The sequence below is a fragment of the Nicotiana tabacum genome, chromosome 14 (genome assembly GCF_000715075.1).
Source record: "Nicotiana tabacum cultivar K326 chromosome 14, ASM71507v2, whole genome shotgun sequence".
NCBI classification, from domain to species: Eukaryota; Viridiplantae; Streptophyta; class Magnoliopsida; order Solanales; family Solanaceae; genus Nicotiana; species Nicotiana tabacum.
Genome location: NC_134093.1, coordinates 36,240,042 through 36,312,130, shown reverse-complemented (window position 1 = coordinate 36,312,130; position 72,089 = coordinate 36,240,042). Strand labels below are relative to the sequence as shown.

The 72,089-nt window shown below is 38.0% G+C and overlaps 2 protein-coding genes across 2 annotated transcripts; one reads left to right on the top strand and one right to left on the bottom strand.

Annotated features, from left to right (window-relative positions):
- Nucleotides 1-40,649: 40,649 nt before the first annotated feature.
- LOC107780720 (uncharacterized) lies at nt 40,650-41,198 on the bottom strand. The gene has a single exon (XM_016601294.1). The coding sequence runs from the start codon at nt 41,196-41,198 to the stop codon at nt 40,650-40,652; it is 549 nt and encodes a 182-aa protein (XP_016456780.1).
- A 1,830-nt stretch (nt 41,199-43,028) lies between these two features.
- Nucleotides 43,029-68,941, top strand: LOC107780721 (secreted RxLR effector protein 161-like). The gene is made up of 3 exons (XM_075230059.1): nt 43,029-43,496; nt 68,663-68,666; nt 68,841-68,941. Exons 1-3 carry the CDS (start codon nt 43,029-43,031, stop codon nt 68,939-68,941), a joined length of 573 nt encoding a protein of 190 aa, XP_075086160.1.
- The last annotated feature ends 3,148 nt before the right edge of the window (nt 68,942-72,089 follow it).

The following is a 72,089-nucleotide window of genomic DNA, read 5'->3' as shown; positions in this document are numbered from 1 at the left end:
CCTATAATGGTTATTCCAATTATCCGGCACAGACTCAGTATGAGCAACTACGACCTCAGAGGGGCTCTTATGAGTGTGGTGACACTAGGAACATTATGATAGATTGCCCAGACTTGGGAGGGGTGGATTTTATCAGAACATTCAGACTATGGGACAATGCAGCTACTACCCAACGTGCACAACCAGTTAGGGGTGGAGGACAGACGGGTAGAGGGCACCTAAGAGGTGGAGGCCCAACCCGTTGATATAATTGCTATGATTTGACTAAGGCCGATAAACCAGATGATGTCGTTACAGGTACGATCCCGATTTGTTATAAAAGAATAGTTTCCCTTAATTTGATTCAGATCTGAATATTGAGGTGAGTCCTCCTATTATGCTCCGCTTATGGGTGAGCTTCATAATTTTGTGGCCCACTTATATGTTTATCCCTGTTGGGAGATTTGAAGATGTGAACATGTGTCTGTCATTTTTATTTTTGGGCACCATTGAGGGCTATAAGACCAAAAGTAATTTTTATCATTCATTATAGTGGGTTTGATGTGTTTTCGGAATAATTGATTGCAATTTTATGAATTATATGCCCTACCGATATGAGGGTTCATTATGTGTTTAAAAAAAATATTTACGAAATTTATTGAAAAGAAGAAAGAAAGGAAATTGAAATTTCAGTTGGCACAATGTGCAAAATACTTGTGATTCGGAGTTGAGGACGAGATCCTCACATTTTTATATAATGTGAAATATTAAAATCGGGCTACAAGCCGCAATGGAAGTTATATAGGGACGAGATCCTTGTGGTGAAATATTTATGAGTTTAAATTCTCCCTTTGTGAAGTTTAATTTGTACTATAGTACTAATAGGGAGTTATGCCTGATAGGCTTATGTGATAATTCTTTTATGTGTTTCTGTGCCATAATTCTACTGTAATTATTGAGTTTTAGCCTACGAGGTGAGTACCCAAGTGATGTTAAATGTGACTCGTTAAGTCGGGTAAATAGTTATGAGGTCTTCATGCCTCACATTTTGCTGTCAGTGTTGTGAAAATTTGAAACGAGGTTTTGGTTAATATGAGGTTAATTGGCGATGTTGTGATCGATTATGAACAACTATTAAGACCAGAGATGTGGTGATGGGCATACATATGATGTGTTTCATGTCTTTATATCATCATGATAATGTAGTGCTTGTAATGCTGAGACTATTGATATATACATTGTGGTGCTTTGTGGGGTTGTGGATGTATTGTTAGGAGTTGTTTTGGTGTTACTCTGGCAGGTGGATGGACCCAATTACAAGGGAGACTCTGCCAAAATTTCTGATAAGTTGATGTAAAAATTGGACTTTTTGAAAATGTTTGGAGTATAAGAAATTTGGTCTTACAGTTTACAAATATGGATAAAAGAAATAATCTCAATTAAGATGGTGTTGTCGGGTTTATCTCAAACGCGGTAACGTGAGATCAACCGTGAGTATATTTGTAAAAGTAAAATCATCAATTTGGTAACCTCAGAAGAATTCTTAGCACGTTCGAGGACGGACGTTTGTTTAAGAGGTGTAGAATGTAATGATCCGACTTGTCGTTTTAATAATTTACGTCCTGTTCAGTGATTTAAGGTCTCTAGAATATTCGTAATATATATTATGACCCGCGTGTGGTCGAGTTTTATTTTCGAAAGATTCGGAAATAAATTGAAAGAACAATTCTTATTTAGAAGCTTAAATGGAAAGAGTTGACCGAGGAATTGACTTTTGAGCAAACGACCCCGGAATAGAATTTTGATGATGGCAATAGATTTGTATGATGATTTCGGACTTGGTTGTATATTCGGATTTGGATTTGGAAGTCCGTAGGACAATTCGACGCATTTTGGCGAAAGTTGGAAAATAGAAGATTTTTGGAAAGTTCGACCGAAGATTGAATTTTTGATAACAAGGCCGGATTTCGATTCCGGAAATTGGAATAGATCCATTACGTTATTTATGACTTGTGTGCAAACTTTGAAGTCATTTTGGATTGATTTGATACATTTCGGCGCAAAATATAGAAGTTGGAAGATTTGAAAACTCATAATTCGATTCAATGCGCGATTCGTAATTTCGGCGTTGTTTGACGTGGTTTGAAGCCTCGACTAAGTCCGTATTATATTTTGGGACATGTTGGTATATTTGGTTAAAGTCCCAAGGGCCTCGGGTGGATTTCGGATGGCTAACGGGTTGATTTTTGGACTTGTTGAAAATGCTAGAATTTCAGTTATTTCTGGGCAACAGCTGTTGGAATCGCACATGCGGAATTTTGAGCGCAGGTGCGACCACACAGAAGCGACATTGGCAGGGCTGGTGTTTGGTCGCAGAAGCGGACGAAAATGCGCACCTGCGACACCGCAGGTGCGGTGCGTGGAACGCAGAAGCGGTGGACTTCACATATACGAAATATTGCATCGCACCTGCGATTGAGCAGAAGCGGGAATGAATCCGCAGGTGGGAAACTGGACAGAATCATTAAGGACCAAAATTGGTCATTTTGCTATTTTTCGATTGAGAATTTGGAGCTCGGTTTTTGGGCGATTTTGGAGGAGTTCTTCAAGACTTTGACTTGGATTTGAGCGGTCCGGAGGTCAATTCAAGCAAAAAGGCAATTTTGAAATACCGGCATAACTTCAAAAAGGTAAGTATCTTGCCTAACCTCGAGTGGGGGAATTACCCCTTAGGCATCGAGTCTTATATACCATTTGTGAAATGTGAAAAGCTGTGTACACGAGGTGACGAGTACGTACTCGGGCTTATATGTCCAAATTTTATTGGGTTAAAGTCTTAGGCATTATTGTGTAGTAAATTGGATAATCGTTAGCATTTATTAAATCATCTATTTTCCATGCATAAATTATTGTTTGTTGAATTTGTTTTTATATGACAATTTGATGTGATTGTTATTTGAATATCTATGTAATTCTGTGAGTTTGTTGGTTTGATATTTCTTGAAATTTAATTTCATTATGGATTTTTCCTCTGTAAATAATTAATTAAATGAGCTTAAGAAAAGCTGTTTATATAATTATCGAGAATTTGGATTAATGAAGGTGTTGCCCTATGCTGAGTATTTTCTATCTCTGTTGATTATTTTTGAGGTCTTATACACATTGTGTGGAGCCTTCGGATATTTATTGTGAAATTAATTGATTTGTTGTATCTTTGGAATTTGTTGTGGCCATTGGGCAAATTGTGATATGAATTAATTTTGTTATGTTGCCGTAATCATTTTCCGTGTAAAATTTTGTGTTGTGTGAGTTGTTATTTTGAGGATATAAGGGTGGCATTTCACTGTTGATATTATGTGGGTATAAGGGAGGCATTTCACTGTTGTTATGTGTGATGGGATATTGTCTGGGAGGAGTGATAAGGGTGGCTATAGGAGCGATAAGGGTGTCTATTGATATTGTGAGGGCAGAGGGATAAGGGAGGCTATTATAGGAGTGATAATGGTGGTTGTTGTTAGGGATGATATGTGATGGTGTGGAGTGGTTGCATTGGTGATTTTTGTGTGATGTTGTGATTTTTCTTGTGTTTATTTTTATACCTTGTACAATTTGTCTTGTTGTTGGTAAATTGATAATAGTCTGATTTATGTTAAAATTGGGAGCCTGTGGCTATTACCAGACGGTTGAGATATGAAACGTGGGCACGAAGTGCCGAGAAAAATATAATGGTTTTATTATTGGCACGTGAACTGTCCGTGCAGATGTGATATCAAAAATGAGCACGAGGTGCCGGAAAAATATGATGATTTAATTATGGGCACGAAGTGCCGTAAAAATATGAAAGTGGGCTGAGACCCGTGTTTACAAAAAATATAAAAATGGCTGAGACCCGTATTTTATGATTATGAAATGAGGTATGTCATGGTGACTTTTTATTGAAAGAATAATATTCAAAATATTTATTTGGATGGATTTTTATTCAAAAAGTATTTATGGAAAGAATTATATTTGAAAGATACCCAATTGAGGAAATTATGTTTGAAAGAGATTTATGGAAAGAATTATATTTGAATGATTTTTATTTGAGAAAATTATATTTCAAAGAGGGTTACTTGGAAGAATTATTTGTGAAAGATATTTATTTGAAGGACTTGATTTAATTGGGTGTACTTGTATTTATTAATTGTTGAGCGATATTACTAGTTGATTTGTGTTTCCCTTATTGTTATTTGTTTCCTATTATTTTGTATATCATATTGCACAGGTTATTAGACTAGTGAGTATCTTGACTGCATCTCGTCTCTACTCCACTGAGGTTAGTCTTGATACTTACTGGGTACCGACTGTGGTGTACTCATACTACTCTTCTGCACATTTTTGTGCGGAGCCAGGTGTTGGAGATATCGGACTCGGACAGAGCTAAAGTGTGATCGCAAGGATTCAAGGTAGAGCTGCTTGGTCGTCGCAGTCCCTTGGAGTCTTTCCATTTTATTGTACTGTCAACTCTTATTCAAACAGTATTATATATTCGATTTTTGAGATCATTACATGTATTCAGTTAGAGTTCGTGACTCAGTACTACCAATCTTGGGAGGTTGTTTGATTATTTCCGCTATTAGTTTTGATTACTTATATATAAAAAAGAGCTTGAAATATAATTGAAATTGGCTTACTTAGTCTTAGAGACTAAGTGCCATCACGAAGCCTGTGGTGGGAGTTTGGGTCGTTACACTCAAAATGATAAAACTAGGCGGCATAAAAACAAATTGGACTTCAAATGAGAGAATTTAAAGGCTCAAGTTAGCTTCCACACTTAGACAACAAATACACGTAAAATAGGTTCTCACATTGAGCATTGGACAGTTTCAGAACTGAAGCCAATTAGAAATCATTAAGTCATGTAGACATGGTTTCGATGTGACCTTGGATTCAAACGTGCATATATGACATTACTGCTTCTAGTGACTTAGACGAGGACGCAGTAAACTATTTGCTACTAACGCTGGTTTTAGATACCAGTTTTAGAAAGGTGACATTGTCCTACATACATGATATCTAATCGTGGCATAGTTAAGCAAATGAAACTAGTTCTGGGAACCCAGCCTTGATAAGGGGATAAAGAATATTAAGCGAATGACAGTATCCTATAGGTAGGATCTCTAACAATTGACAACCGAACCTTGATTTTATAACACTTTATCTCTATGAGCAGGTTATCTAGGCGGAGCAATAACAATAACATTATCTAATTGATTAGTCAAGGTCCCATAGGCATGATTTCTAGGTCAAAATAGAACATAAGCTAGTGAGATCCTATAGGCCGGGTATCTAATGAATATGCTATAATCATACAAATCGAAAGAATGTTCACTGCATTTATTTCCTGTATGATGTCTAGTAGCCCATAGCAGTAGAATATATAGAGGGTTTACATCCGTGCTTTGATGGTAGACAAGTTATGTGAGTGTGAGTTTTCTGAAGGCATGATTTCTACCAGTGGAAGTTAAATGGCATATACAACAAGTCGGATAACAAGTAAATCACATGAATCCTATGGGCATGTTTTCTACCCTTGCATGCAAATATCAGAGTATACCCGCTCCCCAGTTTCACTATCACCCCAATTGTTTATTACAGAGGTATTACAGACCCAATGATAAACGTAATTACAAAATATTATACAAGCAATGACAATAGGACACAGCGGGCCCAAAAGGAAATACCCAGTATTGCATGGGCCTTCAACAACTCTCACATAGCATACCCAGATCCCTAACAGGAAACTATATTCATCAGCACAACCCATAAGCCATAGGAGAACTCAAGCCAAACCAAACAACCATAGAATGACCAATATTACCCAGACATTGAATCACTTAAACTAACCAGTTTACATATTCAGTAGACAGTAGGAAGAAAGAGCTCAGTGTCAGAGATAGCTCAGGTCTCAGTGGTAAAGAGAGTGGCTAAAAGACCCCAAATCCTAGTGTGTCAGAGTTCACAAGGGTCTCCAATGGACCCCGAGTAGTGCTCACATTAGGGAGATCAGTAGTAAGAGTCTTTGTGGCCTTGGCTTTCAGCCGGCCAAGAATGATAGGGTCAGAATAGCACAGGTAACAAATGAGAGGGAGTGGACAGTGGTAAGGGGCAAAAGTTGAGGAAATACACTTATAGTTTAGAAAGCAGACATAGCAAAGTTGAGAACACAGAACAATTAATCATAAAGGTCAACAAGATTTAGAAGTAGGTGCAACACTTAGCAAAAATAACACATTGGCAGGAAGCACATTGGGATTTGGAGGAGAATCAAGTTCCCTGAGATTACAAGATCAACCAGATTATCATACTAAGGTGCATATTACCAAACGAGTCTAAGTAAAGCACTAACTTAAAGGGTTTAAAGCCTAGGGGTCCAAATCATGCTGAATATCCACCACAACACCAGAAAGCAAACATGCCAATTTATCACTAAGACAAACAATCTCAAACATTGCAAGGAAACACAGATTAAGATAGCCACTCTAAAGGTCCCAAATAATTGCTAAGGATATAGAATCAAGCAAAACAACGACATGCTGAGTGACACAATAGCAGGGGAGCAAGTCATAATTAATAACACATTACAAATGTGAGGTGGCCATTGCAGGAATTCAAAGTGGAGTAGGAAAGCAAATTCTTGTCAAACAGTAATGTAGACATTTAGGTACCAATACATTAGGCTAAATGAACTTAAGAGGGTCTAAATCATTCAAGGGAAGTATATTCAAATAACATCTCTAAAAAACTGGAGATTTTAAGTAAAAGGTCAAATGCTAAAGAGGTTCAAATAAGAATACGAGTGCAGTGCTAGTACAATTACACATAGAGATGGTCTAAGAGCATATTTAGGTCATGAAATTCAGAGGCGTGAATATGCAGAACATGAACACAGAAGAATGAAACCGTAAAGCCAAGAGACTTACCAGTTATCAGTTGAATAAATCAACAACAAGAAAGAACAAATTCCACAGTGCTATGGATATCAACAAAGAGTAAGAACCTAGATTCGTAGTGCGTCAGAGTTCCCAAGGGCTTCAAATGAACCTCAGGCAGTGCTCACACCAAGAAAAGTTGAAAATCGAATCTCGGTGGCCTTGGCTTTCAGCCGGCTAAGAATTAGAGTATAGAACAAGAGAATAAGAGAAAAATAGAGTAATAGCTTCGATTTTTAGTGAATCCGGGTGAAAAAGTCTGTTTCAAAAGGGAAAGGGGAGGGGTTTATATAGTAGTAAGAATCAAGCGAACAAACAAGGAAAACAATCAATCAAACATAAATATGGAAAGAAAGTACCACATGCTATCAGTAATGGAACGGGTAAAAGGAAAAGTAAAAAATTCCGAATCCTAATTCGACAAAAATCAAGGAATCGACCAAAGGCTTTGGTGAATCGACTTCATATCACCTTGCCATGAATGTATATAGACGGAATACCGTCTAGATATTGAAGATTGAAGATGGTTTTTAAATAGGCAAGTATTAAGTGATACCAAAAATCGTGTAAGTAACACGGATATGGAGCATATATAGAAGGCAAATTGTGGAGAGATTCCATATTAGAATTGGAGTTGGGAGATTTAGAAGAGGCGACTACTATGGTTTGAGAGGAGAAGAGAGAACAAATGGAGGGAAATGGCACGACGGTCTTTAGGGAAATGGGGATTAGGGTTAGAGGGTTGGATAATTAAAAGGGGTTAGTTTATTAGGGGCCGTTGATCATTTTAGATTAACGGCCAAGATCGGATAGGGAATGGGCGGGTCAAGTGAACGGGTCTCTGGCCGGGTTAAATTAGAGGGTTATTTGATTGGGCTGCTGAGGTGAATGTGCTGAGTGTTTGGGCCACAATTGGTCCGAAAATTAGCCTAAATATTATGCCAGTTTTTAAATAGGAGATTAAAAGGGAAATAATTTAATAAAATAGTTAAATAAATATTAAAAAAAATGCTATTTATGCAAATTAATACTTTAAAACAATATTAGAAAATTAGAAAAAATGTAAGATATTATTTTGACCTTGAATAAAATGACAAATGCAATAAAAATGCAAATATAGGCTATTATTGTAAAATTATGCAAATAGCTAAAAACATACTATTGTAATTATATAAAATGAAGTAAAAGTATTTGAAACATGTAATATAGGTGCAAATAATAATTTTAGATAATTAATTCGTCACAAAATAATTTGAAGGAGTAATTAATGAATATTCAGGTAATTTAAATGCAAGAAAATCAATTCTGAAGTTCTAAAAATTATGGAAAATTATAGAAAATTCTTGTATAGATTTTGTAAACTAAATAATGATGCAAAATGATGTTTTGAAAGGTATATATACTATTTGAGAAAATATGAGGGGAAAAATTGGGTATCAACAGTTGCCCCTCTTTACTCGGGAATGATGAAAGAGTTGTCGGGTAAAGAAAATAATGACCAATTTTGGCCGAATTGAGTGAGGAATGGTGTGATTTTAAAAATTGGGGGTCGAACCTTAGTTCCTGAGTTGCCTACATATCCCTGGTATTAAGGGACCCAACGGTGAACGAAACCGATTGAGTTGTTATAGGAGTGTTCGCATGTTTTGGAGAGGGTTCTTTCGGGTAGGATAGTATCAGATGAATTTATGCGGAGTCATGCATGTGAATATGAAACGTTAAGGATGTATCACGGAGCGAGTATTTGAATGGTCATAGAGTAAAAGTGGGCAATTGATGGTGGTCGGTTATGTTTGAAATAATTGCAGTATGTGAATGTTGTGAACGAAAACCAGAGCGAAGATTGCTCCCGTTTGGAGAACTGTTACCTCCTGGATTACCTGCAAAACTTAAAACATGGTGCATGCGAATATATACGCGTTACTGCGAGAATTTAAACATGATGCAAATTCCCTTTGTACCATGAAGGTTGTCTTTGGCTGGCGAGGATGATATCCTTAGACCATGACGTCCTGGGCCATAAAGCGTGTGATAAGGGATTCGCAGGCCATGAAATGGTGTCCTCGGGCTATGAGGATGGTGCCTATGGACTATGACGCCTTTGAATAATGGTGTGCAATTTTGAGAGATCCTCGGGCCATGGAATGGTGTCTCCCGGTTATGAGGATGATGCCTTCGGACTATGACGCCTTTGGACAAAATGGTGATGTTTCAGCCCATGAAATGCAAAGATATGATGCTTGGTCATGTGCGAGGTCAAGACAAGACAAGGCTTAGTCTTGTGTGAGATGAGGGCAATGCTTAGCCCTAGGTGAACAAAGAGATAGCGTAGTGGAGATAGTATTTAATCTTATGCGAGGAAAAGGCAGTGCTTAGCCTTATACAATTAGGGAGGCAATGTTAAGTCTCGATGCGAAGAAAGGCAGTGCTTAGCCTTATGCAATTAGGGAGGCAATGTTTAGCTTCATGCAATTAGGGAGGCAATGTTTAGCCTCATGCAAAGAGGAGATAATGCTTAGTCTCATGCAGGGAAAGGCAGTGCTTAGCCTTATGCGATTAGGGAGGCAATGCTTAGCCTCATGCATGGAAAGACAGTGCTTAGCCTTATGCAATTAGGGAGGCAATGCTTAACCTCATGCAAAGAGGAGACAATGCTTAGTCTCATGCAGGAAAGGCAGTGCTTAGCCTTATGCAATTAGGGAGGCAATGCTTAGCCTCATGCAAAGAGGAGACAATGCTTAGTCTCATGCAGGGAAAGGCAGTTAATGCTCAGTCTCGATGCAAAGAAAGGCAGTGCTTAGCCTTATGCAATTAGGGAGGCAATGCTTAGCCTCATGCAAAGAGGAGACAATGCTTAGTCTCATGCAGGGAAAGGCAGTGCTTAGTAGGGAGGCAATTCTTAGCCTCATGCAAAGAGGAGACAATGCTTAGTCTCATGCGGGGAAAGGCAGTGCTTAGCCTTATGCAATTAGGTAGGCAGTGCTTAGCCTCATGTAAGAAGAAAACACAATGCTTAGTCTCATGCGGTGAAAGGCGGTGCTTAGCCTTATGCAATTGGGGAGGCAATGCTTAGCCTCATGCAAGAAGGCGGTGAGAAAGTAAAGTATTTCTTAGCTGGAGGTGTCTGCACTAGGTAATTTGTCGCCATGAAGGTAGTGACTTGATGTATCTGCGGATAATGTTGTTTTATCATGCCTGCATCCATAGAAAATCGTGAATTCTTTAGGGGGAAGGTTGGTTGGTGCTTTTGTCTTCTTGCTCGGCCTTTGCTCCTGTCCAGAGGTCCCGTTTAAGTTACCCTGGGCAATATCTGGCTGTCATAGAAACAGAATTTTCAAAACATATGCAATGTATTTGATAAATATAGTTATTTGAAATGTAGTAGTATGCGACATCAAATAATTTAGATGAACAGATGACTGTGACATATTTTAGAGACATTGCGACCTCCTTGCCTTAGAATTTTGAGGGTCCCCCTCAGTTTAAATGCATACTTCTAACAATACTTTTGGTTGTTCCGCATATGACAAAGTTGGCTGAACTTGCGATCTTGCCCCAGTTTATGATCGTGTGGAAAATAAAGATTTTATTAAGATGTGACCGAACCCACAGGGCTGCCTACATATCCCCTCTTAAATGGGAATCAGGTCAAGCATAATTTAGTTACATCAAATGAAGAAATGTAAACAATCCTAAACATAGTATCTCTTGACTGCATCTGAGTTGATAGGTTTTGGCCAAATCTCTCCATCCATTTCTACAAGTATAAGTGCTCCTCCTGTTAATACTCGATGAACCATGTAGGGACCTTGCCAATTGGGTGAAAATTTCCCTTTAGCTTCATCTTGATGCGGAAAAATTCGCTTTAGCACCAACTGTCCCGGTGTGAATTGCATTGGTCTGACCTTTTTGTTGAAAGCTCTCACCATTTTGTTCTGGTAGAGTTGACCATGACATACTGCATTCATTCTCTTTCCATCAATGAGGGCCAGTTGTTAATAGCGGCTTTGTACCCATTCTGCGTCGATGAGCTCAGCTTCTTGTATGATTCTTAGAGAAGGGATTTCTACTTTGGTAGGGATAACCACTTCCATACCGTAGACCAGCAGGTAAGGAGTTGCCCCAGTTGATGTGCGAATTGTGGTACGATACCCGAGCAGAGCAAAGGGCAGCTTCTCGTGCCATTGTTTGTAATTGTCTACCATTTTCCTTAGTATTTTCTTGATGTTTTTGTTGGCGGCTTCTACAACTCCATTCATCTACGGCCTGTATGCTGTGGAGTTCTTATGCTTGATCTTGAAAGTTTCACACATGGCCTTCATTAAATCACCGTTGAGATTGGCGGCGTTGTGGGTGATGATTGACTCTGGTCCTTCAAACCGACAAATAATGCAATCCCGAACAAAATCTGTGGCGACCTTCTTAGTTACAGCTTTATAAGATGCGGCCTCAACCCACTTTGTGAAGTAGTCTATGGTCATTATAATGAACCTATGCCCATTTGAAGTAGGGGTTCAATTGGACCGATGACATCAATGCCCCAAGCAGAGAAAGGCCAGGGTACGCTTGTTGGATTGAGTTCATTGGGTGGAACTCGTATCATATCAACATGTATCTGGTATTGGTGACATTTCTGAACATACTTTATGCAGTCTGTTTCCATAGTCATCTAGAAATACCCCACTATTAGTATTGTTTTGGCTAAGACGAAGCCATTCATGTGCGGTTCGCAAGTTCTGGCATGTATTTCCTCGAGAAATCTAGATGCTTCCTTGGCATCGACACACCGTAGTAACCCCAGGGCAGGAGTCCTTCTGTACAAAATTCCTCCGCTTTGAAAGTAGTGGTTGGCTAACCTTTAGAGTGTGCGTTTCTGAGTATGATTTGCGTGCTCTGGGTACTCTCCTTTTGCCAAGTATTCTTTGATGTCGTGGAACCATAAATTTGCATCACTTTCTTATTCAACATGAGCACAATAAGCTAGCTGCTTATGAATTCCTATTGGGATAGGATCGATGAAATTCTTGTCAACAATAAGCTGGTTGCTTATGAACGCTTGCCCTTTGACCGCCTTCTGAGTTACATAAATGATGTCGAACTCACTCAGCAATATCTGCCATTTTGCTAACTTTCCCGTAGGCATGGGTTTCTAGAAGATGTATTTTAGCGGATCCATCCTTGATATGAGATATGTGGTGTAGGCACATAAGTAGTGCCTCAACTTTTGAGCTATCCATTTCAAAGCATAGCAGGTGCGCTCCAACAAAGAGTATCGTGCTTCGTAAGGTGTGAATTTCTTGCTCAAATAATATATTGCATGCTCTTTTCTTCTAGTTTCATCATGTTGTCCCAAAATGCAACTGAAAGCTCCATCCAGTACAGACAAATAAAGCATCAGTGGTCTTTCTGGCTCTAGTGGGACCAGAACGGGCGGTTTGGATAAATACTCCTTGATTTTATCGAAGGCTTTCTGACATTCTTCAGTCCAGCTTGTTGCAGCATCTTTCTTCAGCATTTTGAAGATCGACTCACGTATCACGGTTTATTGTGCTATGAAACGGCTGATGTAGTTGAGACGCCCTAAGAAGCTCATCACATCTTTCTTATTCTTCGGCAGTGGAAAGTCCTGGATAGCTTTGATCTTTGACGGGTCCAATTCAATCCCTCGATGACTGACGATTAATCCTATCAATTTTCTGGCAGGGACTCCGAAGGTACACTTTGCAGGATTCAGTTTCAGATTGTACCTTCGAAGCCGATCAAAGAATTTCCTCAAGTCTGCTATATGATCTGTGCTTCTTTTGGATTTGATGATGACATCATCCACGTACACCTCTATTTCTTTGTGTATCATGTCGTGAAAATGGTTGTCATGGCTCTCATGTAAGTGGCTCCAGCATTCTTCAAACCAAACGGCATCATTTTATAGCAGTACATACCCCATGGTATGATAAAGGCTGTCTTTTCGGCATCCTCTTCATCCATCCAGATCTGATGGTACCCCACGAAACAATCCACAAAAGACTGGAGTTCTTGCTTGGCATAGTTGTTGATCGGTATTTGTATATTGGGCAATGGGAAATCATCTTTGGGACTCGCTCTGTTTAAATCCCGATAATCGACACACACTCTAACCTTCCCGTATTTCTTCGGGACTGGCACGATATTGGCCAACCAAGTCGGATATTAAACCACACTAAGAACCTTGGCTTTGATTTGCTTGGTGACCTCCTCTTTTATCTTCAAACTCATATCCGACTTGAATTTTCTGAGCTTCTGTTTTATCGGTGGACACATGTGATCGGTAGGTAGCTTGTGAGCCACTATGGATGTGCTCAAACCAGTCATATCATCGTAGGACCATGCGAAGATATCTGCATATCCTTTTAGGAATCGGACATACTCTTCCTTCTCTGATGGTGATAGGTGAATGCTTATACGTGTTTCCTTGACCATTTCGGAGTCCCCTAAGTTAACTGTCTCAGTCTCGTCCAAATTAGACTTAGGCTTGTTTTCAAAGTTTTCCACCTATATGACAATTTCCTTAGGTATTATATCGTCTCCCAGATCCTCTGAATCATTATCCTTATATCGTGTTGCCTCATTACATGTCACAATCGTAGGTTCATCGGGATAGGTAATAATAATACCAGGAACTCGACGGCCCCGGGATGGTGCAGCAGTCCAATTCTTGAGAGCAGCTCCTTTTTCAACGATTTGAATGGTAAGGTCTTCCTCCTCCTCAACTATCGCACTGCAATCCATGTATTTTTCATCCAGAAACAGCTTCCTTATGCCAGCTGAAATGTTTGGTGCAAATGTTTGGTGCAAATGTGGTACCGGTTATTCCAACGAATAATAAGGACCTCGCCATGGTGGCGACCAATCCTGGTACTCTTGCCAAGTATATTCGTACCCAAGTCTGAAAGTTGTACCATAATTCTTCGGTTGTACCAGTTTGGTGATCCCTTGGAGGTTATTGCCGATACCCTTGCCAAGTTCATACCCTATCCATAGCAGTATGCTTTCTATCTTACTTCTCCACCACTTGTCCTTTTTAATTGCGTTGACGTGCTCAATGCGATGGTATGCTTATCCACCTAACTTCTTCTTATTCTCGATGACTGGAACAGTCTGATTGGTATAAATCAGATTACTTTTGTCTCCGTGGAAGATCACCTCCTGGTGGTTCCATTCAAACTTCACGGCCTGATGCAGAGTAGAGGCCACTTCCCCAGCGGTATGTATCCAGGGTCTTCCCAATAATAGATTGTAGGTAGAAGATATATCCAGCACTTGAAACTCAACATCAAACCAGGTTGGCCCCATATGTAGGTTGAGGTTGATTTCTCCGATTGTGGCTCTTTGAGATCCATAAATGCCTTTACATTCATGCTTCCTGCTCGTATCTCGTACATGCCTTTACCCAATCTCTTTAGAGTGTTCAGTGAACATGTATTGAGACTCGAACCCCCATCTATCAGGACCCTGGCGACGAATTTATCTTCAAATTGCACTATGATATGTAGTGCCCCGTTATGACTTATTCCTTCTAGTGACAGCTCGTCTTCATGAAAGGTGATTTTGTGGCTTTCTAGTACCTGCCCAACCATGTTGGCCATTTCCCCACTAGTGATGTTGGTGGGTACATAGGCTTCACTCAGCACCTTCATCAGGACATTCCTGTGTGTCTTAGAGTTTTGTAGCAGTGACAAGATAGATATCTGAGCTGGATTTTTGTTCAAATGGTCAACCACAGAGTATTCTCTTGCTTGCACTTTTCTCCAAAGGTCTTCAGGGCCAGTTTCGATGACAGGCAGCTTAGATGCAGCTTCCTTGCTTGTTCCTCCCAAGTGCTCAGGTGTATAAACCTTGCCAGATCTGGTCATGCCTTGTGTTGTACCTGTTTCTTCCATTTTTACTTTTCCTTTCCTTCTCGCTCCCGTAATATAATCCCATAGTATAACATCAGACTTGTAAGATGGCATGGGTGCTACCATCACAGTGAAGGGTGGGGTTACCTCAACTTCAAATGGTGTTGGTGCGGTTACCTCGACTTCAAGCAGTACTTAGGTTTGTACCACCCATGGGTGTGAGGGTTACTGGAGATGTTTTAGGATTATCCCCCTCCCGAATGAGTCCAATTGACCCTTTCGGATCCTATTCCTCATAGGTCTCTATCGCATTCACTCCTTCACCTCTATGATCCGGAAGAGGATTGTTACGAGCATTGGGTGCGGCTTCTTTTGCCTTTATGACCTTGGTGTCGATCAATGTCTGAATCTTGTCCTTCAGAGTGCGACACTCATCAATGGTATGGCCCTTCATGCCTGAGTGGTAGGCACGTGTCTTGTTTGGGTTAATCCACTAAAAAGAGTTTTCCATAGAAACAACAGGAATGGGAGTGACATAACCAGCAACCTTCAGTCTCTCATACAGTTGGTCTATCGGTTCAGCGATTGTAGTGTATTGTTTGGGTAGTTTGCAGTCGAAGTTTGGTCTTGGTTTTTGGTAGTTTTGGCGGGCGGGTGGTGATGAGTGATAATATGTGGGTTGGGTGTTATAGGCATGGTAACTGGTGGCAAGTTGTTGATATCTGGGGGTGAGTACTGGTATGTGGGTGGAGGTGTTTGGTATGTAAGAGGATACTTAGGACCCTAGGCCACCATTACAGCACCCACTTCTTTCTTCTTAGAGATACCTCCTGACTACAAAGCTTTATTTGTGGCATGTAGTGCTCCGAAATTTGTCACCATTCCACTCTTAATTCCTTCTTCCATTCTTTCTCCCAACTTGATGATGTCAGAGAATATATGGTTTTACAATAACCATCAGCCTTTCATAGTACTGCAGGTCTTGAGCTATGATGAAGAACTTATTTATTTGTTCTTCTTCAAGTGCTGGCCTTACCTTTGCAGCTTCAGATCTCCACCGAGTACCATACTCGTGGAAAGTTTCTGTTGGTTTCTTCTTGAGATTTTGAATGTAGAAAACATCTGGTGCATTTTCTGTGTTGAACCTAAACCTATCTATGAAATTTGAAGCCATGCTCACCCAATTAACCCACTTCATCGGGTTTTGACTGATGTACCAAGACAAACCATCTCCTGTGAGGCTTCTCATGAACAACTTCACACGGATTCGTTCATCTTTGCCCACTCCTACAAGTTTGTCACATTATGTCCTTAGATGTACCTTCGGATCACCAGTTCTATCGAACATTTCGAACTTGGGAGGTTTGTAACCCTCCAGCAGTTCCACATCTGGTTGAATGCGCAAATCCTCATAATTCAAACCTTCAATTCCCTTACCACCTTCGACGCTCTGAACTCTGCCAGCGAGCTTCTTGAGTTCTTCCGCCATGTTCTTGATGAGCAGTTCCTTCTCGGTTGATTCCGGTATATATAGGGTTTGTTGTATGATGTAGGGTAAAGTTTCCACATATATAGGATTGCTTTGGTGAACTCCCGGAATCTGGGCATAAGGATGGTCATTGGTTGAGTTTTTGGGATCAATAGTAGGTTGTGGCTCATTCTGGGGAGCGTGATAAGTGGTGGTTTGCGGGTATTGAGTCGGATAATGGTGGTGGTATTGAGGAGTCGGTATTGGTGGAAGGTTGTGATTCTGAGGAGCTGTGGTGTATTGATGTGGTGCGGGAGGATTTGGTAGTGGATTTTGGTTCTGCGTGTTTTGGGGTGGTGTCGGGTTTTGGGTATTTGGATTTTGTTGGTTGATATTAGGGACGTTTAGGGTGAGGGAAAGATTTGCCAAGTTTTGGACCTGCTCATGTTCTCCTTGTAGCTCCAAGATTTTCTGTTCCAGGTGTAAGACCAATTAGTTATGTGCCAGAATACTTCGGCCATCTGAAGTTTCAACGTTTTCTGCTATAGTAGCATTGTCTTTTTCTGATACCGCTCAAATCATCCATTTTTCCTTTCCCTTTACTTATGCCTTTAATATCACTTGGTGGAGGAGGAGGTGGAGGACCTCTGGATCTAGTGTGATATATAGATGATGCCAGTATGCACGAACCAACCTTGGAGAATGGGAATAATCAAAAGAAAGAAAAACAAACAAAGGTAACCAAGTTAGTAGGGATATTTGAAAGAATGCTTGCAGTATTTAAACATGTTCTATAAAATCATGCAATAATCCGTGTCCTAATTGGGGACCTCATTGTGCCCGAGGTAGGCCCAAGCGGCACATAGACTCGGAGAAAATTGATGTCAATATTGCGTCATTTCATTAATGTGAAAACGAACCAAACTTTTACTAAATCAACAATAATAATGAAGTTACTAATTGTGTTTAGCCTTATTATAATCGAAATCTAAACTAAGCTAGAAAATAGTAAAGAACATCATTTGCTAAATCTATTTGGTCCCTGAAGGACCTTCTCCATACTTGGCTCTCTTGACTCTGTCAATCAGGTTCCCTGGTCGTGCATATCCAATAATAGGTAAGACTTTTCTAGATGCCCTCCTTCATTGCCATCCGTGTTCTGACAATCTGAAAGCCTCTTCCTCATTTTTCCCTCAAACTCTATCAACCCTTGCTCCAAATATTCCAATTTCTCGGTGGACTTAGTGGCGATTTTCTTCCATTAATTAATTGCCTCCATGTCCACATTATGTTGTTCCAGATGTCTAGCTTCAGACTCAAAAACCCTTTTGCGAAGCCATCTATATTTGATCTGTGCCTCGACAGCATCATCAATGGTCCTATTTTCCAAATTGACCCCTGGCTTGACGTCTCCCGCTATATCATCTACCAACCATGATGGATAGAAATACACATGACCGGCATGGTACCTGTCTGGCTCGATAGTCTCTCTTTCCACAATGACCTTCTGGTTCCACATATGTTACGCCTCGAACTTGAAAGAAACGATGTCCCCTTTGAAAGCTACCTTATACTGGACCATGTTGGAAAACCGAGGTATGACATGTTTGACCTTTTTTCTTCCTGCTTGTCTTATTACCCTTATAGGAGCATAAGGATAAATGCCTCGCAACCCGATCAATACCAAATGAGTAGTATCCCTTGACTTGATGATGAACTCGTTGTTGGGAAACCACTCAAACATCCAATGTACCTTCTCATCTGTCAGATTGTTGAAAAAACGTACCCAACTTACAGCACCTCCGAGCTGTGCAAACCTATATGGTATGTGTCATTTTCTTTGGGTGATGGTAAGCTATGTAGTCATTCAACGGTCATCGCAGAAGCTCTTGGCGGTATTCTCTCCTCTGAAAGTGTTCCAATAACCAGACTTGCAATAATAGATTACAACCTTCAAAATGTCTGAACCCCTGCTTGCACCGATCTAGAGCGCGGTGCAGTTCATCTAGGATCATAGGGATGATGGTGTAGGTTTGCACCTCGATGCCTTAAATTAAAGTTCTTGCAACCATAGCTAAACGAGTGTGAATCCTTTCCCCTTTCATTGGAAATATCAACAAACCCAAGAAGCAAATGATGAATACATAAACTCGACGGTGCGTCCAACCTAAGGAGGTAATGGCAAGTTCCTCATGATGAAGATGATATGACATACTGTGCTCGTAATGCTCATAAAGGAATTCAAATGGGATGTATGACGTTTTCAAATAAAGTAACTCATCATTTTTCTTCAAACCTAGCATTTTTAGAAAATCGTGAGGGGTGTGATTCTATGGCACTAATAACCTTGCACTATCCCATGGAAGCTTAGTGAAACCTCCTATTTCTTCTAGGAGAGAAGTCATTTCTATGTTACCAAAGAGGAAGACGACCCTTTTCTCATCCCAGAACATGGTAGCGGCCTCAAGCAATACCCTATTTGGTCGGATGTCTAGCAAGGACAGAAAATTACCAAGGACCCTTCTCACATGATTCTTGTCGCAAGGCGCGAGATTTTTCCACCAATCAAGTAGCAGAGGTGGGATGTTTTGGACCATGCCAAACCTGGGAATTTCGTCCTTCATTTTCTGCAAGCAAATAGAGTTAGCCCTCTCTCCCTCCAAATTCGACCATTTACACAATAATGATTAACATATTGGCACATTTTCTCCAAGTGATGCACATAATATGGTAGTTTCCATTGAGATTGTGGAAATCCTGTCGGACTTTGGACAAGGATTATCTTAGCGGGCTATTATGTTAGCAACGTCATAACCTTTACTAGGTTTAACATGATGCATGTACATTTGATGGTGGAGTAAGGTTTCTAGAATGGTCTAGACTGGTACTCTCAAGTGGATAACTTGAGAGGGAAAGGCACGGGACTGTCGACTGTACCGCTGATCGACTAGTCTACCGTAAATAAGCCTTTCTGATTTAAAAAGGGTAATTCTGGAAGAGCACGGACAATCATCAAGTGCCGCTATGTTGATAATAGGCAGGAGTGGAGTATGATGTGGAGCATACTTTATGCAGAGATAATAACACGTTGCCAAGTATTTGCATGATAAATATGTAAAAGTAGCAAATATGGTAATAAGTTGAAACATGAAAAGCATAAGAAAGAAAGACAAAGGAAGAAGTTAGTTCGTGGAATATATGAGAATGTAATAAAGCAAGCAAGGGAGTAGGGATAGGAGAGGCATGATATAGCAGTCTTTAAACAAATGAAGAGCAGTTAGAGCAAATAAGGGTGAATAGGGAAAGAGATGTGCATCTTATAACAAGTTTAAGCAAATAAAAGTGGAGAGGGGAAGGAATGTGTATGTTATAACGGGTTTAAACAAGTAAAGGTGAACGGGAAAGGGATGTGCATATAATAGCAAAATTTAACAAATAAATATGGAAAAGGAATGTGTGTTTTATAACATAGAAAACTAATCCATATAATCCAAGTTCATTATGGTAAGAGCCTAAGTATTTTTCCAGCACAGTCACCATGTTGTCGTGCCCCGTTTTCTCGCGAAAGTGGGACTCGACGTGCGACAACTCTTTTGAGTGGGAGGTAAAGTGTTAAAGAAGAAAAGAGTCGCCACCTAACAATTTTTAAGGTGCGTTAGGGCACCTATCATGCAGATAACTCTGTTTGACTAGTCAACACCTCCAAAGATCGGGTAAGGGCTCAAATTACCTCAAAGATAAGGTGTTAGGCATTCTTCGAGGTCCACAACTGTGGGTCCCAGTCAAACTTAAGACTATGTGGATTATAATTAGGCAAGCTAAACAAAGAGAGTACGGGTGAAATGAATTTATTAACACAATGAGAAGTAAGGATTACAAGGATATAACTATTAAACGTATATTAGATGATTAAACGAATAAAGAAGAGAAGGGGAGTCCTATTTTTTTTAGCCTAAAGGATCACCCCGTGCAACATAAATAATACTTCGCAACTCGCTTGAGGTAAGGAGTTACTCATATTATTCAGCGGGCACAGACTATCATCTCCTGCTACCCGATTACTATGTTAAAGTTGTTTACCTAAGCGCTCTAATTCAACTCTAAGTCGTGCCCTATGCGTGCACTACCTGTCCCATACCTATGGTCCAGGAGGCATTGGACCTCTATTTAGGGTGGTTCTAGACTTAACTTAGGCTGCTCAAAATGATAAAACTAGGCGACATACAAAACAAATCGGACTTCAAATGAGAGCAGTTAAAGGCTCAAGTTAGCCTCCACACTTAGACAACAAATGCAAGTAAAATAGGTTCTCACATTGAGCATTGGACAGTTTAAAAACTGAAGCCAATTAGAAATCATTAAACCCTGTAGATATGGTTTCTATGTGACCTTGGATTCAAACGTGCATATATGACATTACTGCTTCTAGTGGCTTAGACGAGGAAGCTTTAAACCATTTGTTGTTAACACTGGTTTTAGATACCAGTTTTAGAAAGGTGACATTGTCCTACATACATGATATCTAATAGTGGCATAGTTAAGTAAATGAAAATAGTTCTAGGAACCCAGCCTTGACAAGGGGATAAACAATACTAAGCGAATGACAGTATCCTATAGGCAGGATCTCTAACAATTAACAATCGAAACTTGATTTTATAACACTTTACCTCTATGAGCAGGTTATCTAGGCGGAGCAATACCAATAACACTAGCTAATTGATTAGTCAAGGTCCTATAGGCATGATTTCTAGGTAAAAATAGAACATAATCTAGTGAGATTCTATAGGTAGGGTATTTAATGAATATGCTATAATCATACAAATCGAAAGAAAGTTCACTGGCATTTATTTCCTGTATGCTGTCTAGTAGCACATAGCAGTAGAATAAATAGAGGGTTTACATTTGTGCTTTGATGGTAGACAAGTTATGTGAGTGTGTGAGTTTCCTAAAGGCATCATTTCTACCAGTGGAAGTAAAATGGCATATACAGCAAGTCGGAAAATAAGTAAATCACATGTATCCTATGGACATGTTTTCTACCCTTGCATGCAAATATCATAGTATACTCGTTCCCCAGTTTCACTAGCACCCTAATTGTTCATTACAGAGTTATTACAGACCCAATGATAAACGTAATTACAAAATATTATACAAGCAATGACAGTAGGCCACAACCGGCCCAAAAGGAAATACTCAGTATTGCCTGGGCCTTCAACAACTCTCACATAGCATACCCAGATCCCCAACATGGAACTATATTCATCAGCACAACCCATAAGCCATAGGAGAACTCAAGCCAAACCAAACAGCCATAGATTGACCAATATTACCTAGACATTGAATCACTTAAACCAACCAGTTTACATATTCAGTAGACAGTAGGAAGAAAGAGCTGAGTGTCAGAGATAGCTCAGGTCTCAGTAGTAAAGAGAGTGGCTAAAAGACTCCAAATCCTAGTGTGTCAGAGTTCACAAGGGTCTCAAATGGACCCCGAGCAGTGCTTACATTAGGGAGGTTAGTAGTAAGAGTCTTTATGGCCTTGGCTTTCAACCGGACAAGAATGATAGGTTCAGAATAGCACAGGTAACAAATGAGAGGGAGTGGACAATGGTGAAGGGACAGAAGTTGAGGAAATACACTTATAGTTTTGATATCCACAGTGCTCTGGATATCAACAGAGATCAAGAACGCAGATTCTTGAAAATCGAATCTCGGTGGCCTTGGCTTTCAGCCAGCCAAGAATCATAGTATAGAACAAGAGAATAAGAGATCAATAGAGTAATAACTTCGATATTTAGTGAATCAAGGTGAAAAAGTCTATTTCAAAAGGGAAATGGGATTGGTTTATATAGTAGTATGAATCATGCGAACAATCAAACATAAATATGGAAAGAAAGTACCACATGGTATCAGTGGAACAGGTAAAAGGAAAAGTAAAAAGTTTTGAACCCTAATTCGACAGAAATCAAGGAATCGACCAAAGGCTTTGATAAATCGGCTTCATATCGCCTTTCCATGAATGTATATAGACGAAATACCGCCTAGATCTTGAAGATTGAAGACGGTTTTCAAATAGGCAAGTACTAGGTGATACCAAAAATGGTGTAAGTAACACGGAGATGGAGCATATATGGAAGGCAAATTGTGAAGAGATTCCATATTAGAACTGGAGTTGGGAGATTTAGAAAAGGCGACTGCTAGGGTTTGAGAGGAGAAGAGAGAACATACGGAGGGAAACGGGGCGGTGTTCTTTAGGAAAATGGGGATTAGGGTTAGAGGGTTGGGTAATTAAAATGGGTTAGTTTATTAGGGGTCGTTGATCATTTAAGATCAACGACCAAGATCAGATAGGGAACAGACGGGTCAAGTGAATGGGTCTCTGGTCGGGTTAAATTAGAGGGTTATTTGATTGGGTTGCTAAGGTGAATGGGCTGAGTGTTTGGGCCACAATTGGTCCGAATATTAGCCTAAACATTGTGCCAGTTTTTAAATAGGAGATTAAAAGGGATATAATTTAATAAAATAGTTAAATAAATAAAAAAAAAACTCTATTTATGCAAATTAATACTTTAAAACAATAGTAGAAAATTATAAAAAATGTAATATATTAATTTGATCTTGAATAAAATGATAAATGCAATAAAAATGCAAATATAGGCTATTATTGCAAAATTATGCAAATAGCTAAAAAATACTATTGTAATTATATAAAATGATGTAAAAGTATTTGAAACATTTAATATAGGTGCAAATAATAATTTTAGATAATTAAGTCATCACAAAATAATTTGAAGGAGTAATTAATAAATATTCACGTAATTTAAATGCAAGAACATCGATTCTGAAGTTCTAAAAATTATAGAAAATTCTTGTATAGATTTTGTAAACTAAATAATGATGCAAAATGATGTTTGGAAATGTATATATACTATTTGAGGAAATATGAGGGCAAAAATTGGGTATCAACACTTAGGACCCCCCCTTTCTTTATGTACTTGGTATTTACACTTAGTCATTTGACATAGATCAATGTGGTTGTATCCTTGTAGTCATTAAGATTTGTACCGATTCTCATATGTTATAATAAGACTCTTCGACTTCTAATTTCCCTTTATTTATTTGATCACCTAGACTAATTACATAATTCACATAGTTTAAAGTTCGGCTGGGACCCACAGTTGTGGACCTCGAAGAGTGCCTAACACCTTCTCTTTAAGGTAATTCGAGCCCTTACCCAATCTTTGGTGGCGTTGACTAGTCAAACAGAGTTATTTGCAAATAGGTGCCCTAACGCACCTTAAAATCGTTAGGTGGCGACTATTCTCTTTTAATACCTCATTTAAAAGAGTTGTCACACGTTGAAACCCGCTTTCGCGAGAAAATGGGGTGCGACAGTGGTGCAGCCATCGTTCGGGTCCAAAATGTTGTCCCTCGACTCAAGGAGTGGGTCGAGGGTATCGTATCACAAATTTCCTACTCCGAACGCTCGAGGCGCAAACTCTCAAAGGGTTGTTGGGAGGCATGTTCCCATGGTGAGACTACTTTCCCGAATAGGTAGTATTAGGATTCTCCTTTTAATATTAAGCCCTTACTCCATTTACTTATTTTTGCAGGTTTATTTAAGGATGTCGAGTTGAGGCCTCCAATCGGTGGCGAGGACTTTCCTGCCGAGTCCTTTGCTCCGAGACAAGCCGAAGAGAAGAAAAGGAAGAGGGCTCCGAGTTCCCCAAGCTCAGAGAAAAAGAAAATAAGGAGAAGGCTGGTGCGCAAGTCAAAAGAAAACACCAGCGCTGGAGCACCAGCTTCGGATTCGCTCTATTAGCTGAGAGACGAATCTGATGAAGAAGAACCTTTTGTTCTGGTGGCCCGCGAGCCGTCGTAGCTCGAAAAGCAGGGGGCTCTGAACCAGAGATCCGTGAGGCCAATATGCCTTAAGCTGGGGAAGTCGATGAGGAGACTGGGGCCAATGCTTCCCGGGATGCGGGCATGGCCCCGAAGGAGGTACTCGGTGTGATAGACATCACTGAGTCACCTCGTTTACTGAGTCCAGGTTCAATGAGGCTTAAACGGTGAAAGAGCGCCCCAACGAGGGGGCCCATGGAGCGGACGACCCCCTCTGCTGCCTTTTTGATGGTGTGGATTCCACTGCCACGGAAGACGTCAACGAATTGGGTAACATAGAGGTACCGAGGAAGAGTCCGTCCTCGGGGGCAGGTGGGCCTAACTCGAGCCCGAAACTGATCAACCGGTTCCCTGCCCCTAGTGTGGATCCTGATCGGAAGCGGTCCATTGTCATCACTATTCCGGAGGATGCCCGAGTTCTTTCCGGCCCTGTAGGGGTGGCCAGTTATCTCCGGTGCCTGGTGATCGAAAAAGACCAGTCCAAAATGAACGATGTAGACGCGCGCTGCCTATTCAACGAAGCACAACAGGCGCTGAACCGGGTAACTCTAGATAACTCTTTATGATTTCAATTTCTCCTCTTATACTTGAACTAATTCATTGATAATCATAATATTTTTCTTCGTATTTGTAGGACTCAGTGCTTCACCATGAAACTTTCCTCCGGTATCGGGATGAGCTGAACCAACTCGAAGTCAAAGTCAGAGAGGTTATTGAAAAGAGAGACACGTACAAACTTCTCAGCGAGCAGTGTGAAAGAGAGGCTAAGAGCCTTCGAGCTTAGTTAGAAGCGGTTCGGAAAGAACATGACGACCTGGTTGAACAGGTAAAAAACTTTAAAGTTAGTGACGATGAGCTAGACATGGTGACTAATGTCGGAACCCGTAGGTCCAATAGAAGATTGATTAGATAGACCAACTCCGAGCTAAGATCGATGCAGTCAAGGTCGAGGCTGAAGAGTGGAGTGGCAGGATGGATCACCTGGCCTCGGAAAAGGAGACTACCCAGGTGTAGTTGACCTCGGCGGAGGCCCAGTTTTGAGCGACGATGGAGAAGGCTGAGGAACGCTCCCAACAGATTGAGGAGCTCCAGTCTCAGCTAAGCTCGGTTGTTTTCGATCGAGAGACCCTTTCCAAGGAGCTTAAGGCGGCCAAGTCGGTGGTTGAAGTAACCAAAGTCGATGCCGATGAGATGATGGCCCAGTTTAAAGCCGATGCCAAGGCAACCCAGGACCACCTGAAAGATATTGTCGAGTACGTGAAGTGGCAGTCCCTAAGGGAGCCCCTCGAGGAAATTCATGCTCGGGGTTTTGATTTGTCAGCCGAGATCGAAAATGCTAAGGGGATCGAGGTCGAGGCCAAGAAGTTGGCATATCCCGAGGACGAAGAAGACTCCAAGGGTTTGGGTGGATCTGGGAGCGAAGAAGACTCCGATGGTCCGAGTGATGAGGCGGGCTCCGGTGGAGACCAAGCCGTTTAAATGCCTTGTAGTTTTTTCCTTGTTTTTGTACTTTTGTACCTTTTTGTCGAGGTTGTTTGGCCTTTGTAAAGATCATTTTATATATATATAAGGCTCTTTTTCCCTTCAACAATTTTTAAGCTTGTTTCTTTTCACTTTGTTCTTTATAATTATGAATAATGCCTTAGCACGTAATAATTAGGTCTTGTTCGGAGGTTCGAACAGGCCTTGCTCTCGATATTATTTTGTTTAAGACTCGTGGGGGGCTCAGTATGACTGGAAGCTTTCCTCAAAGTGCTTAGAATTTTTTAGATTACAATTTGTCGAGGGTAGCCTTTTAAACCGGTTTAAAAATTTTGAAGGCCTTGTTTTTATTTTTTTTGGTTACGGGTCTCGGACGTCTCCGAGCTGTTTTAAGATGGTTGTAGCCTTTCTAGTTATGGTATTGCCCAATGGGCTTGTTACCCCGAGTCATCCGGGCTTAACCGAGATAACCGTCCCAGAATATGGGTGGACGTAGCCTTTAAAGTTCGGGTACTGCCAAATAATCTTTGTACCCCCGCGCTTCATTGTCTCGGGTTGTCCGAACCTACCTTGGGTGGCAGTCCCCGAGTGAGCTTGCCCTTGGGCTCGATGTCTTTAGCGGATCAAATGTAAGAAAGAAATATTTTCAAGGGGCAAAATATTTATCCACAAGGTAGAAACTTCCTTTCAATTTTGTGCGTAATATACAAAGTTACACACGTGTTCAAGGTTTGTGTCCGGGTTCGAGCGGTCTATGTGGGCACGGTTCATTCGACCGTTTGGCCCTTACAGTAAACCCTATCGATCGAGTCTAGACTATTCGAGCACAAAGTTTCTTTCCTTGCCAAAATCTTTATCCGAGGATGATGCCCCCCAGTGTTCGAGGTCGATCATAGAGAAGCCTCGGATATTGTTGACAACCGGTCTTCGATTCTAGGTTAGCACGATCCGTTGTTGCCTCGTTAAAAAATTTGCCGGAAAACCCATTTGGCACAAAATCGGTTCAAGGGAAAAAGAGTGCAACGCATGCTTTCAGGCCTAAAAAATTGTATCGTTCTTTGACGGTTACCTGCAAGGGTTAGTCCAATATGTAAATAAGTAAAAGAAGTAAATGGGGTCATACCTTAGTAGTAATATCGTTTCAAGTGAGTTATGTTCTAGTTGTTCGGTAGTCACTCATCGTTCATTGTTCCGAGTTTGTACGATCCTTTTCCAGTGATCTCGATAATTTGATACGGACCTTCCCAGTTCGGCCCCAGCTTCCTTTCGTTCGGGTTTTGGGTGTTTAATGTGACCTTCCTCAACACTAAGTCCCTGATATTGAAGTGTCGAAGGTTGGCTATTCGATTGTAATACCTCTTGATCCGTTATTTTTGGGCGGCCATCCGGACGAGGGCGGCTTCGCGCCTTTAATCTAACAGTTCCAGGCTCGTATTCATGGTCTCGTTGTTTGATTATTCAGTTGCATATTAGAACCTGAGACTCGGTTCTCTGACTTCGACCGGTATTAGAGCTTCGGCACCATAAACCAATGAGAACGGGGTGGCCCCGGTACTGGACTTTGAGGTCGTACGGTAAGCCCATAAGACTTCGGGAAAGATTTCTTATTTCTGAGGTTTTGGAGTATGGTTTTGTTCGTGTACTCCGCTTGCTCGTTCCCACTAGGGTGATAGGGTGTTAACAGGATTCCTTTGATCTTATGATCTTAGAGAAACTTGCTTACTTTGCTGCCGATGAACTGCTTCCCATTGTCACTCACGATCTCGATCGGCATTCTGAACCGACATATTATGTGGTCCCAGATAAAAATCAATGACTTCTTTCTCCCTGACTTTCTCAAATGCCTAGGATTCCACCCATTTAGAAATATAGTAGTTTATAAACAATATAAATTGAGCCTTACCGCGTACCCATGAAAGGGGGCTGACGATATCCATCCCCCGTTTCATGAACGACCAAGGTGACAAGACTGAATATAGCATCTCCCCAGGGTGATGAATCATCGAAGCATGCCTTTAACAATCGTCACATTTTTCGTACGAACGCCTTCGCGTCCTTGTCCATGTCGATCCAATAGTAGCCGGCTCTAATTATTTTCTGAACTAATGATTCAGCGCCCGAATGATTTCTGCAGGTGCCTTCGTGAATTTCCCTCAAAACATACTCAGTGTCTCCCGGTCCTAGACATATTATGAGTGGGCCATCGAACATTCTTCGAAACAGTGTACCGTCTTCGGACAGGCTGAACCGGGCCTCCTTAGTACATAGAGTCCTCGATTCCTTAGGGTCCGAAGATAGTTTTCCGGTCTTAATATATTTTATATATTTGTTTCTCCAGTCTGACGTTAGGATTGTTGAATTTATCTCGGCATGACCTTCTTCCACTACCGATCTCATGAGTTGTACGACCGCCCCCGAGTTGAACTCATCGTTATCGACCGACGATCCCAAGTTAGCAAGGGCATCGGCCTCGCTGTTTTGATCCCGAGGCACATGTTGTGGAGTCCACTCTTTGAACCGATGTAACGTTACATGCAGTTTATCCAGGTATCTTTGCATTCGTTCCTATCTGACTTCGAACGTCCCATTAACTTGGTTCACCACAAGGAGGGAGACGCACTTAACTTCGATCATCTCTGCCCCCAAGCCTTTGGCCAGTTCGAGATCTGTAATCATGGCCTCATACTCGGCCTAATTGTTAGTTAATTTTATAGTCCTAATGGATTGTCTAACTACATTTCCTACGGGTGGTTTCCATATAATTCTAAGTTCAGACCCCTTTGCTTTCGAGGTGCCGTCCGTAAAAAGGGTCCAGATTCACGAAGAAGTCCCCGAGTTCAACAACAACTCTCTTTCGACCTAGGGTATTAGGGCCGGCGTAAAGTCATCCATAAAGTCTGCCAAGATTTAAGACTTAATAGCGGTCCGAGGCCGATATTCGATGTCGTACCCACTGATCTCTACGGCTCATTTGGCCAACCGTCCCGAGAGCTCAAGTTTATGCATTACATTCCTCAATGGGTAAATGGTTATAACACATATGGGGTGACATTGAAAGTACGATTTTAACTTCCTAGAAGCTCTTAGCAAAGCGAGCACCAACTTTTCTAGGTGAGGATATCTAGTTTCGGTCTCACCAAGAGTCCTGCTAACATAGTAAATTGGAAATTGTGCACCTTTCTCTTCCCGGACCAGGATTCCACTTACCACTATCTCTGATACTGCCAAGTACAGGTATAGTTGTTCGTCTATCTTCGGACCCTCGATCTGATGATGTTGGCCGAGCTACCTTGATCGTTGTCACTAGTGCATCGTTGTAGGGTTGCATGATCCCCTCGGCGTCTTCATCGTTGAAAGACAAGGTTCCATCTGGCACGTAGTCCCGAGTACGTTTTTCCCTTGTGATAGATACTTTGGTGCTCTACAGCGTCGGCCCCTAGAACATCGACCCCACCGATGATTATGTTAATGAGGTGCTGAGGTTCCTCATGTTCGATTTGTTTACCAAAATCTCTGTTCCTAAAGTGGCTTGGCTCAATCTCTCAAGAACTCTCAGAGATGCCCGTTATTGAATAGCCGGGCTACTTCCTCTCTTAATTATCGGCAATCTTCTGTCTTGTGACTGTGAGTGCCATGATATTTACACATTAGGTTAGGATCCCTTTGGGCTGGATTGGACTGTAGAGGTCGAGGCCATTTGGTGTCTTTGATACGTCCAATGGCGGATACAATGGCGGCCGCAGCGACGTTAAAGTTGTACTCTGATAGCCTTGGCGCTTCCTTAGGTCCGATGGGCCTGTCGAAACTATTTTTGCTCATCAGTCCCGGTTTTTTTGACCTCGATCGCTTCTTCTTTCACTTTTCATGGGGTTTTGCCCAGATTCACTACGTCTTCAGTCTCCATTATATGGCAGATACCGATCACTGTTCGACCTTGGTTCACGATCAATGTCTCTCCTGACTTTGTCGACTGTTCTAACGGGATAAACAAACCTGGAAAGGGCCCCAAGTTTATCATCTTTGACCCTGATTTTTGATAGATATCGATTATACACGTCGGCCCAAGTGACAGCCAGGTACTCCACCAGATTTTTTTTTAACTGTTGTGAAGTCAACGAGCTTCGAGCATTGAGTCCCTAGGTGAAGGCTAGAAAGGCCCAATCATCCGCGATCGGAGGTAAGTCCATCCGTTCCATTTGAAACCGGGACACGAATTCCCTGAGCATCTCATGATCCCTCTAATTCACTTTAAAAAGGTCTGACTTCCTGGCCTCGACCTTGATAGCCTCGGCATGTGCTTTTACGAAGGAATATGCAAGCATAGCAAATGAGTCAATAGAATTAAGAGGTAGGTTGTGATACCATATCATAGCTCCCTTGGACAGAGTTTCCCCAAACCTTTTCAGCAGGACAGACTCGATCTCATCGTCCTCCAAGTCATTCCCTTTGATGGCGCATGTGTAGGAAGTCACATGCTCATTTGGGTCGGTCATTCCGTCGTACTTAGGGATCTCGGGAATGCGGAACTTCTTTGGGATCGGCTTTGGCGCTTTGCTCGGAGGAAAAGGTTTTTGAACAAACTTCTTGGAATCCAGGCCCTTCAATATCGAAGGTGCTCTTGGTATTTGGTAGACCCTGGAATTGTAGGTCTCCACCTTTTTGTCATTGGCTTCGATTTTCTTCTCCCCCAATTCTATCCGCTTTGTCAATTCCTCGAGCCTTTTTATGATCTCGGGGTTAGTCCCCGATTCATTCTCATTTGACCTCACCGTGATCGGTTCATTTCTGCGGGAGACTTCCCAGGATTGCTCGGGCTTAACCCTGCTCGGCACTCGGCTTTGGTTATGCAACTGGATTATCGCTGCACGTTGAGCCTGTAAAATTTCGAAGATCACCCGCAAATTGATCCAATCGTTTTCACCAATGTGCGTATTCTAGGCAATCTATCGGACTTCCCTACGTACGTTGTGCTGGGATCGGTAGGTAAATTTGTGTTTATGGCCACATGTGAACTGGCGTCGATAGGGTTCGCGACCGGAACTCCACCGAGATTGACTGGGGGCACCTCGTTACCGGGTGCTACATTATTGTTTTCGCCATGGTGGTTGGACTCTGCATCAATGTTTAGAGGGGCAGACTAGGGGTTTGACATTTCGACTTTAACCTAGAATCAAAGATACTTTTCAGAACAAGTGTAAAATAGGGTGTGTTATGGGAATTTGTATCAAATTGCCGCTATTATCCTTAGCCCGACATTGGGCGCCAAATTGTTTACCCTCAAAATCGGATAACAATTAAATTTATAAGTGGTTTTAAGGATACGCGGATTAACTTGATACAAAGTGATAAATTAGGTTACTATTGAAAAAACAGGGATAAAATAAATTCAAACCACACGAGTTGGATAGTTTTAGCCTTAATGAAATAGTCACTCTCGAGTCGGGCTCACCACGACCGATACAGATGAAAAAGAGCAAGAGCTAGAGATAGAGAAATTAATAATATATTACTTTTGGATGTATGTTACAATGTGTTTCATGAATTATCAGACCCCCTTTTATATAGTATGGGAGTCATATTTTAGGTACAACTCTATAAAAGGTAAACAATCTTCTCATTCACTGATTGTCGGTTTCTTATCGATACGTGCCGAGATCCCTGTCGTAATATTCGGTCGGTCACTGATATTTTGGCTTCTGTTGACTATGCTGGATTATCCGACAATGTTCTTCGAAGTCGTTCGAGGCTAGGACCGATTCCGGGACAAAGACCTCGATATTCTCGAAGGCAGGCATCATGTCCCCGGATTCTGGCCTGGTGGGACTTTAACTCGATTTTGGTCCCTTGTTGCCATGTCTCGAGCCTGGCTTATTTTGTCGGAGGCTAGGATGCACCATGAGCTCGATTTCACCCGTATACAGTCATACTCAAGGACGGATTCAGAATTTTAAGTTTATAAGTTCCGACTTCTAAACAAAGATAGATTAATAGATTGTGAATAAATTATGTACACATATTCAAAAAATTCCTTAATATAAATATAAAATTTTGATAAAAAGTATTGGATACTACCAAACAGATAGCTAAAACTCTAGTTCTGCCTCAATTTATATTTACTACGAGTAAGAGATATCCCGTGTTGTGCACGGGCCCAAGCTCTATTAGATAAATTAATATAATTCAAATTAATTAATTTAACTTTGTATTCTACAGATTTGAGTATGATAAAGGAATTTAATCCCAATTTTATTCACTAAATTCAATATTTAAAACACTTGTAAAATATTCAGAAAATTGTTTAAGGAGTATTTCACATGAAATAAATGCGATTTTCCAATCATAAATTTTTAGATTTCAATTTTAAATATTATTTTCTTAACCCCAATCGGATATTTTTTTTAACGCTCACTAATTTTTGAAATTTAACCCTTTCAAATAATATACATAGCCTATAGTGATAGTATTCTCTCTGTCTTTAAAAGAACCACAGTGACATAATCTATGGGACAAACTATCCATTTTTGTTTTATATTTTAGTATGAAAATAATTTATTTTCATTAATATCATAATTTATTTCTAATCCTTTAATATCAAATACTTACCTAAGTATTATTTCACCTTATCTTCTTAATGTTGCTCTCAATATTTGTTTGAGACGTTAGTTTTTAAAATGAAATCATCTTCTTCCTCTAGTTAAGGCATAAACTTTAATATTTTCATTGCTTACTTTTTTTATCAGTGTCCTCTCGACACCTTTGGCAACGTGATCTTTTCTTATTCACTTCAAGGAATGGGTCTTCCATTTTTTCATTATGACGTACTTGTGTTAGATTGCCATCTAAATCTAAATCCCAATTAAATCCTTCTTTTCCTCTTAATTCTTTTGTAAAAACTCTAAGTTTCTGCTCTGTAGACACCGAAATTTTAATGGATCAAGCTAAATCCTAAATTCAAGATATTACAAGAGGACTCTTGCAATTATAGGAGTTTATTAGGGTTGCTTGGAGGCTACTCTACAAAAACCTAATTTGGAGGCTACCCTATCCTAACCCTAGGTTACTCCTACACAAAGGTGTTACATATTCCCTTTGAAAAGGGCTCTCAAATTGAGGTCATCCCAAAACGTATACCATAAATTCTCAGGATATTCACAAAGGGATCAAGGCATAAAATAATGGCGTGTTCAATAGATGTTCTTCTTGATAATCAAATACTTCAAGAAGAACAACCACGCAATGATTGACTTTCACGGAGATCAAATAATCCAGAGAGGTCCGCATAATCCTATGTTCGAGAAATACGCCGCTAAGGCCCTCGAATTATGGAGAACAATCTAGAGGAAGAATCAAGGTAATAAACAAAATTGTATCCACGTCATTTATCAATAAAATTATGTTTCTTCATATTTATATTATGGTTGCAATTTATTTTTGTATCACAGATAATTTGTTGCAAATAAATTGGCATACCCAGTGGAACACGTTCTCCTCTTCATCTCTTCCTCCTGCAAATTGGAAACTATAAATTTCAAAATCAAACTGATGTGATGGCCTTCAAAAAGATCAATAATGTTTCAACCAAGGACGTTACCGCAACCACGGATTTCACCCACTTGGAGATGACGAAAAAATCAAATCTTCAACAATTGGGGAAATCTCTAGGGTTATTCTTTTGTCATTTATCCCAGTGATTCCTCGCCAAAGCCACAAGCTAAAGGAGAAGATGCCCAAATAGTCTTTCCATGGACGTGAAATTGCAAAGTGAAGGCACCAACTAATTCTTCACCAAAACTACCCTCGCTAAAGCTATAAAGTCGCAAGGAAGTTGGCAATGGTCATTTCAAGGAGGCCAAGTAACCTATCAAATGGGTTGCTATGCTTTATTATTTAAAAATAGACTATGCTTGCTACAAGTGACAAGCATGGTCTCACTTTGCCTATTATATTTTGGTGAATTAAATAAAGGATTCCATGATGTTATAGATGCTGCTCAATTTTAGACTTGATAATTTTTCTGAAATTGGGCCACTAAGCATGTTTATTAGGTATAGTTACGGGATGAAATTTCTGCAAAAGCTTCTTTAAAGACAGGATCAATCTCAAGATACAGTTCGGCGTAACTTTGCATGATCAAGCACTCTTTTGAGAAGATACAAAAAATGAGTTTCTGACATGAGTACTTCAAGTTTCATCTTTATGTTTCATCAAGGCTACACGCCGACAAGCCTTGAAGCATGGGACATTTGTAGACACCAAAGTTTTAATGGATCAAGCTAAATCCTAAATTCAAGATACTGCAAGAGGACTCTTGCAATTCTAGGAGTCTATTAGGGTTACTTGGAGGCTATCTACAAAAACCCTAATTTGGAGGCTACTCTATCCTAACCTATAATGACCCGACCGGTCGTTTTGAGTATCACAATCCCGTTCTCCCATTTACTGCTCAATTTATGCCTTACAGTTGATTTATAATTTATCGGGTTAGTTGGTTCGGGTCCGAAAGTATTTCTGAGTGAAATGAGACACTTAGTCTCATAATTGAAAACTTAAGTTGGAAAAGTTGACTGGATATTCACTTATGTGTAAACGACCTCAGAATTGAATTATAGTGAGTCCAATAGCTCCGTATGATTATTTTGGACTTAGGAGCGTGTCCGGAAATTATTTGGAGCTTCGTAGTAGAATTAGGTTTGAAATGACGAAAGTTGAATTTTTGAAAAGTTTGACCGAGGGATTGACTTTTTGATATCGGGGTCGGCATCCGATTCTAGAAATTGAAATGGGTTTGTTATGTCATTTATGACTTGATTCGATAAGTTTCGGCATCGAATGTAGAAGTTGGAAATTTCATAATAGACTAAAGTTTCAAGTGAGTTTGCACAAGACTTAACTTCAAATATGCATAACTCTCATGATACAAAGTTTCATATGGTGTATTATATATCAAATGAAAGTTCTTTGAGTTTAGTTTCTAATTCTTCAAACCGTTCATCATTTGGACATTCCTACAAAATGTTATGATGAAATTACCAAAGGATGGAAAAAATGAGATTCTGCGACAATTCTGCGATCGCAGAATAATTCTGCGATCGCGAAAGTGCTTATGCAACCGCAAACTGGTCGTAGAATGGACCAGAACAGCCCAGTTCTGGGTATCAATTTTTTTTACCACCATTTTGCGACCCGCATACCCATTCTGCAGTCCATTATGCGACTGCAGACCTACTTTCGGAAGGTTAATTTTTCTATTTTCATAACGTGACCCCATTTTGATAAATAGGCTTTGGGACTCATTTTGGAGCAAAAATCTGATATTTTTAGAGATAGAGGAGAGTGTTCTAGATATAGGAAGAAGCTCAAGTACTTTGTTCATCAATTCTTGTTCAAGGTTTGAAGATTTCACAAGGATCTTGCTAGGGCTTCAAAGAGGTAAGAATTTCTTCCCCCTATTCTTCAATTTCGATTGTTGGGGTTAAAGATGGGAGATTAAGAGTATGATTCTTGGGTGTAAAAGTATCATGTATACATACACATAACAATAAGGTTGTGGAAAGATTGTTGAGTTCAAATAAGTAAAGATGGGTTGAAAATGGTAGAAATCTTCATAGACTTTAATTGAAGATTTGAGGGTCAAGTTGATGTAGGAATTTGGTGAAATTTGTGTGGTTGGACTCGTGGTTGGATGGGCGTTCATATTTTGTAACTTTTGTCATGTTCCGAGATGTGGGCCCCATAGGCGATTTTTGAGTGTAATTTCGGATTTTGTGGAAAAAATAATATTTTGATATGGAATAAATTCCTATAATTTGGGTTGACTGAATCAAATTAATTGTGACTAGATTCGAGCCATTTTGAAGTTGTTACGCGTAGAATAGAATTTCTGGAGCATTATTTAGCTTGCTCGACATTGGATTCGGCTTGTTCGAGGTAAGTAACTCTTCTAATCTAGGAGCTGAGGGTATGAGCCCTGATTATATGTATTATGTGAATTGTTGGAAGGTGACGCACATACTAGGTGACGGACGTGTGGGCGTGCACCATGGAAATTGTGACATAATTGTTTCCGTGAAATTTTATAGTCAAATAATCTTGACATTTTCTATGTAGTTTTATGTTAAAGCAATTGAGCTGAGAATCATATTAAAAATCATGTTGAGGCTATGTGCCAGTATTATAGGGACCCACAAAGGTCATATTGCTGTGAATTATTTGTTCTAAATTGAAAATTCATACTCAGTCATATTCATGTTATTACATATCATATCTCAGTCTTTGTTGTTATTTATTGATACATCATATCATCATTTTTGGGCTATTTTTATGACATTGTGAGCCCAAGAGAGAGAGACTAGAGAGATTGATGACTGAGTGAGGCCGAGGGCCTGATTGTGAGGATAATTATGGGATCGGGCTGCACGCCGCAGCTAGCCATATTGGCTTTATATACTTTATTATTATGTGAATCGGAGCTGCCCACCTGCAGCAGGCCTTATAGGCTTTATTATAGCACGTGAGTTGTCCGTGCAGATACAGATATTGATAGTATAGCACGTGAGTTGTCCGTGCGGCACGTGAGTTGTCCGTGCAGATTATAGCGCTTGGGCTGAAGGAGCCCCTCCGGAGTTTGTACACACTACCAGTGAGCGCAGGTACCTATTGAGTGCGAGTGCCGAGCGATTGTGAGGATTGAGTGATTGTGAGAATTGAGTGACTGGGAGGACTGAGTGAAATGATACTCTGAGAGTATGCATATGGTTTTATCACTGAGTTGTATCGCATTGACATGCACATTTGACGTACAGGCATAGAGATGCATTTTTCTCATGATGTACGGTATCAAGTCATTCATGACTTATCACACATATTGGCATATGGGCATAGTGATACATTTTTCACTGGCTATCTGGAAAGGAAATGATACATCTTACTTATTGTTGAAAGAATTTTTGAAAAAAATCACAGTTTTCAGACTTACTCATATTTTGGTGATTTTAGTGAAAAGAATTGAGTTTTACTATTATACTTGAAAAGAAAATATTTATTTTTTCGGAACTGTGAACGAACTGAGCATTTTATTATTGAGTTATTCTTTGTGTTGCCTCAATTTTATTGTTATGAGATTTTTTTTCTGGATATTGGTGTGGACCCAACCTTTGTGTTAGCTCGTCACTACTTTCAACCTAAGGTTAGGTTTGTTACTTATTGAGTACATGGGGTTGGTTGTACTCATACTACACTTATGCACCTTGCGTGCAGATTATTTTTTTTATGTTGATGTTGGTGTACATGGCGAGAGCTGGATTTGAAGATGTACATGTGTTCCAGTCATTGTTGCCTCTTATTCATGGTAGCTTTAGAATTTTAATCTGTTTATGTATATTTCAAACAGATGATGTATTTTTATTTCATACCAGTTTTATAAATTCTAATCTTAGAAGCTCATGATTTGTACTACCAGTATTTGGGGAGTGTATTAGAGTCAGTTATATATTAATAAAATTGGATAGTTGTTGATTGGCTTACCTGACGGGTTGGGTTAGGTGCCATCATGACTAGGTGAATTTTGGGTCGTGACATAACCCTAGGTTACTCCTATAAAAAGGGTTACATATTCCTTTTGAAAAGGGCTCTCAAATTGAGGTCATTCCAAAAAGTATCCCACAAAATCTCAGATATTCACAAAGGGATCAAGGCATAAAATAATGTCGTGTTCAATAGATGTTCTTCTTGATAATCAAATACTTCAAGAAGAACATCCACACAATGATCGACTTTCATGGAGATCAAATAATCCAGAGAGGTCCGCATAATCTTATGTTCGAGAAATACGCCGCTAAGGCCCTCGAATTATGAAGAACAATCCAGAGAAAGAATCAAGGAAATAAACAGAATTGTACCCGCATCGTTTATCAATAAAATTATGTTTCTTCATATTTATATTGTGATTGTAATTTATTTTTGTATCACAAATAATTTGTTGCAAACATGCTCCATTTTGATAAATTTATTAGCATAACTTAAACGTCCTTCGTTTGCCTTAGTGGAGAATTTGCCTTTAATATCATTGTAAAAAAGCTAATACTTTCACCAATATTACACAAAATTTGCACCAAGTGGAATCATATAACTTGATAATACTTGTATTTAAACTATTGAACTTTGCATGCTTAACGATCATTTCAACTTTTTTACTATTGTGTGCCTAATTAATTTGAGTTTATTAAAAAAAATAATTTTCTTTACTCCAATAAATGTCTTGTATTACTTCTACTGTATTACTTTTGTATCTTGTTTTACTATTGAAGATATCTTATGATTTGCTGCCTTGCTAAAGAGTATAAGGATAGGGCTAGAGAGGTACATAGGGACCATGAATCAGACATTTGACGTTTTTGGAACAAATAAAAAGCTCTCAAAGTTTAAAAATTTTACAAAAGCAAATAGGTCATCTAAAGTAATAAAATTATAACTCAGGGTATAAATAAGTATTAGGTGTGAATGTATGAAATGGGAAATTGTTATGGGCCCTACAGTTCAGCCATCTTATCTAGTGTGTACCAGCTATGAAGCTAGCACGTACAATATCTCTAAAACATACTCCCTCCGTTTTACTTTTAGTCTATGCCAAAAAGAATGATCACATTCCTTATTTGGAAACAATTTAACTTTATGCAACGATTTATAGCCACACATAATATATGTGCCTCATTTTACATCATAAGTTCAAAAGTCTTCTTTCTTTTTTTAAATTTCGTATCCAATCAAATAGATTCATGTAAATTGAAATGTGAGTGAGTATAAAATATGAAATTTACCGCTACATAACCGGTAAAATAGTAGTAGAATTTGAACATGCAATGGTCGGCTAAGCTGTTGCCAGGTAATTGCACTACAGACCCAAAGATAGGGTTTTTGATTGAAGCTTTCTCTTTCTTGGGGTAGGCATATATCATATTATCAATGGAATGTGTGAACCAAAAAATATCATGGTCATTTTAATGAAGTCAATACCAACCGGTCATCGGGTGCACCGGCCTTACCCCCTAACCCCATTGCCATTGATTTTAGGTTATCATTCATACATTTATAGTTAATGCCTCTCACTTCCTCCCGTGCTTATTTATTAAACACAGGTGTTACTTTAATTAATTTTTTTTGTTGTTCATTTATACTAAGGATATCGTATTTTAATATTAATTAACAATAAAATTAGTCATATTAATTTTAATTTGTTTATTAAAAATATAACAAATACTCCTAGGTTCTTTATTTCAAAGACAACTTTGGAAAAAAAATATTAATTTCTTTTTGATACGTGAAAAAACAAATATTATGAACTACAAGAAAAATACCAAAAAATTAACTAAAATTAACGAAGGGAGTATAATTATTCCGGTGCACCATATAGCTCTATTAGTTTGAATATCTGATACTTCATCTATCCTATTTTATGTGACATATTTTTCGTGTCAATGTGCTTTTCAAAACAACATATTAAAAATAATTTAATTTTAAACTTTTTATTTTATTTTTAACGACATAATTTTATAAATACAAAAATTTTATGGCAAATCTAAAATCATAAATTTCAAAAGACTTACTTCCTTTTTTAAACTTAGCATCGAGTCATATACTTCCAAATACATGACTTACATACTTGGTTCAAACATTCTTGGAAAATAATTGAATTGAGAGTTTAGAGGAGAAATAATCTTCTAAATCTTGTGAACTAATCGAGACAGAAATCGAAAAAAAAAAAAAAAAAAGAAGAAACGAACGGAGAAAATTAACCAATCATTCAAAGAACATGAAACTATTTTGTTTCAATAGAGGTAGAGGAAACAATTGGGGGCAATGAAGTAGATGAACTGGCACTATCATTAGTAGAGGTATCCCACTCAGACATGAATCTGGAAGATATTAATTTGTCTACTTATTACTCTTTGTTCAAAATATTAATGTAAATAAACATATTTATACAAAGTTCTGAACCCTGATATAAAAGAACTTAATATCCTGACTTTGCCGGAGGTGGAATTAGTGTACTGTGTACATTTTCAATACGAAATAAAAATTTATATATAAAAATTTATTAAAATTATAAAAATAATAAATATAAACTCATAACTTTAAAAATATAATTAATTCAATATTAAAAACCTTAAAATTGAACCCATTTTTATCTTAAATCTATCATTTGACTCTCTCGAGACCAATTCATGAACAGGAGAGCACCCAAATTGAAACAAAAGTTCAAAAGAGATTAGCGTTTCTCTAATGTTCTTTTAACTGTACTTTACTAACTCCTAAAAATAATAACTATCTAAAATAGAATTTCTCTTGTTATTAGAGCTTCTCTACCATTTAATCCTTTTCATGCATGAAATTCAAAGTAGGTGATTGATCAATTATTGCTAATTACACAGAAGTTAAAAGAAACAACAAAAAAAGCTGAACAAAGAGAATTATACCCTAAACCATACTTCTGATTACTTATCATTAACATTCAAAATAAAAGCTTTACAAGCTAATTCAACATAATCATTAGTCATAACCACACACCAACGATATTAATATTTAACCATACTAAATTCTTCACTGCCCTTTCTTGACTCAACTTCCCTTTGCCTCCCATATAAATACAATAACCCTTCCATACTTAATCCCCCAGTAATACATAAATACATCTTAAATAGGTCCTACTAAATTTAATTAAAAAACAACTATAAGAAGAAATTATTCGCATTTTTCATCTAATTTTCTCAAATTTCAGACCTTTTCACTTCTCCATGTCCAAAAAATTCATGGAGAAACTGAAATTCCCGAAATTTAAGAATTTAGTTGCGAATATTGAAGATTTATAACATAGTCAAACTTAACTAATTAGAGACTAAGGATTCATATATATAGTCCCTCCCAACTAATTCAGAATTAAGTGATAATAATAATTCAAGCGAAAACGGGTTGGATCCACTACTCAAGTCGGAGCAACCGCCTTAAATCTCTGGTGGCAAAATCATCAAACGACTTGAACTCTACTTGCTTTTTGCTGTTGTTAAAAAAAGAAGGTAAAGGAAGTGATCTCGGCGACGGCGAATTCGAGAACGCTGCCGATCCGGCGTACATGTCGGCCGGGGAAAACCCGACCCGAATTTGCTTCGGCACCATTCCGGGTTGCTCTGGACCCAATCTTCCGGTTCCGTAAACCGTCAACTCAGATTTCTTCTTACCCGACCCGATCTTCGGGTTTAGAGAATCCAACGACTCGCCCCTTCTTAAAATCGTGACGTAGCCCGTCACTTTTCCACCTTCGGCCGACGATCTCCTCGATATCAACGGCTCAGAATGGTTTTGGTTCTGGTTCTGGCTCTTGTTGTTCAATTTCTTCTTCTCCGTTCTGACCACCGGCTTCCGGTAGCCGTAGTTGTTATAATACCCATTTCCGGTTTTCCGACGATGAAACACCGTCGCCGGCTGAGGTTCCCTTAAACAATTTTGTGGCCTCAATACTTCCGTTCCCATTTTTACAAATAAATAATTTAAAAAGGAAGGATTTTCAACAGAGGAAAAAAAGTTGAAGGTTCTTAAGACCTTAAAGGAGTGTTAAAATGGAAACTTGAAAAAGAAAAAAAGGTTTCTTCCTGGGTATTTTCGATTCCTTATATAAAGGAAAGAGAGAAAACTAAATTCTCTCTTTTTTTCTTCTAAATTCCTGCTGTAATAGAGAGTTTTGTTACAATGAAATGGGTGTGGGATATAGGAGATATATATGGAGAAGAAGAATAGGTGATTGATAGATTATATATAGGGATAATAGCACCTTCAGTCCCTAATTAATTGGTAAACTCTAATTCTGATCCTTATGATTAAGAATATTTAACTTTCAATCTTTTAAAATGTGCATTTTGACCCTTTATATATGAAACACACAATATTTAGATTATTTTTAAAATTATATTATCTTAAAATATAAAGTAGTAGTTCAAAATTAGCATCACACATTTGTTAGATGAATGATTTACTAGTATGTAATTCGTTAAGTTTGTAACGATTCAAAAATAAAAGTATCAAAAGTACTCATTTGAATTAATTGAATATTGAATTTGCTAGCCAAATAAAACAAAGATAGAAAGCAAAATTTGTGAATATTTGAGGGACGAAGAGTGCAACTTTTCCTTATAGATATGGTGATTTCCCTGGGGTGTTGTGAGAGGCGCGTGAGCACGCGATGTAAGGTGCAAGTGGGGCTTTGTTAAATAGATGTTTGGTTAGGCCGACTAGTTTGATATTCACACTCCATTTTATGAGCGGCTGACCCTAGACCGGGCCGTTCACGTGTGGGGCCCTGATGCTTTTTATTAGTCTTTCCGTTTTGACGGGGACTTGTAATCTGTTGGTCTACGCGCTTGTCGTTTTCGGATCATTAGTCTGAACGGCGCTAAGTCTGTGACGGTGAGTTGTTTTGTCGTGTTAACAGGGGAATTATTTGAGCGGACCATGTGTTTTGGCTGTCGATTCTTCATATCTCTTTCCTTTTCTACTTACTATATACTGGTCCCTCCGTTTCAATTTACGTGAACTTATTTTTTTTAATCCGTATCAAAAAATATAATCATTTTTTATATTTAGAAATAATTTCATTTTATACAATAATTTATAGTCACACAAAATAAATATAACTCATCTTACACCATAAATTCAAAAATCTTTTCTCTTTTCTTAAATTCTGTGTCCAGTCAAATATGTTTACATAAATTGAAACGAAGGAATTACTACTTACAATAACTTTTATTAAAAAGTGACGAATAAAAATCTTTAATTGTGAAGTATGAGTAAATTATGAATATGGTCTAATTTAGTGATTTAGGAAATGTTAATCTTCTTATCATGTCTCTAAATTTCAAAGTTTTTAGATTTTATAAATATCTAATACTGTTTTTCCTTACCAATAAGGTAATATTAGAAGTTGAAAAAAATCCCCTAATCCCTCTATGGTTTGAAACAAGCCTCAAGGCAATGGAACATTAAGCTTTCAAATGTTTTATTACAAGCTGGCTATTCTCAAAGCTCATATGACCATTCACTTTTTACCAAGAAATGTGGCAAGAACATTGTGATCATCTTGGTGTATGTGGATGATTTGTTGATCACTGGGAATTCTCTCGATATGATTACAGAAGTAGAGAAGACTCTTCATCACAATTTCAAAATGAATGACTTAGGAGAATTGAGATACTTTCTTGGAATAGAGGTTATAAGATCACATGGAGAAATTGTATTGAACTAGAGGAAATATGCAATGTAACTCATTTCAGAGGCAGGTTTGAGTGGTGCAGGCATGTGGCAACTCCAATGGAGCTCAATCATAAGCCAACTACTGTGGACTATGACAACCATGTTGGGAATACAGAAGATAAGCAATTGGAAGATGCAGAAAAATACCAAAAACTTATAGGAAAGCTGTTTTATTTGACCATTACAAGGCCAGATATAAGCTTTGGTGTGCAAGTATTGAGTCAATTTATGCAGAATCATAAACAATCACACTTAGATGCAGCCTTAAGAGTGGTGAGATATATCAAGGTATCCCCAGGCTTGGATTTACTGCTGAAGAAAGGAGAACCAAACAATCTGACAATGTTTTGTGACTCAGACTGGGCAGCATGCCCAAATACTAGGAGATCAACTACGGAATACATTGTCAAACCAGGAGACTCTCCGTTGTCCTGGAAGTCTAAGAAGCAACAAACAATCAGCAGAAGCTCAGTAGAAGCAGAATATAGGAGCACGGTTGCAGCAGTTGTAGTGACAATTTGGATGGTTAGCTTAACTAGAATAATTGGGAAATAGTGTGATCAAACCAGAGCACTTGCACTGTGACAGCAAAGTTGCTTTGCAAATATCAACTAATCCCATATTTCATTAGCGAACCAAACATATAGAAATTGATTGTCATTTTGTGAGGGAAAGGATCAAGACAAGACTGATAACCACTGAGTATGTGTCCACCAAGCAACAACTAGCAGATTTGATGATCAAAGGTTTGGGAGCTGCACAACATCATCTATTACTGTCTAAGCTGGGAGTGTTAGATGTCTTCCACTCTCCAACTTGAAGGGAGTATCGAAGTGCAGAAATGATGACTTGAGTAGTTAGGGGGGGTCATTTAGCAATTAAAGATACTAGAAGGGTTAGTTAGTTAGTGTGGTTACTTAACAGTGCATTATTTGTTATAAATGCACTGTTAAGTACCTAATTGTAATGAGATTTCTATTCTAAAGAAATACCTTGGTCTTCTTCTTCCTCATTTGACATTTCTTCTTCTTGTCTCTTTCTCTCATATAGAATTCATGCCCTAGAAAAATGATAATCAACTAATTTGCATGTCGCTAGATCTTGTTAGCTGAGTAGTCCACAAATTTACAAAAAAAAATCTTTTTTTTAAAGATTTTTCACTTTTTTCGAAATCAGTGTTTAACCGTGAAATTTTCGATTTTCACCTGAAGATGAATTTTTTTAAAAATTAAAATTTGAAAAACTACAAAAAGCTATTATCAAAATTTTCACTTCAAATTACTCACAAAATTCAAAAAGATCTCAAAATTATATTTATATCCAAACACAACTCTAATTTCAAATATCATTTTCACTTAATTCTTTTCCACTTTTTTCCGAAATTTTACCATTTTTATGTCGAAGCGCCCACTATATATTTTACTCTACTTCCTCTGTTTTAAATATTTGTCACTTTTAGCTTAATCCGTGCAATCCCTGACCAACATTTTCAATTGTATTCATTCAACTTTTTATATGAGAAAAAAATACGTTTGATATTACTCTAACTTCTAAGTTGATTTTTGAATTCCAATTTTATTTTTTTTAAGAACAAAGAAATAATTCATGTCTATATTAGTTTGAAAGTTGAATCAAGTTGACTTTGAATAAGAGAAAGACGACAGAATTTGGGACTAAGGGAGTTTTTTTTTTTTGTGGCTCGTATGCAATAAATTGCTCTAGCTTTAATTCCGGTTCATGTTGGTAACTTATTAAAATAGAGTGCCAACTATTCCAAATATCATGACAACGACTGGAGGAATACGGAATAATTTGACATAGATTGTAATGTGATGAACCAAATTGGAAATTTACTCCCCACAATTGATGATTTAGAAGGAAAAAAGGGTCAAATTTGGTTGTATAATTTAAAATTGAGCAACTTTTTTGTCAATAAATTGTTATGCCCCTGCCTTTAGGAAATATAGTCTTGTTTTTGCTCTTGATGTCTACTAGAACCCCAACCTAAGGGTATTTTTAATCATATTCAAAAGTTGAGGGGTACAGTTTGACCTTTTTCCTCGAAGTATTAGGCTACGTGGAGTCTATTAATTTTGCGCTGGAGCTCCGTTAAATGTTAATGACAAGGATAAATCTATGATAATTTATTATCAATAATTAATAAATAGACGAAAATTATAACGATCACAAAATTGAACTATTTCAAATAGTATAGGGGCAACTTTGAACCTCTTCATCGCAAACAAATTTCTTATATATGTATGTCACCAATCACCATGTCCCTCATTTGTTTTCTTTCTGTAATTTGGGTCCACTAGATAATGATGTATACCTAAACTGTTTTTCACCAATTTCTGTTCATTGAAATATCCCTAAACCTTTTCTTTAGGAGGATAATATTTAATACGAAAAAGGGCCAAAAATACTCTTAATGTATCAAAAATGATTCATAAATGTCCTCAGTTAACCTTTGGTCTAAAAATTACTCTTAACATTTTATTTTTGGCTCAAATATACCTTTGAAACTTACGTACACATGGATGGTAAATTTTGGCACTTTAAAATATCAATGTGGCATTGTTTGAACGGCAAAGGGCCAAATATACCCTTGTACTTTTGAAAATGATCTAAGAATACCTCTCGTTATATTATTGAGCTATCTATACCCCTGCAGTCGTACTTTGGGTTTAAATATACCCCTCATTTAAACGGAGGGACACGTGTCATCGTCCTGTTGGCCAATTATAAATATCTCCTAATTAATTAAAAAGACTTATTACCCATACCTGAAAAATAATTTTCTAAAGCAATTATTTTTTTGTAAAAACTGGAAAAAAAACAGAACGTTTTTTATAAAAACTAAAAAATATATATATATATATATATATATATATATAAAATAACGAAAATATTTTTTTCCCAGTTTTTACAAAACAATGCTTTAAAAAAACTGAAAAATATTTTCTAAAACAATATTTTTGTAAAACCTGGAAAACAAAAATTGAAAAATAATTTTCTAAAGCAATTAAAAACTGGAAAAATTGGAAAAAACTGAATATTTTTTACTAAAAACTGAAAAAATCAAAAATATTTTTTTCCAGTTTTTAGAAAAATATTGCTTTAAAAAAACTGAAAAATAGTTTCTAAAGCAATTTGTTTTGTAAAAACTAAAAAAGAAACTGAAAAGTAATTTTCTAAAGTAATGTTTTTGTAAAAACTGAAAAAATAAATATTTTCTTCTTTTTTTTTTTCCAGTTTTTAGGTAAAACAATTTAGTTTTTTCTAGTTTTTAATTGCTTTAGAAAAAAAAATCAGTTTTTTTGTAACAACTGGGAAAAAAATATTTTTGTTTTTTTAAGTTTTTGGTAAAAATAATATTGCTTTAGAAAATTATTTTTCGGGTATGAGTAATGAGTCTTTTTAATTAATTAGGAGATATTTAGAATTGACCAATAAGACGATGACACGTGTCCCTCTGTTTAAATGAGGGGTATATTTGAACCCAAGGTATGACTGCAGGGGTATAGATAACCTAATAGTATAACGAGGAATATTCTTAGACCATTTTCAAAAATACATAAGTATATTTGGACCTTCACCGTTTTTTAAGCTTGTCATGTGTATTTCTTATAAACAAAATCAAAATCCAACCATTTTCTTTTAACCCAACCCACCCGAGTTCCATCATCCACCCGTTTTATTAGACTTGTATCCATTTTTTATTATCTAAAATATTCTTATAATATTCTTGCCATCTCAAAAATAAATAAGAACTTTTTATCTTTTTAGTAAAAAATTTAATTTTTTTCTCTTCAAACCAAAACTTCCTTTCTTCAAACACTAGTCTCTTCCCATTATTCCAATGTCTTCCACCATAATTGTCTTTGCCGCCATAGTCTCTCTTTCAGCTAAATATGGGATTAAGAGGATGAAGATATTGTTTATTTATTTGTGAAACACATAGTCGATTTGGATTAGTTTTATAGATTTGATTTTGAAACATGTAGATGAAGTTGCAATAGTTATAAAAATAAAATTGTAAATCGGATGTCATTTGTAGCAGAAAATTTGTTGAATTCAATTGAAATCTTTTCAATAGCTTCTCAGATCTCTCAAAACATCTCAATTTAAAGAGTTCTATCGGATATTTCTTTTTCTACTTCTTCGGCTTTCGTTTCCAGTTCTTCTTCACATGTCCCTTGACTTCATCTTATCATTCTTCCACGATTGATTCCTCTCTTTCTTCTTCTTCTTAGAATCTTTTATTTTTTCTGATTGTCTATGGATAGAATGAAAAAAAGGAAGAGAAAATTTATGGTTATCTGACGGGAAGAAGGAAAAGAATGAGATGGGTCTATTTTGCTTACCTCCATTATTGAAGTAGTCAATTTTGGAAGAAGAGGGAAGACACTAGCGAGTTATATCGACTTGGGTGGGTTGGGTTATAAGAAAATGAGCGGGTTTTATTTTTGTTAATAAGAAATACACGTGGCAAGCTTAAAAAATGTCATGTGAATATTTTAAAGTGCCAAAATTTATCATCCATGGTCTGTTAGTTTCAAAGGTATATTTGAGGCAAAAATAAAACGTTAAGGATATTTTTAGAGTAAAAGGTTAATAAAAGGTATTTATAAGCCATTTTTAATATGTTAAGGGTATTGTTGGCCATTTTCCGTACTTAATATCAATTGCTCCTTGAACTATTCAAGTAAGCACTAAACTTTCAACTCTAAATTTATATTGTACTGAGTAGCTTTATTCGAAAATTAATAATCAATAATAGTCTTTTTATTTTCTTTATATCTTCCATAGAGGCAGAGTCATGATTTCAATTTTATAAGTTCTGAATTTCAGAACACGATTTCCATGTTAGTGATTGAGTTCTAGAATTTATATTTGTTCATATTTAATGTGAACCACATTTGAAAATAACGAGAGAAAGGTATTATCTTCATATAAAATAGGAGAATTAAAACAAGTTTCAACATGAATTCGCATCTGATTTATCCTCTTCCTTTACTAAGTTCTAATGGCTAGTTTTTAAATTTTATTATTTGATAGAACCCTAGATGAACTAATACATCAAATATTCAAGTATGGAAAAGAATCTATTCTTTGTAGTCAATACCTAAATTCTTCCGAATTAGCTTACTTTCAAATTTCAATTCTAAGTTGTTCCGCAATTATCTTCTTTTTCGTAAAATGAAAAACTTTTTCTTTGCACATATTTCAATATTTAATTTTCATTATTCTTTTTAGAAATATACTTAGTTCTTGAAGATTTTTGAATCAATTTTATTAATAAATAGAACGGTATAAAATTATTTTATAATTGATTTAAAATTATATGAGACATCAAAATTAGTGTGAGCATCTAATTTTTGACCGTGCTTGAATATTTATCACTTCCCAGACGTGTCCCCACTCAACTTTTCTTTGTACCCCATGCTTGTCCCACATACTTGTCCCCCCATGCTTTGTCCCCCATGCTTGTTCCCCACTCCACTTTCATACTTGTCCCCCATGCTTGTCCCCCCACACTTTACTCCTTACTCTCTCCATTGTTCCCCAATCCTTGTCCCCCATGCTTGTCTCCTATCACAAATCCCATATCCCATTTTCAGCTATAAAACACACACAAAAAGGAGGAGAAGGGGAGATCTGAAAATACACAAGATAGAAAGAGACAGAAGATAGCAACAAAGGAAAATCCTAGGGCCTACTTCTTCTTCCCCCAGCCAGCCTCCTCCATGAAACTTAACCCAAAAATTCCATTAAAAAGCTCAACCAAATAGCATCAAGTTTCAGCCATGAGACTCACCAAAAACACTATGAAAAACACCATCTAAACTTCATAAAAACTAGCTGAAAATTACCTTTAAACCAGCCTCCCAAAAGCAACGAAAATCAGTCCCAAACCCAGCTGAAAAACCTCACAAAATCAGCTCTAAAAGCCACAAAAGAACGCAGCTCTAAAGCCACCATAGCCGCTGCCCAGAAACAACCATTAAACCCACCTAAAACAACCCCCAAACCAGCCCAAAAACCAGCCAAACCCGGCAAAATTAGCCGCGAAACAGCTCTCCTCAAACCCGCAAAATTAGTTACCAAAATCATAGTTTTCACCACTTTTTAATCCCCAAAATAGGAGCTCAAATTGTTGCTAATTTCACCGTGAAACAGTGCCAAAATTTCAGTCGAGTTTGAGGCCGCCAATGAGGTCGTAGTTCGTTAGCACCTGTCATGAAGTTCATGTATATTGCAAAGATTTGAATTCATTAGAGGTTCACTCTTCCCTTTCTTTACTATTTTCACTCCTAATATCATGCTTTTCGTTGGGGTTTCTTTGATTTTTTGTCGCTTTGTCTTATTAGTTGTTTGAATTAGTATGTCGTTGATTTTGTTCTGTTTTGCGGAAAGTTCAATTCAATATTATTTTTATTTCATTTTTATGATTGTTTAGGTTACAGTTTTTTAGGTGTAGAAGATTAGCGTGGCTTGGTGAAAGAAATAATTAGTGTTAATGGGTCATGTCGTGGCGTTAGGTAAAAAAAATAGAAATGGGCCACGACATTTAATAAAGAGGAAAGAATTAGACATGAGCTGAATTGAGTATAAATCTGTCAGGCCCAATAATTTTAGTCATAGCTTAATACTTAGCCCATTATTCCATAATAGGTAAACGTCTCATAATTTCAAAGATAGAGTAGTAATTAGTAAAGATCTCTAAATGTTGATAATTTTTCAATACTTTAAATAGTTAAGATATTTCTTGACTTCCAAATAATTCCTTCCATAATTTTCAAGCCGTACGATAATCTCAAAATTAGTTTAGAAAAAAAACATAATTCTTAATAATCGCTAGTATGCTTTAGGCGCGTATTAATAAATAAATTATCGTAATTATGTACACATTCGCGTGACATAAATATGATCCCACAAATAAATATAGGTACGCGTTCGCGCGACTTTGGCCACACAATCTTAATAAATAATAAAATGCTATTAATTGTGTACACATACGAGTGACATGATTTTGGCACAATAAACAAAACGCATTTACACACGTGATTCGTTTCAAGATAATTTTCATAAATCTAATCAAGAAATAAAAGCGTACATAGATAAAACATGGAAACCAATAAATCACAGTTTGTCCAAAATTAATTCAAGCCAATTTTAGTCAATAAAGCGACCGTGTTAGAATCACTGGACTCGGGGAATGCCTTACACCTTCTCCCCGGTCAACGAAATTTCTTACCCGGACTTTGTTTTGCAGACCAATAATAAAAGAGTCAAATCTTCCTTTGACTAGGGATTCAAACAAAGGTGACTTGGAACACCCAAAAAATCAATTCCAAGTGGCGACTCTGTAAATAAAATAATCCATATCCAAGTTTGTCACTTTAATTGGAGAAACTCTTTAACCCACCATCCACAATCAATAATACATTATTTATCTTTTGGGGGTAGAAAAGGGGTGTGACAGCTCTGGCGACTCTGCTGGGGAACTTCAAGAATTCGAGCTTGTACATTGACTTTATTTGGCTTTATTAATTTTTGTATATATTGTGATTTATTTGGGACTAATGTGCTACTTGTCCACTTTTTACTGTCTTGATATTGTTGAACTGTACATATAAATTGTATCCTCTCTCGCATCCCACTGAGTCTTCTGATAATTAGTTATGTTGTGTTTGCCTACCAGCATCACAAAATTTCTGTCTTGAGATAAAGCCAGTTAGCCTACCAGCTTCTGGTGAAGGATTTAGTCACACATGTTTAGGCGGGAGAGCCGTTAGCTAGCCAGTGCTGTTCTACTACTGGTAATGCTTGACGCTCCTCGGCTCGGGTTGTCCGCCCGGGTAAGCCAGGTCTAGATACCATCTCCTTTAGGATTTACAAACTTAGAAGAACAAGCCACAAGCAATGAATATCCCTAGTAGGCTACGCTTTATTTGCATCATGTGCATTTGACTTAGCAGCGCTCGACTCATGGGCCGAGTTCTGTTTTAGGACAAGTACCTTGTTGAGACCATTATGTCATGTTATGTGCTACTTGTTGCATTATTTGGGAGGCTTGCATGTCGACCGACTTTAGCATATATCGGTTGAACGAAGAGAAAAAAAAATAATGTGGTTTAGTCATATGGTTTTTAAAGATTAATTTTCATTAAAAAAAAGAAAAAGAAAAAAACATAGTCGATTTAACCGAACTACGCGGGTCTGATTCTCACCGGATGTGAGATACGTAGGCAAAACTCATCGGTTTTGGCCCCCAATTTTAAAAAAATCCAAAAAGATATTTTACTTTAATTACTTCTTTAGAAGCTTCTTTTTTTTTTAGACCAAAAGTCCAAAAATATTTTCTTCCTTTTTTTTAAGTCTTTCTCCCAAAATCCAAAAAAAAAAAAATTCTTTCTTTTGAAATTGAAAAAAAAACAAAAAAAAAATCAAAATTCAAAAATAGTTTTTTTACTTTAGAAGTTTTTCTTTCACCAATTCAAAAAAAAAACAATCGAAAAAAAAAATTAAAAATATTTTCTTTGCTAGGAAATTTTGTCGGATTAATTGTACATGAAAAAGAGTTAGTTTATCTATTTTATTTCTGATCCACCGAACTACTAGGCTCTGATTCTCACCGGAAAAAAAAAAAAAACCAAAACAAAAATATTTTCTTTCTTTTTAGAAGTCTTTCATTTGAAAAAAGAAAAAGAAAAAAAAATCCAAAAATATATTTTTTCCTTCTTTAGAAGTCTTTGTTTCTCCCAAAAAATCCAAAAACAAAAATAATCAAAATCCAAAAAAAAAAATATATTTTCTTTCTCCTTTAAGAATTCTTCTTTTCAAACATTCCAAAAGAAAAAAAAGAGCTAGCTTATGTACTTTGTTCCCGATATTCCTCAACTACGTAATGATCTGATTCATGCGGCGTCATGATACGTAGGCAATCCTCATCGGATTCGATCATAGTCATAAACAAATTGAGTAAAAAAAAAAAAAATCGAAAAAATATTGAGTGAAAAAAAAAGAAGAGAGAAAGAGTGACAAAAAAATAACAGAGAAAAACAAAGAGCGAAAAACAACAAAAAGAGAAAAAAATCAAGATATGAAAAAAAAAATCAAAAAAAAAAAGAAGAAGAGAGAGAGCCTCCCGAGATGGATTACCCCTGTTGGTGAATCATACTCGATCTTGTTCCAAAAGCTAGTCAGGCTAGGTCTACTGTGGCCAGTAGCCCCGAACCGGCCAAACCCTGAGTCCCATTCGCACCAGGCTAATGCTAGATGTGAATACCACTCTGGAGCAGTCAGACATGATACAGAAGACTGTTAGACTCTTAAGAGAGCAGTGGAAGACCTCATCAATGTCAAAGAAATAGTGCTTAGAGATGAAGAGGCCCCTAACATGATGAACAATTCTCTGCCTACTCACACCAATGGGCTAGTAATCGGAATGATCTGTGAAGATGAAGAATTTGATCTGGCACTGAAGGCCATTGCAGCCATTGCCGAGACAGAAGAGAAACCTAAAAACGGGTGCCAAACCAGAAAAGTTCTCTGCCATATGGGAGTCTCGGTAGCCGGTCTTGCTATCTTTTCTGCGTCCGAATTATTTCAGGATCTAATCCGAATATTTTTACTTCACTGCTTTGCTTTCTGATGTAAACCTTCTATCTTAAAAACTTTAAAAAAAATAAAAAATAAATGAAATTAATATTTCATTGTCGGGGAATGTTTCTTTTCTTAATCTTGTCGCTTTTCTTATTCTCTTTTTAGTTCTATTAATGCAGATTTTAATGACATGACATGCTTGCGGACTTCATGCCCAGATCCTAAAACATTGTCAGACCCCGAAATAATAGATCAAGAAACAAAATATTTTGAAGACAAGGCTTGTAAGAAAATAAATAGAAAATTAGAACGAAGTTGAGATTCTCTCTCTTCGGGTCATTGTTGAAGCCGGGATTGAGGATAAAGATTGGGTTAAGAACCGATTGAAATAATTGACACTGATGGATGAAAAATAATTGGCCGCAATTTACCACGGGCAGTTGTGCCAAAAAAGATTGGTCCGTGTCTACAACAAGAAAGTGCGGCCCAATAAATTTAAAATAGGACAACTCATTCTGAGACGTATCCTCCCAACTCATGAAGAAGCTAAAGGAAAATTGGCTCCAAATTAGAAAGGTACATACATTGTAATGAGAGTACTGCAAAAGAGAGCGTTGTACCTGGGAAGCAACGAAGAAAGTGTCCCTGAAACAACCGTCAACGCGGATACAGTCAAAAGGTACTATGTTTGACCCTCTATATAGCATTAATGTTCTCTGATTGGGATGATGAAGGCTTTCATTCTCGCTATCCAAACACCATCAACCCTTTGCTAACCCTTTTGAGCCGGTTACCTTTCTTTGATTACCCTCTTTGGAACCTGAACATGTTATTTTAAAAGAAGAAGAAGAAGAAAAACAAATAAAAAGAAAAAAAAATGAAAAAAATGAAAAAAAAAATAAAAATAAAAAATCAAACAAGTTCATGTTAATCGAACTACGTTCGACTTGATTCCGAAAGGATACGTAGGCAGCCTCTCTCTGGGGTTCAGTCACACCAAAATAAAAATCTACATTCCCCCAAAAGTTGAAACTGGGGCAGGTGTTATAATGGTTCGGCGATGGTTTCGCCTGAGAGATTCCAAAGTTGTAATTCAGTCCAAATCCTTTTTACCCAAATCCTTTTCAAGTCCTTCCGATCAATCAACGAGAATGTTCAAGAATTGGAGGATACAATCACTTGGATCTGATGCCACCAAAACGAGAGAAATAAAATGAGAGAGTCTTATTGGTGAAAACTCTCACGGGCACCATAGGGCGATGACGAGCAAAGAAAATAAAAATGAGAGAGTCTTACTAGTGAAAACCCGCAAAGGGCACTATAAGGCGATGGTGAGAAGAGAATTGAGAGAGTTTAGCTGGTGAAAACCTGCAAAGGGCACTACTGATCGAAAAGAGGATTTTCACAGCCATTGGTATTGATAATCATGGGAAAGGTTTCTAGGTTTCGAGGCAAAAGTTGTGATGAATTTCTAAGAGTCGGACGGTTTACACAGATCAGACATCAAGTCCAAAAGGCATGTCATGTTCATTGAAGTCCGCATATACTCCAGATAAGTCATTCTTTCCTTCCCCGAAAGGGATACCTCTTGTCTAAATTTATTGTCCATTCCATTATTTGTTTTTCTTCGAATCCATTTTGGTCTAACTCTGTTCCAAAACTAAGGCAAAGAAGGGATAGCAAGACTGATTTACAGGGCTTTCGTTTGATACAAGCTAATATGCAAAAAAGGCACCCAGACTCGGCAGCGACATCAAGTCGACCCCAACTGGCCATGGCGGCTGATGCTTAGAAATCAAAAACTCTTGTAAAGAGGGAATCAAATTGAAAGTGCTACAAGGCAAAATGAAGTTGAATAGGTTAAGTCCCAAGTGGCTAACTGTTTTGGCAAAGTTTGAAAAGCTAAAGGTTCCCCAATTCTCAAAAATTGAAAGTTTCGGAGGAAAGAAGTCGAAAGTGAAATTCCACAAAGGCAAAACAAAGTTGAAAAGGTTAAGTCCCACGCGACCAACCGTCATGTAAAAGTTTGAAAAGTCAAAGGCTCTCTAGGGCCAGACATGCTAGTGGTATTCAGGAAACATCTAGTGGCAGGTTGAAATCATCATCAAAAGAAGATGGGCACAAAGCCAAGTTTCTAAAGACATCAGGGCCACAAACTAACCACTATTTTCAAAACTCACAATTTTTCTTTGTTTGCAGCATGAACAAAACAGTGAAGAATGGTGATTTCTAAAGGACGAATGTCGCCAAAGGTAAGTTTCCTCAAAATCTCCACTTTCCTTTATTTTTAGCATGCATAACTATTGTTCATACCTCTCATTTTCGTAGCTTAACCCAGGTAGAACCTTTTCGCCTAGGGGGATTCAGCTCATAGTTTCGGGTAGAAGCACTCTTCGCCCAGGCTATTTTTTGTTGCTTAACCCAGGTAGAACATTTTCGCCTAGGGGATCCAGCTAATATTTTCGGGTAGAAGTACTTTTCGCCCAGACTGTTTTCATAGCTTAACCCAGGTAGAACTTTTTTACCTAGGGGGATCCAGCTCACAGTTCCGGGTAGAAGTACTCTTCGCCCAGGTTGTTTTTCGTAGCTTAACCCAGGTAGAGCCTTTTCGCCTAGGGGAATCCAGCTCATAGTTCCGGGTAGAAGCACTTTTCGCCCAGGCTGTTTTAGATAGCTTAACCCAGGTAGAACATTTTCGCCTAGGGGGATCCAACTCATATTTTCGGGTAGAAGTACTATTCGCCCAGGATTGGTTTTTGTAGCTTAACCTAGGTAGAACCTTTTCGCCTATGGGGATCCAGCTCATAGTTTTCGGGTAGAAATACTATTCGCCCAGGATTGGTTTTTGTAGCTTAACCCAGGTAGAACCTTTTCGCCTAGGGAGATCCAGCTCATAGTTCCAGGTAGAAGCACTTTTCGCCCACGCTGTTTTAGGTAGCTTAACCCAGGTAGAACATTTTCGCCTAGGGGGATCCAGCTCATATTTCCGGGTAGAAGTACTATTCGCCCAGGATTGGTTTTTGTAGCTTAACCTAGGTAGAACCTTTTCGCCTATGGGGATCCAGCTCATAGTTTCCGGGTAGAAATACTATTCGCCCAGGATTGGTTTTTGTAGCTTAACCCAGGTAGAACCTTTTTGCCTAGGGGGATCCAGCTCATAGTTCCGGGTAGAAGTACTTTTCGCCCAGGTTGTTTTAGGTAGCTTAACCCAGGTAGAACATTTTCGCCTAGGGGGATCCAGCTCATATTTCGGGTAGAAGTACTATTCGCCCAGGATTGATTTTTGTAGCTTAACCTAAGTAGAACCTTTTCGCCTATGGGGATCCAGCTCATAATTTCCGGGTAGAAATACTATTCGCCCAGGATTGGTTTTTGTAGCTTAACCCAGGTAGAACCTTTTCGCCTAGGGGGATCCAGCTCATAGTTTCGGGTAGAAGTACTTTTCACCCAGGCTGTTTTACGTAGCTTAACCCAGGTAGAACCTTTTTCGCCTAGGGGGGATCTAGCTCATAGTTCCGAGTAGAAGTACTCTTCGCCCAGGTTTGCTTTTCGTAGTTTAACCCGGGTAGAAACTTGTCACCTAGGGAGATACAACTCATAGTTCCGGGTAGAAGTACTTTTTACTCAGGTTGTTTTACGTAGCTTAACCGAGGTAGAACCATTTTCCTAGGGCGATCCAACTCATAGTTTCGGGTAGAAGTACTTTTTGCTCAGGATGTTTTATGTAGCTTAACCCAGGTAGAGCTTTTTCGCTTAGGGTGATCCAACTCATATTTTCAGGTAGAAGTACTTTTCGCCTAAGCTTGCTTTTCGTTGCTTAACCCAGGTAGAACTTTTTCACCTAGGGGGATCCAGCACATAGTTTCGGGTAGAAGTACTCTTCGCTCAGGTTGTTTTTTGTAGCTTAACCCAGGTAGAACCTTTTCACCTAGGGGGATCCAGCTCATAGTTCCGGGTAGAAGTACTCTTCGCTCAGGTTGTTTTACATAGCTTAACCCAGGTAGAACCTTTTTGCCTAGGGGGATCCAGCTCACAGTTCCGGGTAGAAGTACTTTTCGCCCAGGTTGTTTTTCGTTGCTTAACCCAGGTAGAACTTTTTCGCCTAGGGGGATCCAGCACATAGTTCCTGGTAGAAGTACTCTTCGCTCAGGTTGTTTTTTGTAGCTTAACCCAGGTAGAACCTTTTCACCTAGGGGGATCCAGCTCATAGTTTCGGGTAGAAGTACTCTTCGCCTACGTTGTTTTCTGTAGTTTAACCCAGGTAGAACCTTTTTGCCTAGGGGGATCTAGCTCATAGTTCCGGGTAGAAGTACTCTTCGCCCAGGTTATTTTTCGTAGCTTAACCCAGGTAGAGCCTTTTCGCCTATGGGGATCCAACTCATATTTTCGGGTAGAAGTATTTTTCGCCTAAGCTTGCTTTTCATAGCTTAACCCAGGTAGAACCTTTTCGCCTAGGGGGATCCAGCTCATATTTCCGGGTGGAAGTACTCTTTGTCTAGTTTTATTTTTCATAGTTTAACCCAGGTAGAACTTTTTCACCAAGGGGATTCAACATTCTTTTTCCCAGTAATACAGGGCACCAACCCCTGGTTACATTTCCTTTTCAGTAATACATGGCACCAACCCCTGGTTATATTTTCTTTTCAGTATAGGGTACACCAATCCCCGATCTCCTTACCAGTATAGGTTACACCAATCCCTAGTTGTGTTCTCCAATATAGGATACTTCATTCCCTAGTTGATTTGAGCTTAAATGCAGGGTACACCATTCCTGTTCTTTTATTTCTTTCAATAAAGAAGTAGTTTAGAATTTTTGTTACAATAACTCACGAAATTTTTCTAGTGAAAACTGGGGCAGAAAATTTTTGTTCGTTTGTTTGTTGTGATGTCTGAGTAGGTTTTACCACGAGGCACAGTGTTCGAGATGAACAAAAGAAAAAGTCTCAATCCAGAATAAAGAAAAGAAAAGGATATGGACTACTCAAGACATGACTGAAGTTACGAACTTCACATTTCCCGTTTTGCTCAAAAGAAGTCGTAGAAGAATGAACTAGCACTTACAGCTAGCAAGCATCAAGGTTTAAATCAGAGCTTGCATGAACAACCAGTCAAGATTCAAGATCAAGCTTCAAAAGACTTATAGATAGGAATCTTGTAACTCATAGTTGATAGGCTTGTTTAGTTTCTTTCAATTTTGATGTAATAGCAAGACCACGGACCAGAGCCTCGACGGAACCTCAATCGACTCTCCAACTCATCACTCCATCATTTTTCTTGAACTACACGCGACCTGATTCCCTTATAACCCGGGATATGTAGGATGTCCAAAATCAGGACTCGGTTGCACCTTTTTCTTTTATTTTCTTCCTCTTTTGAATAACGATATGGTCAAAACTTAGTCATACGTCTCACTTTATCTTTGCCTGAAAACTTTTAATGTTTTCAAGCAAAGAGGGGCATGCTGTGAGCATCTAATTTTTGACCGTGCTTGAATATTTACCGCTTCCTAGACGTGTCCCCACTCAACTTTTCTTTGTACCCCATGCTTGTCCCACATACTTGTCCCCTATGCTTTGTCCCTCATGCTTGTTCCCCACTCCACTTTCATACTTGTCCCCCCACACTTTGCTCCTTACTCTCTCCATTGTTTCCCACTCCTTGTCCCCCATGCTTGTCTCCTATCACAAATCCCATACCCCATTTTCAACTATAAAACACATACAAAAAGGAGGAGAAGAGGAGATCTAAAAATACACAAGATAGAGAGAGACAGAAGATAGCAACAAAGGAAAATCCTAGGGCCTACTTCTTCTTCCCCCCAGCCAGCCTCCTCCATGAAACTTAACCCAAAAATCCCATTAAAAAGCTCAACCAAATAGCATCAAGTTTCATCCATGAGACTCACCAAAAACACCATGAAAAACACCATCTAAACTTCATAATAACCAGCTGAAAATCACCTTTAAACCAGCCTCCCAAAAGCAACGAAAATCAGTCCCAAACCCAACTGAAAAACCTCACAAAATCAGCTCTAAAAGCCACAAAAGAACGCAGCTCTAAAGGCACCATAGCCGCTGCCCAGAAACAGCTATTAAACCCACCTAAAACCAGCCCCAAAAACCAGCCAAACCCGGCAAAATTAGCCGCGAAACAGCTCTCCTCAAACCCGCAAAATTAGTTACGAAAATCATAGTTTTCACCACTCTTTAATCCCCAAAACAGGAGCTCAAATTGCTGCTAATTTCACCGTGAAACAGTGCCAAAATTTCAGTCGAGTTTGAGGCCGCCAATGAGGTCGTAGTTCGTTAGCACCGGTCATAAAGTTCATGTATATTGCAAAGATTTGAATTCATTAGAGGTTCACTCTTCCCTTTCTTTACTATTTTCACTTCTAATATCATACTTTTCGTTGGAGTTTCTTTGATTTTTTGTCGCTTTGTCTTATTAGTTGTTTGAATTAGTATGTCGTTGATTTTGTTCTGTTTTGCGGAAAGTTCAATTCAATATTATTTTTATTTCATTTTTATGATTGTTTAGGTTACAGTTTTTTAGGTGTAGAAGATTAGCGTGGCTTGGTGAAAGAAATAATTAGTGTTAATGGGTCATGTCGTGGCGTTAGGTAAAAAAAATAGAAATGGGCCACGACATTTAATAAAGAGGAAAGAATTAGACATGAGCTGAATTGAGTATAAATCTGTCAGGCCCAATAATTTTAGTCATAGCTTAATACTTAGCCCATTATTCCATAATAGGTAAACGTCTCATAATTTCAAAAATAGAGTAGTAATTAGTAAACATCTCTAAATGTTGATAATTTTTCAATACTTTAAATAGTTAAGATATTTCTGGACTTCCAAATAATTCCTTCCATAATTTTCAAGCCGTACGATAATCTCAAAACTAGTTTAGAAAAAAAATATAATTCTTAATAATCGCTAGTATGCTTTAGGCGCGTATTAATAAATAAATTATCGTAATTATGTACACATTCGCGTGACATAAATATGATCCCACAAATAAATATAGGTACGCGTTCGCGCGACTTTGGCCACACAATCTTAATAAATAATAAAATGCTATTAATTGTGTACACATACGCGTGACATGATTTTGGCACAATAAACAAAACGCATTCACACACGTGATTCGTTTCAAGATAATTTTCATAAATCTAATCAAGAAATAAAAGTGTACATAGATAAAACATGGAAACCAATAAATCACAGTTTGTCCAAAATTAATTCAAGCCAATTTTAGTCAATAAAGCGACCGTGTTAGAATCACTGGACTCGGAGAATGCCTTATACCTTCTCCCCGGTCAACGGAATTCCTTACCCGGACTTTGTTTTGCAGACCAATAATAAAAGAGTCAAATCTTTCTTTGACTAGAGATTCAAATAAAGGTGACTTGGAACACCCAAAAAATCAATTTCAAGTGGCGACTCTGTAAATAAAATAATCCCTATTCAAGTCTGTCACTTTAATTGGAGAAACTCTTTAACCATCATCCACAATCAATAATACATTATTTATCTTTTGGGGGTAAAAAGGGGTGTGACAATTAGAATGCATGAAATATTGAATATCATGCTTGGTAATTCCAACAGTCAAGTTCTAGTACAAAACTTTTCATAGGACTGATCAATTCAACTTTGGAAACTTATTTTGTGTCTCATCTATAAAATTATGAGCTTTTTATAATAATAATAATAATAATAATAATAATAATAATAATAATAATAATAATAATAATAATCTTCAATGTTCCTCATTTAACCTTTCTCAGCTCATTTTAACGCAAATTATTCCTTCCATAGTTCCGTTTCAAAAAATGACAAAGTTCGGAAATGTTGGTTAAAATATCCATAGAAAGTTGATTTCGTACAAAGATCTCTTGATTGTTATGAAATTAATTTCACATAATAACTTTTAAAAATTTTAAGAACTTAGAATTTATTAGAAAATCATAACTGAAATTATTTTTTGTCTAACTCTCAAGAATAAGAAAAGTAGTATCTTTTCTTGAATTGAGTCAAAGCATACAAGAAACAATCAAACTTGAAAAAGAAATACAAGAAAAAAAGAAGCATACTTGTTCAAACTCCCTTTCTATGTTTTTTCCATAAAGTTTTTTCTTATGGGCTGCTACTCAAAAAATTATAAATAATATCGCTAACCCAAATTTAGCTTTACTAATTAACAATTTAAAATTAAAAGAGCTGAGAAAGATTTGGTTTCTGTTTCAATACGTGTATAATAATAAAAAATAACCACTTGCACAATTCCTTTATTAATTTTAATTCAAAGCCAATAATCTAAAGCCACCACGTTAAATTCTAAGATAAGAAAATAATATGATTGATAATGACAGCAATCTAGTAGGCCATGGTCTATGTCCACCTTATTAGGAGTATTTATTAGAGGCTAATATTCGCTTTGATCTGATCAATAATTTCTCATGGTGGGGATTTTTGCACCTGAACTTTTGTTTCATCAATTAGTACAAAAAAGAAGAAATTATTTAACCAAATCATTACTCTCTTTGTCCCAAAAATAATATAAATTCCGAGCAATAGGATATTCATGTCCGATTTCAGTGTGAATCTATAACATTTATTTCTTTTTTTAAATTAATGTTTATTATTTAGAAATTAGATTAAAAAATACTAGTTATTCAATATTTTATAGTTATAAGTAATTCGAAAGAATGTTTGCCAAGATTGTAATCAATGGAAAAATAAGTTGATTCATCAAATAGTTTTAGATACATTCTATGTTCAATTGTTATTGAAGTAACTATTAATTGACTAAAATCATTGTTTGATAATTAACAATATACTTATTATTGAACAATTACATTTTTTTTTTCAGAAACATATTTTATGCCTATTTTCTTAAGTTTTACCTTAGAGCAAAAGTTGAGCAAGACTAGGTCTACCATCAATAATATATCACAAGAATAAACAAGAAAAAGTCACTTAGTTTGGCTTGAGACTGATTCAAATAAAGTTCGAATGGACTGAATGTAAGTTTAAGTATACTTTGAAACTTATTTTAGTATTACTAAAAATATTAATTACTCTTAAAAAGACAGATCTAAGTATCATGCCTACCCTTACATGATTATAACACCGATTTGTTATGCACCATAGTCTATCAGTATAAAGTGGGTAGAATTACTAAATATTTATTGGTATAAAATAGTATATATCCGATAAAATAATTGATGTGTACATAAACTAATCTGGATATCATTATTCTTAAAATATATTGATTTATTACTAAATTTATGATTTATTGATGGCCATCACAAAGCTAATGATCATTAATATATTATTCCAAATCACTTTCTCTTAATCAATGAAGATACAGATGCTACTGTTGGACTACATACTTTAAACCTTGAAAAGCTTAAGTCCCTAATAATTTTCCACTAAAGGAGATAGGAAAGAAAGAATAAAGTGTGAGAAGATTAACGGGAACAAATCTGGGAAATTTTCAAAAAGACATGTAGGGTCCATGAAATTCTTATTTAGAATAAGAAGTGAATTGCAAGGAACCAAACAAGTGTGGTTTATGTCTCCTCTCTTCACGAATAGACATCTCTATATTAAAATTACAATCATATCCATATCTGTATAACAAATTATTGATTAATTTTTTGTATTATGTTATAATATATATTCTCTATAACATCATTTCATAATAGTAATAAAAAGGTATCAAATCAAATAATGTTATTATAAAAAAGATTGACCGTAAATATGTAATAAGGGGAAGCAGGAACTAAGTAATTGGGTCGCAAGTACAACTAAAACAACTACGCGTTTAACTGTAAATATGTACTAATGGGAAGTAGGAATTATGTAATAAGGTTTGACTAAACGGAGAGTGCAATCTAGTGATCAATAAAGCGGATAAACCTTATAGAATATGTTTTAAATATCAGAATAACAAAAAAATACTGGATGATTTTATTCCATCAATCTACAACCAAAGATGAATTGTAATTTCTGGAACAGTAGACTACTCTCACAGAAAAATTAGACTCCTTTATCAAAAACGACTTTTTTTTTTTTTAAAGAAGCAAAGATAAGACTACTAAAACATAATTTTAAATGCTTTATAAATGCCAATGAATTGTCAATTCTATTCCCACTTACTCCTTCTTCTCTCTTTTTGAGTGGGTGAATGGAAGGGTTGAGGGAATACATTATGGAGTAATGTCATTCGTCTAAATAGTTCATGTGTAACTTTCTTGACCAGAAATAATTATAACTTCTCATCACATATTTAACTGTAGCTTTTGTTCTCATTAATGTCTCTTTTTGTTCACATATTTTAATTATTTACAATAGTATTTTATAGGGAATTTTTAATATGGCGATATGGAAAATTAATTTTTTATTTAAAAACTCCAAAAGGCGAAATACAATTTCTGTTTCTTGAGAGAGCAGATTGATCTTACTCCTTGTACATTTTGGCGTCAAAAGTTTGTCACAATGCTCAAGAGGATAAATATAGTACTATGACTTAAGTACATATTATTCTTATTGCAAAACTAGAAGGAAACTATAAAGCACAAGATGCTTCGAAAATTGGAAGGAAACAATAGAAAAAGGAAATCCAGCTTTCGTCTGAATTAGTTTTTTTTAATTAAGATTTTGAAACAAAAATTGAATTAAAATTATTGGAAAAAGTTGTGTATCCGGATTACTTTCGAGAAATTGTTTGTTAAAAAAAATATCTAGGATTAATTTTTGTTTCGAAAATACTTCGTGTCAATTATAATAAATAAATAAATAAACTACCTTGTCCCACTTATTCATAAAACTTTTTCTCTAACCACATAATATGATAAGCAATGGTGGCTCTTTTTTTTTTTTTGCCTAAATAATTTCTTCTTCTTATTATTATTATATTTTAATTTCCCAACCGGTGTTTAATATTCGTTTTGCAACTCGATTAATATAGATTTGTATGGAAAATTTTCACTTTGAAAAATTAAACGCTTCCTGCCATAAACAACTCCATACTCAAGCAAATCTCTTATTATTTGTTGCAACCTGAAAATATTATCACACAACTGGAAATGAGTCATCGTCTATAAGGATCGGGTGGAATCTCAACCATATAATTAATATAGGGATATTACTAGTAGGCCTGGAAGAATATTTAATAATTTCATTCCCTCTTTTTAATTTCCTATATCGACTCATCCACCCACTTTAGAGTTTAGACATACTTATTAGTATTGCCTTTTGTCACTAATGAATAATTCGCTCTTTACTATTCGAGTGCCAGCAATTATTTATATTATAAAGTCATCTATTGGGGAGATAGCTTATAGTATAGTAATGCACGTCATATTTATACTTTTTTCTTCACACATTCTTTTGCTTTTAAGGGACAACATCATGCTAAGCAAAACATATTTCATTTAAGAAAATTAATTATAAATTGAATGATCTATTTATATTTGTTTACCCGAAAAACGGATAGAGTTGAATTTATACGTAGTTCTAAGGATACGTGATATACATTGATACAAACTGGGAAAGATATGTAAATGAATATCGAAATTAGTTATAAAAAAAATGAATGTAAACCGAATGAACTAGTTGGCCTAAGCCTTCAAGTTTTATCACCTCCAAATTGAGTAAAGAACGATTGGTAGAAGAAACAATATGACTAAATATCAAAAGCCAAAAAAGGATAGTATTTGCTCTCTTTTCTATATATCTCAGAATGAATGTGTTTTTCTACAAATAATAACGACTCTTAATATAGTGGGGAATCCCATTTTGGATATAATTAAAAATACATAGTGGGGATCCTATGATAGATTAATTAATTAGCTTTTCCTTGATTCAAGCCATGATTTCTGCCCAGATTCTCCACCAATTGCGGTTATAACGGCCTTTTTATTTTTTGGTTCGATCTCGATCTTGGCCGATCTCAATCTTGATCGGTTTCTGGGTCTCGAGCTCGATCTTGGCCGATATCGATATTGATCGGTCTCTTGGCTTCGATCTCGATCTTGGCCGGTCTCGATATTGATCGGTCTTTGGGTTTCGAGCTCGATCTTGGTCGATCTCGATATTGATCGATCTCTGGGGCTCGAGCTCGACAACCTAACTTCGCATCATGGCTCGATATTACAATGATGAACCTTGGACCATCATGTTCCAATCTCGATTAGTCATAAAAAGGGCAGACTCGGTTTTGACCGTATACAGATAGTCCCCTCGTTTCTCGGAAAGAAAATGACGAGAAACCATATGAATTTCCGAACTTTGACTTGGTGGATGATGATGTCAGCGATGAGCCCGATTGTGACGTATGAGACAAACGTCATGTCGGTCAAGTTACTAAGGCATTAAATGTGTGTCAGTCGATGGTCGGCCACTACCTATTTTGAACTGTCGTTGTGAAACCAATAAATAGCTCCCTTCTTCATCAATCCAAACTTTTACTTTCAAATCTTTTTCATTCCAATCTTCATAGTCCTTTTCCTTCTCCAAAGTTCCCTATTTCCAGGTTTTCAAATTTCTTTGCTTGCTTTTTTTAAAATACTAAATACTTCAATCTCCATTCTTCTTTGTTCACAAAAACTAAATGGCCAAAACATCTAAAACCGTTCCGCAGAATGAGGCTGCTTCCTCATCTCGGCCAGCCGGCAAGAAACCAGTGGTGGAGCCATGCCTTGAAGAACTTATTTTCGGGTTGTGTGTTATTGATTCTGACTTTAAGGTCGAGAAACCCTAATCTGTTGCTGGTCGATGCGAGCCGGTATCGAGATATATATGCTCGATATCAAAAAGCCTTCTTGATCTGGTGAAGGAAGATTGCAATTGGAAAAATAAAGAGGTTGTGATACCGGCACCGGAGAAAGCGATCACTACCCGCGTGGAAGGGTATCTAAGTGTTTACACTTATCCTTTCACGCTGGGTCCCCTCGATCCGGTCATGGTTGATTTCTGCAAGAAATATCAGGTGACCCTCGACCAAATTCACCCTTCCTTCTAGAGGATCGTGATACTGCTCCGTTTCTTCGTGAGCAAAATCGACGGGCTTCCCTTCACCCCCGACCACCTCGTAAGATTATATAGCCCTCGACTCAACCGAGGTGGGCTGATAAAGCTTCAACATCGGGCCACCAAAGCGTTCACCTCGAGTATAGATAAAGACAAAGATCGGGGTTGGATGGGCCGGTTCATTCGGGTGAACACCTCGGACCTAATCCCGACTGAGAGTATGTCATTTCTTGAGAAATGGAATATGAAACGTAAGTATGATCCCATCTTTAATTTACGTTTGTTGTTTTTACTTCTTCATCCTTTCTTATCAGTGTTTTTCTTGATGTAGTCGTTGCTTGAATGCCGGGTGCGGTTCCCCATCTCGAGAACTGGGTCAGGAGCCTAGTTTCGGCGTCAACATACGCCGAGCGCACGTGACGCGATTTGTCAAAGGGCCAGTGGGAGGATCGTACTCATGGTAAGCCTTCTTCTTGGCTTACCGATTTGCCTATCGTTCAAGCATTTTTTTCTCAAGTATGAGTTTACTTATTTTCTTCTTTTGTAGGTCTCGAAAAGGATGCGACTATGAGACCCCCGTCCGGTGATGAAGAAGCTTTACCGTCTATCTCGAAACCAGCGATGGTGATTAAGAGAAAAGGGCCCTCGAACTTCGAGGGTCAAAAACCCAAGAAGCGAGCGGCCCGTAAACCCAAGGGGAACACAATCCCACTGACTATGGAGTCAGTCCAAAGACTAAGGGATGAATTATTACCCTTGATGGCATATGTGTAAGAGGTGACGTGTTCGTTGGGGGCGGTCGTTCCATTATATTTAGGAATCTCGGGCATGCGAAATTTTCTAGGGATCGATTTTGGAGTTGCACTTGGTGGAAAAGGCTTTTGCACGAATTTTTCGGAATCTAGCCCTTTTAACACTGGTGATTCCCCCGAGATCTGATCGACCCTAGAGTTATATGTTTCCATTTTTTCATCGTTTGCTTCGATCCATTTTTTGAGTTCCTCGAGTATCTTAGGAATTCGGAATTATTCCCTGACTCTTGCTCATTTGATCTTATTATTGTTGGATCCGTTCTGTGGGTGATTTCTCGGGGTAGACTAGGCTCCGGCCTGCTCGGTACCTAGGTTTGACTCTACAACTGAGCTATCGCTACCTGTTGATCTTGCAATATTTCGAAAATCATATGCAAGCTGATTATGTTTTTCTCAACATTACGGGTTTCTCGATCTGCAGATCGAGTACCACCATGAATGTTATTTTCAGGTTCAGAACGTAGGGTTGCCTCAATGGCCACTTGCGAATTAACTTCTAATGATACTTCGACTTGGCTCCAACGGTGTCGACAAGTGGAATTCCGGCCCAGGGCGTCAAGTTCTTGTTCTAGCCTTGAAGGCCAGCTTCATTGTTGATAGGTAAGGCCATTTAATTCGAGAGCTCGTCGTTGCTAATCCGAAATCAAAGACACTTCCGAAAACAAGCGTAAAATGGTGTGTTTTTGCAGATTCGTATCAAATAATCACTATTATCCTTAGCCCCACGGTAAGCGCCAACTGTTTACCCGAAAAACGGATAAAGTTAAATTTGTACGTAGTTCTAAGGGTATGTGGTATAACTTGACACAAATCGTAAGAGTAAATAGAAATATCGAGTATTGACTGTAAAGAATGAAAAATAAGCAAAGTTGAAAAGATGATGATTTATGGATTAAGCAAGATGAATCAATCTATGAAGCTAAAAAAGGATAATTCTTCAATATGGGAGTGTATGATATCTGAGTTACAATGTATGCAAAACATGATTCTTTACAGAAATATAGCCATCCCTTTTATAGTGGGGGGATCCTACTTTAGATATAATTAAAAATACATAATGGGGAACCCATGATAAATCAGCTTTTCCCTAATTCCCGTCGAGATTCTCTCCTTTAATGCGGCTGTAACGGCTTTTGTCTATGAGCTCGATCTTGATCGGACTCGGTATTGGTCGATTTCCAATTTTAGAGCTCGATACGGGTTTGAGCGTGATGCCGACTCGGGCTCCGGTAATGACTTGGGCTCGGTATTGGTTAGCCTCTAGCCCTTAAGCTCGATTCCATCACATCTCATCATAGTTCGATTCGGACCCGAGCTCGATAATGACTTCGAGCTCGGTATTTGACCTGTCCCTGAAACTTGAAGCTCGTTTGTGCCTTCTTCGGATCCCATCTCGATATTATGAAGACTTTCTTCGGTCCATTATGTTCCCATCTCGATCAGTCGTACGGAGGCCAAAATTAGTTTCAACCATATATAGTTTTTGTCCCTTATTTAGTTTTAATCAGTTCCTTTGTCTATAATTAGTTTCATGCCACAATCTGTGTAAGTAAGGCAAATAACTCTTTCCATGTGGATTATCAAGAAATTAAACCAAAAATGGATTTTCACTCTTTTTTTCCCTCTACTGCAGTTCAGTCATGAGTATTTCATGGATTTGTTTCAGCGATTTTCCCTATGAGATAGCACGGTTAATTCATGATTTTAGATGAAAAGCCATAACAGTAGTGATAGAAACTAAGGGTCCACCAAACTATATAGAGAACTGAGTTCTCTATCATTTTCCACAGAACGCACGCACACAACAATAAGTAAATGACACAATAGAGTTTTACGTGAAAAACTCCCAACTCACGGGATTAAAAACCACGACCTACCCTTGTAGGATTTCAACTTCCCTACTGAGCAAACTTCAGATTACAAACTGTTGTAACCTAGGAATTAACCTCTTAATCCCTTACTAACTTGTAACAACTCTATTACAAGCCCCTTTGTAATAACTCTATTACAAAGCTTACAACTCGACTAACTCTAGTCAAGACATAAACACGTGGTTTATAAGTTTACAAAGGTCTCCTACACAATGCTTCTAACTAAGCTAAGTAGGAATTACAAGTAAATCACTTTGACAAAGGTGCTACACAACTAAGGACATATGATGACTCAATGCAGGAAACTGTTCCTTCGTTATGTTGCTCTTTGTTCTTGACACCTTGAATGTCACTTGCAGGCTGGCAATACACTTGAGAGAAATCTTGATGAATTCTAGAGTGTGCAAGTGTTGTTTTGCCTTTCCTTCATGTTAATATTGCATAAGTGACATCACTTGAATGATGTAAGCATGTTTGGTACAAAGGCATTCCCTATAAAGTGACTGCTCCACTGTTTGCACTGTTGCGTGTGTGCAGAGGAACAATTGCAGTCACTTTACAGCTGTGGGGAGTTGACTGGTACTGTCAGCAAGGGAACTGATATCGATCTGTTCCCTCTGTTGTTTCTTGGACTCTGAAAGTTGGAGCATGTCCCAGACTTGAGACTTGTTAATCTTGAGCACTCAGAGGATGTGGAACAGGTTCCCCATCTAGTTCTTAACATTAAGTTTGTCAGATCATCAAAACATAGCAGGACACATAACTTACCATTTCTCCCCTTTTTGATGATGACAAACTTGTAATTGAAATTCCCCCTGAGCCTGCGTTGTTCCCCCCTTTGTTCCCCCTCAATTACTTTTCCCCCTTTTGGCATCATAAAAAGATTAGGCACAAGCAATAAGCAAAAAAAAGTCTAGCTTGGTTAACTCATGCCACATGTGTGCACACAATCATGATTAAAACAGAGCAGAAGAGCAAGATATGCACAGCAAAAGGATGAGAAATTCATTAATTTTGGAAATAAACAGGGAGTAGTTCCATTGTTACACAATCACCACAAAATAAAAATAGCAAAAAAAAGTATCAGTCAGCAAACATAACCAAATATAGGAAATAGAAACAACATGAACTTGAACTTGACACTGGGAAGGGAATGACTCTAAGGAGCACTGGAAGAGGGAGGCAGAGAGGAAGAGGCAAGAGTTCTAAGGAGGATATCCATTCAAGCATTTGCAGACCATTGCTCATTGAGCAACCTCTCCTTCAGGTTCTCAACCTGTTTCCTAAGATCAAAATTTTCTTTGGTCAGGCGAGCAACCTCTGCAGTTTGTGAGCTACTGGAACCAGGTGCCTCCTGGGCCTGACTGAGCTGACCCTCAAGGATAACATTCCTTGCCTTCAACTTCCTTATCTCTCCATTAGTGATATTTTGAGCTTTAATCAGTTGAGAGATAGTGGAATTGCTGCCAACCCCTCCTTTTTTATCGATGCACTCACACTCTTCCAAGGTGGTTTTGGAGAAAATCTGCTTGCGAGTACCCATGGTGGCCTTTTCCAGGGGAACTTTGAAGAACTCAAAGACTTTGGTGAGAAGAAACCCATAGGGAAATCCATGATTACTATCCTTGAAATCTTCTACCTTTTTCATGTGCTCAATCATGATTCCCGACAGATTTATAGTGGAGTATGCATCCAGAGCCTCCATGAGGAATAGATCTGCTCGTGATGTAATAGAACATCTTTCTGCATGAGAGAGCAACACTTTGTTCACCATTTCGAATAACATCTGGTAATCTGGAAGGAGGGCCTTCTTGTGCACCCGTTCCCCCTGCTGGACTGCATCATCCTTCAGAATGACATTTCTAAAGTTTGAAGAGCATGTCTCTTCAATTGAGGATATACCATCAGTAGGCACTCCCAAGATGGTTCCCAATTCATCCTCATCAATCATAAAGTCAACCCCATTTACCTTCAAGCAGATGTTACCATCCTCAACAGTGAACAGATCGGCATAGAAATGGCGTACCTCGGCCTCACACACTTTGGGACTCTCATGTGTGAACAGATGTGTCCACTATTGAAATTCACAAATTTCAACCAGTTGTCGCATTCCCGTCAGGTCAAGAATGTCAGGGGCAAAGGTTCTCCCCCAAAGCACCTTATGTTTTCTCAGATTTTCCCGTCCAACATCCTTGGTTACACTAATCTTGGCCTTTTTCGAGGAACCAGGTTCCTCATTGCCGCCAGCCTTTCTCTTCACTGATTTTCTAACACTTTGTCCTTTCTCAGCAGATTTCTCAAACGCCTTCTTAGACACATTCTTCTCAGACACCTTTTCGGCACACTCTTCAGCCACTTTCTCATCAGACTTGTCCACCGCAATGTTGCTAACTTCCATCACATTCACGAATGACTTTTTACCAGATTTTGGAACAGCGGGTTTTTTGGAGGATTTATGGATTAAGGGACTGTGTTCCTCATCCACCTCGTCATCAACATTTACCACAAGAGCTGTAGGTACTACCTCGTCATGTACTAACTTGCCACCCTTCATCAACCTCCTTCTCTTCTTTTCATTCTTACTTTTCTTCAGCAATAACTCAAGAGCTTCCTTATTTTGCAGTCTAGCAGTGGGCCTTTTAGGAGTGAGCGGTTGGGGAGTTGCCCTTTTACTCCTAGCACTAATTGTCATGACCCAAACCGATGGGCCGCGACGGGCACCCGGTGCCTTACTCAACCGAGTACCAACATTACATATCATTCTTATCGTACTATCATTGGCAAATGGGCCTAATGGGAGGTCATGGGCTAACCAAAATAAACATAAGGGATATTCAATATAGGACAACCCAATCTGATATAAAAACTTATACATGTGACACACGGGCCTATAAGGCCAAAATGATCACTCGTACACTGAATATAGGCTGACAGGGCCATACTATCTTTCATATACATGACATATGTCTACAAGAATCTAAGAGTAGATCAATACCATAAAGGTCGAGACAGGGCCCCGCCATACTAATCAATAAACATCCAAATCATACTGACCAAATAAGCAACTCCTGAACAAATGGAGCACACCAACACCTTCCGCTGAGCTGATAGCCTACTTAAAGGACTCTTGACCTGTCTATCGGGACCTGCGAGCATAAAACGCAGTGTCCCCAGGCAAAAGGGACATCAGTACAAATAATGTATCGAGTATGTAAGGAATGAAAATGAGTGAATAATAGACATGAGAGAAACATGGAGTAAAAGACTCAACATGTATGTCTGAATAGCTCTGTGAATCATTTAATATTATAATGTCATGCATATGCGTATAAATGTCATACCATGCATGGGCATATACGTTCATAACATCATCAAGCCTCTGAGGGCATTGTCACAACCCGAAATTTCCACCTTCGGACCGTGATGGCGCATAACATTTCACTTGCTAGGCAAGCCAATGTTATAATAATATTAACTATTTTTAAACAATTTTTAAATTTATTAATAACAAAGGAACAAATGCAGAAGTAAGGTCTGAAATATAGTGATTAATCCATACAAATAACGGTGTCTAAATACCATCCCAAAATTGGTGTCACAAGTGCACGGGCTTCTAGAATAATACATATAAAGGTCTGAAATAAATAAGCTGTCTAGAAATAAACACATTGCAAAAGTAAAATAGACGGGGACTTCAGAACTGCGGACGCCATGCAGCTATACCTCAAGTCTCCTCTGGAAGCTGAAATCTGAGCAAGTCTATGGTACGCTGCTGGGACCAACTCC

Bases quoted from the DNA above. Each gene is read 5' to 3' on its own strand.
- LOC107780720 (XM_016601294.1), bottom strand. From the start codon at position 41,198: ATGGGAACGGAAGTATTGAGGCCACAAAATTGTTTAAGGGAACCTCAG.
- LOC107780721 (XM_075230059.1), top strand. From the start codon at position 43,029: ATGGAGCTCAATCATAAGCCAACTACTGTGGACTATGACAACCATGTT.